The sequence below is a fragment of the Panicum virgatum genome, chromosome 1N (genome assembly GCF_016808335.1).
Source record: "Panicum virgatum strain AP13 chromosome 1N, P.virgatum_v5, whole genome shotgun sequence".
NCBI classification, from domain to species: domain Eukaryota; kingdom Viridiplantae; phylum Streptophyta; class Magnoliopsida; order Poales; family Poaceae; genus Panicum; species Panicum virgatum.
In genome coordinates, this window is record NC_053145.1 from 54484625 (window position 1) to 54554776 (window position 70152).

The window sequence follows — 70152 nt, forward strand, 5'->3', positions numbered from 1 at the left end:
CGGCGAACTAAACTTATCTTTGGAGGGTTGGCGTCGAGGTAACACGTCTCGGTGGCATGACTTATGACGCCAAGTTCTGTGGTTCGTGGCTGACCTGGTGCCATCGTCGTAGATACCTCGACGCCACATATCTTGGCTCCAAGGTCGATGCCACAAGCCACGACGCCAACCTCGGCTCCACAAATCTTGGCGCCAAGATGTTAATATACTCCCCACCCCCTCTTCTCCTCCCCTCTCTTTCCCTTTCTCTCTTATCGTGCCTCCGCCTACCCCCCCCCCCCTCCTAGCTTCTTTGCATAGCCAGCACCCCTATCTTCCTCAGGACCAATCTACGTTTCATGGAGTAAGATGAAAGTCGCGGTACCTCAAGGAATCCAGGTTCTTATGTGCATCTGCGTTTTCTTGATCAAGCTAATGGAGTTGAAGCTTTTAGGCGATGAGTTTGGCATGCAGCCGGAGGACGACACGCTGAAGAGGAGGCAGCGGTGCCGAGGTTGCCGGAGGTGGAGGCGCGGCACGGCAAGTGGCAGTCGGACCCGAGCGACGGCGGGCGAGCAAGAGTGCCTCGGCAGTGAGAGAGTAGGTGCGGGGAGAGAGGACCCACCTACATGATAACTGCTTGACGTCACAAATCTTGATGCCGAACTTCGGGCCATGTCGATGCTACATCGGCTTCACGGGGAGGCACCGAGACGTTTTGGCTAGACGCCATGAGCTATGGGGCTGACCCCTAGGGTCAAACTTGCATTAAGTACGCTCGGGTTCAAATGTACTTTTTTTTAAAAAAAGGAGCTAAATTGCAAAAAAAAATCGAACTATCACAAAATTTTGATTTTCCACCTTAAACTACAAAACCGGATAACATAGGTCATCCAGCTATCGAATCGTGCAAATTTGGCCATTAGGATGGTTTAGAAGGTGGTTTTGTGTTTTTTAAAATAAAAATCTAATTAGATAAAAAAAATCAAGACTAAATAATTTTAAATAAAAAATATGAAACTAGTCCTAAAAATTTTCTAAATATGTAAGCTTCTGTTATTGCTCTATATCTATTCGTTATTAAAAAATAATAAGTATAACTACAAGCAACCAAATATTATGAACATAAAAAATTTGGAACTTGATAACTGGCAAGTATCGTACCAATAGATAGGTTTTATTTCTAAAAAAATTTGATACCCATTTCATATGTTTTTTATTTAAAAATAAATTACTTATGAATGTTTTAGTTTGAATTTGAATATTTTTAATTATCACAATAAAAAACCACATAAGGGGCTAAATTTGTCCGATCTCAATAGTTGAATGGTCTCTATTATCCGGTTTCGTAGATTGAAAATTGAATTTTTGTGATAGTCCGATGGTGTAAACCAAACTTTTCCCTTTTTTTTAGCATTTAAGCATTTTGACTTTATGAGCACTTAAAAATGCAAAAGGGGGAAACAGCATCAAGCCAACTTTATTTCAATGGTCTAATATGATACATTTACCAAGATCCAAATTCTGATCCAACATTGTTGACTACAACTTTCAAACAACAAATCACAGAACTCCTAAATACGCCTCGCAATAATAAACCTTGGAAAAGAATACTATCTATACAAAAAACACGGACTACCAGCTCAGGTCTAAAATAAAATCTGAGGCTTTCATCATTTTGCTATCTCCAGAAAAGTGTAAGCAGTTCTATTATGCGCAGCCTAAGCTTCCTCTACCGAGGACACAGGCAGACCGGCGGCTGCTGCTGACCTCTGGGATTCTAGCTTCGCAGAAACCTCAGCAATGACCAGCCTTGACAACAGCAGGCCTGCAACGAGCGCGGCAATCATCAGCATTGCGAAGACTGCAGTCCAGCTCTTAGCAGAGATGTAGCCCGTCAGCAAGGGGCCAACTGCAGCACCAGCTGAGCCTGTCCCATCTATGATCGCTGTCACAGTGGCCAAGGCCCGGGAGTTACCTCTCAGGGAGCTGTGTGTTCCGAGGTCTGCAGAGACCGCGGTGGTTATGAGCGCGTAAGGGCCATTCACGAGCATTCCGGTGATGAACATTAGGATGATGATCCAGTAAAGCGAGATGCTCCCGTATATGCGATAGAAGAACAGTGCCGGTATTGCAGCAAATGTGAAACTTGCTGCTGTCAGTGCCCGGGCATCCAGGCGGTCCGAGATGTGGCCAGCAAGGATGCCGCCTATAACACCGCCCAAATCAAACAACGTTGATAGGGCTCCAGCAGTTGAGTCTGACAAATACTTTCCACCAACAGCTGGGAGGAAGAAACAGGATGGTAAAGCAGTCAGTAAACAGATAGAGCAGACTGAAATCAGTTGTTCAAAAGCTTATGATGTGCAGCAGTATTACTGGATCTCAATCACCACAGATTAGCATACTAGATGTGCATGTAGCACTAGCCTTTTTTAACAGCTATAAGCACAACTCTGCCAGGAGTACCATCATAGTTGAGGTTATACCAGTAACCTCGGACTTCTATTGGCCAAAGTGCAAAAGAGATGACACAGTTAAAAGAAACACAATTTGTAAACCCAAATATTTGGATGAGTTATAGATTTTGGCCAGATCATAGCCTAAAATTTCTCTCTTTTAATGATTCAGTGGATGAGTTATAGATTTTGGCCAGATCATAGCCTAAAATGTAGCTCTTGTAATGCTTCAATCTAACTAGTACTTGATGAGTCATGGCATGTAAGGTTACATAATACCTACTATCAGTTTATTCTCTTTTTTTTTATGCCTATCAGTTTGTTCAGTGCTATATCTTGCCTTCCATTCTTTCTGTCTTTGAACATTGTTCCCTAATGTCCTACTGCATCACAACATCATATATACATATCATGTGCATGCCCCAACTAATTTTTTTATGCAGTACAAACTAAACTATTTCTGTTCTTGTCAGTTGTCCAAAGAAAAATAACAGAGAAATTGCATGATTAGTTCAACTAACCTGTGTGGCTGATATAGAAAGGAAGCCAATATAGGAACGTGTAGGCGACTAGCTTGCAGAAAAACAGGCAGAGAGCAAATGGCACTACTCCAGGAATTCTCAACGCCTCAACAAATCCCACTGGCTTTTCTGTTACTTCTGTCCGTCCTTCCAATAAAGGGATGCCTATTTCACTCTTACTAGAATCCTTCAAATGGTCGTCCTCTCCAATAGCTTCAGGACCAGCAGGCAAGAACAGGAACACAATGAGCCCAACTAATGCAATCATAACACCAGGAACAACAAATGACCAGCCCCACCCAAACTTCAGGAGAGCAGCTGCTATCAGAGAGCCTGATATGTTCCCTACAGAAGTATGAGCATTCCAAATTCCCATGATTAGTCCCCTCCTTTTCTTCCCAAACCAATTGCCGACAACTGCTACCACTGATGGCCACCCAGTTGACTGAAACAGGCCAGCAATCAACTGAATGCCCAAGAAATAGTAGAAGCTGTGTATATTCAGCCAGTATCCAGCTCCAAAAGCAGCCGTAAACAAGCCAGTTCCTATCATTCCAATGGTCAGAAGGATCCTCAGATCCACTCTGTCACCTATATGGCCAACGAAGAACATGCCAATTGCATAAATTGCGAGAAATGCCAAATCAATATCCCCAAGCAATGCAGTGCCATTTCTGGAATCAAACGGTGCCCAACCACCATAGAGCACCATGTTGCTCTCACCAGTATGCAATTTACCAATATTCAAGCATCTAGGCCAGTGCAACAAGCCTAGGTTTGACGTCTTGGGATCAAGAACACCCTTAACAACACTAGTGGTTTTCCTTGCTGCATGGTAGCTAGAGTAAGAAAAGAATGTCAATACCAAGACAAGGGCCTGACATGTCTTGAGCGATAGAGGGCTCCCCTGACAACACTCGAAAAGATGAATTCCAGGAGGCTTTGTGCTACGCATTGTTACTGCTGTATCTAGTTGGAACACATGAGCGAAGCAGAATTCAGCTCCTCTGCAATGCTAGAGCCTGGAAGAGACTGACTAGCAGTCTAGCATGTAACATCCTAATGCAGTACTTGAGTGCATGCCATCTACAAAGGGCAAGAACACCAAACATCAGAATTCCGGTAGTGACTGGAATATACTTTTTTTTATTAAAAAAAGTGATGTACTTTCAGTCTTTCACGTATGAAGCAATTCTAAAGGAATTTTTCGCATTATAATGTAGAAACAATCAGCAGACAATAGTGATTCGCCTTTTATTTCCTTATAAAATACAGGTACTAGGTAAGACCCATCCAGTGGCGAAGCCAGCCTAACAAGTAACCTAGGGCGGAACAATACCAGTGAAACAGGGCAACGTGCCACGGAAGGTGCGCGTGCAGGCTCGCTGGCCGCCGGTGCCCGGCGCTCCAGGCCTCCGGCCGCTCCGGCGCAGCAGCGCCGGCCGCCAGCCGCCTCCGCCCTCCGTCCACCGGCCGCCGCCCCACGCCCCCGCCGGCTGCCTCCACCTCCGTCCACCAGTCGAGGCAGGCTGCAGGCGGCCAGGCGCACGGACGGCGGGAGGCGCCGCCGCCGAGGGCCGCCCGAGGCAGCCTGCAGCGGTGCATGAGACGGCCGGACGGGGCGATGGGGCGACGGCCGGACGGCCGTCCCGGCCGGATGGGGCGACGGCGGACGGGCGGCCGGACGGCGGGCGCAAAGGCCAGATGACGAGGCGACGAGCTGCGGCAGGCGCAGGCGGGCGGGGGCCAGGGGTGCGGTCACGTCGAGCGGCTGGCTTGGGCTGCTGGCCAAGCGGCCACCAAACCCCACGCAAACCCTAGGCTGCGCTGGGCTGAAGCCTGAAGCGTCTCGCAACCCAATACTCGGCCCACGAGCCACCAAGTCTCGGCCCAGTGCGCGGTTGCCTGTCTTCCTCTCAAATTTCAGCGTCGTCCTCGCTTCTGGCAGGCGCCGCCGCGATTTGCTTCCTTCCCGGCGGCGTGGAGAACTGAGGTCTGAGGATATCCTCTACTGCTCGGCCAAGGGGACCTAGGGCGGCCGCCCGGGCTCGCCCTAGTGGTGGCTCCGCCCCTGGACCCATCTTGAATCAGTCATCTGCCGAACTCTATTCTTAATTTAGTGGGGAAGATACAAGAAGTAAGTTGGACATGCTAAATTGGAGGCAATCCTTTTTGCACTGCTCTAGGATTAAACAAGTTTTTCAACCCCGAAGTGGTTTTGAATCCGATATCAATCAGTTTGAATCTTGATTGTTAGAAGGCAAATTTACACTGGAAGCCAATTAATACAGGACTAATCCATTATCTCATCAAAACTACCCTAACACGTACACAGGTATAGAAATCCATATTTGCAAGAAAGGAGAACAAGAACATAACCCCCAATCAATTACCTCCATGAGATGCGGCTCCATTGAAGGCGTCCGAACGAGGGGGAAAGAACAATGCGGAGGGCACCCTCACGTAGCGCCGGGACTGTGGCTTTCCTCGAGGGATAAGGAGCTCACGGCTCGCCGGTCCGCCGGGTGGCCAGTACAATGCTGGATTGCTGGGGTAGGGTGAGGAGGTTGACGGAGATTCTCTCCTCGCCTTCCTTGTCTGGTTTATCAGGGGTTTGCCCACTTTGCCGGGGCACCTGCCATCGCCTTCCTTTTCTAGAGGCAACCAGTTTGCTCTAGAAGCAGATCACTGGTTCTGATGGACACGTCACACACTTATTGTTTTTTTTTGTGATCCTAAACGACCAATATCACTAAACCACAGAAATGGTTAGGTCTGATTGAGACAGGGAAGTGTGAAAAGGTTCATGAATAATGATAACCTTTCTTTTGTACTGGGAGTGCAAATCGTGTGTAAACAAACCAACCTGCCTTGCGCTCTTCCGGGTTTTTTTTGGGGAGAATTGTTCCTCGAAAGGTGTCAATTGGTTTACAGTATACAAATGAACGCAGCGTTTTCTGTTGGGATCTTTACGGTCGCTGATGCATGCCACGAGAGGGGTGATCATGCTTCTGATATCAGCGCCCCTTCTCGACGATGGCCACGTGGCTATGTGCCTGTGAACAGAGGATTGCGTGTGCAAGTTGAACGAGAGACGGTCAATTTCCTGGACGACATTCTGTACACGGATGCAATTGACAACAATGCATGCCAGCTCGCTGTTGCACCCAACACAACTAATGATATTTAGCGGAGACACTAGTACAATAATTACATTTGGACGTTAGCTCCTAACAAATCTCTAGGCCGCAACGCAGACGCGTAGGATCCTTCTCGCGGCGTGGAAGGTTTCATGGCATCCGAGGATGGCAAGGTCCGTGATCCGAAGTAATTTTTTTCTGTACCAGCAGCACCACAACGCGTAACAGGGTCATGCTGCAGCTCTTCTCCTTTATGTACACACATCGTCCACTCAGCTTCCCCAACCTGTACATCTTACAGCAGAGTCCTCTGGAGCCTATGCAAGTTGGCCGCTATCGCTCACGGCTCGAGAAGCCCATCGCTTTCGTGCAACACTGATTTATCTGCTATCTTCAAGCTCACTGCAGCATCAAGGACACTCATCAGGTAATATACGATAGATATTAGTAGCAGAATTAGTAGGTAAGCGTGCCAGCTGCAAACCTGTCAATCGTGTCTTCAAGGTAGATTAGCACTGATCTCTGGTACATTTGCCAGTCAGGTCCTGAAGAGCTAGTGATTATCTAAAGTGCACCTGGGTTATTTGCAGCAGGACACGTGAAGACAATTAGCTGCTTATCAGCTGTTGAAACCAGAAGGGTGGTGTTCTCTTTGTTTAGAGCGATTGCCGTGACGTCCTGCCCTTCTCCCAGCTTCAGCTCATGAATTACCTGGCAGTATATACCTAATTGCTTAGAATAATGCTCAGGTGAAACCAGATGTAACGACACTTAACAAAAGCCAAAAAGTTGTGTTCAATGTTCACCTCGAGTTTGTATAGATCAAGGAGGCATATAGAGGGTGCATCAACAGATAGCTTGGTCTCATTTGATTCTTGTACATCCTCGTCACCCAGCTTGTCAAGCTCATAATCATCCTCTGTAGTATTACTGCCGTCATGATTGCAATTGCTAGCCGAACAAGTTCCCATTACAGCAAACTGTCCATCTGCAGAAATCTCAATGCAACTGACTCGTCCAGAGAAAGGTGACAGAACCGACGTAGCAATAGGGATTCCGTTAACAGTGAAGGTGGATAGCCTTTTGTTCGATTCATTCCAAATCAATACAATTCCTTGAGAAGATAAGCATATAGAATGGGCTTCTGGCACATCGAGCTTCTTTATGAGACGACCTGTCCTCAAGGAATGTAGCAGGACACCAGACACACTTGAAGACGACCCAACAAGTCCAAGGTCAGAACTAACAGAGCAGCAGGTTACTTCTCCAAGATGGCCTCTTAGTATATGCATAGGACCTTCGATTCGTCGCCTCCTGTAGGTTTCTAGATTTTTGCTTGGACTACTATCACTGCTACTACCGGTGGCTCTAGGACTAGTAGGTGTTGTTGGCGTAGATGGTGGAGGCTCTGGAGCATTTTTCTCATGTGGAGAACCCACCTGACGTATTCGCCAAAGTATAACTGTTGTGTCACGAGAGCCTGTAACAAGATAATTGCTGTCTGCAGATAATGCAAGACAGGTCACAGGAGCAAGATGCCCAAATGCAGTTTCGACGGTCCTTGCTCCATCCGGGGAGATCATCTTTACAGAGTTATCTGCATGCTTGCCTATAGTCGAAAAAAAAGAACATCAGAAACAGGTTCAAAACAGTTAGCATTGCATGACAGAAAGCTAAAACAGTATAATAAGCCAAAAATGTGTAGCATTTATTCAGGAACCTATAAGAAAACTACTTGTTTGACACCATAACTTTTTAGGTTTTCGACTTAGAAGAGCTAGAAGGATTCTGTAGAGAAAAAGGAGAGGAAAAAATGTATGGAATATAATGAAGAACGCCAATTTTTCAACAAATAGAATTAAAGGAAAAAGTTGGACTGCAATGAAATTACCAGTTATGACTTCTTTGTCATATGTAACAACAACAGCGGATGAATTTTGGACTGCAGACGCAGCAAATGCTACAGCTCTTGGAAATTGATAATCTTCTGTAGAACCTGAAGATCCTTTAAAGATGCGAAATATAGCACCACCACTTGAATTTATGGCATTTTTTCCATGATGGAAGAGGAAAGGCGCCCCTACCCCATCTGGAGTATTTGGCTGCCAGTGATGCAAAGCGACATGTACTGTGGGAACATTAGAATCTATGACTACAATACAATCTTCGGATATAAGCATTGCACTGGCAGGAACATTGCAGTGATCTGGACTAGGCAGCGCATGAGGTCTAACTTCATTTGGGTTCCGGAATATTGTCTACAATGAAAAAATAGAGAGATGTCGAGTTTAGTACGCCATGAAATATCATAGTGTAAAAGTCTCAACTGATATTTGTTTTTGTTAGATGTATATGTACCCTTTGTAGTTTCCCTGTTATATAAGGGGTTTTGTGCATATTTCCTAATGTTTGTACATGTATATATAGTGCTATTCATAACATGGTATCACAGTTAGGTTAGGTTAGGGTTCCTATCTCTCCCGGTGCTGCACTTGCGCCTGCCTACTGTCATCATTGTCATTCAACCATCATTAATGCATGAAACAAGGAGAAGCACCAACATCAAGATTAATTAGTTCTAAAGAAAATCTATTGCATGCTATCAACTTATTGTATGCCCTAAAGGCCAAAACAGAGATGGATGTAACTTAATATGACAGTGAACTCTTGAATGGTGTGCTATTTTGTCCCTTGAGAAACCAATTAATATTAAACATGAAGTATGCAATTTATTCATGGTTATTTTAAACCATCCATTTTTCATATCAAGTTGATATAGTAACAGTATATGCAAAATGTATGTCTATGAAATAATGGAACTATTTTGTAAAAAATGGAAATTGTGCTTGTAATGTTTACCTGCAACTGTAAGATATCTGTCAACGGCCTTCTTCTTATGTGTGGAACTGTCAGTAGTTGAGATGGCGTCTGTCCAAAATAACATATTCGATTTTGTGTAGCTCGCCGTTGCACCTTCAGCATTTTTAGTAAAACAAGATCATTTGTATAAGTAAAAAAAATCTGAGAAGGAATGCAAAGTACTCACTGGATCAGAGATTTTATCAAAATCCACCATTCCCTCATATGTAACATGAGGGAAGACATTGTTGACTACCACTGCTTCTTTACCTCTTTGTTTATACCTGAAACAAGTATTCCATGGCAAAAAGATTCAAAGAAAGATAACATCAATACAAGCCTCTTAAGAGAAATAGTCAATGAATATGTTCTGATTCTTTTAAGAAGAAATAATGTATAAATTGATGGTCAGTTCTGCTAAACATAGATATTCCCATGATCCAATTATCAGAGGCAAGAAAGCAACTTACTTAGTAGACGATTGAAAACTAGCATTAGGGGTTAAAGAAGTGAGAGGATATTTTTATGTATTGCAAAAATAAAAGGTAGAATAAATGATTGAGTAAAAAGGCAAATGCAGTTACAAGTGGCAACAGAATAACACATAACTAACGTACCCGAATATTAGATCGATCCATTCATGCATACGAGTGGAGACATGATCACTCTCGAGAGCTTTACGTTGTATATGAATAAAATCAACAGGATTTTTAGCCCAGGGAGGCAATACTACAGAGCCTGCGATAATACTCTAGCATTAAGGGTTTCAGATTCACTGCATTATTCGTACGGGCTGAAATGAAACTCACCTAGCCTTCCGCTTGGGTTCGCATTAGTAAATACCTCAGGAAGGTAAAACAATTCTGGAACCTAGAAAGATAAACACATAATCAGATTCTAGTAGAAGAATCCAAATAGAATTATGCACCAAATACTGCACAATATCCATTCGAAAATACAACAAAGAAGCACTTGTTTTACTGGAACTTACTAGCTCTTTTACATCATTCATGCCCTCAAGAACGTCATTCCATGTTTTGGCGATATCAGTGAACATGCAATCATTATGATCAAACTTGGCACCGTGCAGTTGAGCAGAGAGGGTACTAAAAGGCTCTATCCTGGCAAGATAATACAATACCTGCAACAAATATAATATTAACTTCAATGATCTTCGCAATTAGGGAATTCATAAACAAATCATATATGTGAGTCATGCCAATCAACTAAAGAATGTTTCTTATTGAACAGCAATGAATGGCTTAACACATATCTCTTAGTACCCAAAAAAGGCACAAGCAAATCACTGTATCAAAACTCAAAAGCATAAAGATATCGAGAAGATGTACCGTGCCAGGATTAGAGTAATGTGAACTGTACTGAAATTTTGGGATGATTGGATCCTTGAAACTGGAGTAATGATCTTGAAATTTATTCAACCGTGCAGGATTTAGTGCACCAATGGGCTGCATAGAAAATTATCAAGTATCACCAGAGAAATGAATGAAAACATAAGACAATTACTACATGCAGGACCCAGACTATCAAGCAAAGGGGTAGATGATTTACCTTTGAAAGATCTCGGTATGAGGACGGACTTTCCAAATCCAAGGTTTTGGACTTGTAATCTGCTATCACCCAAGGAAAAACAGGATACTGCAGAAACAGATATAGAACGTAAGGAACAGTAGCGAACTTATTACTCTCAGGAACGAGAATAATGTAGTAAAATAATGCCTGAGTAACATCGTTGTAACTGCGACCAGCAATAGTGTTCAGTTCCATTAAGTACTCAAAATTGCTAATCTGCACAAGCAAAGCATACTCAGATCTTGATACTTAATGCACAAGCTGTACTGCTACAGAATTGAAATTATTGTGTTCATGTACCTCCCATTTAGCCCAGCGCTCCATCAACTGTGTCTGTTTGAGGATTTGCTCAGGCCTCTAAAAGGAATATATTAGATTAGTGCTCTGAAAGGACTAGAAAAACATCCTGGTTTAGAATAGTACTGAACACTTACTTGGGTAGCAAGGAAAATGTCGTTCAAATAAGGAGGTTTGGTGTGAACAATGGCCCGATAAGCATGTGTACGTGCTCCTACATCCTAGATAAAGTTCATGTACAATTCCAAAAAGGTCATTCCCCAATTACGCTCAAGTGGTTCAATGTGGAGTAGAGTCTCATCAAGGATGTACCTCGAAATCAAATAAGAAGTTTGACCTGTCTACCATGAATAATTCCAAAGCACTTTGACGAAGCAAATATCTGCAGCAATTCAATTAAATCAGTGAGACACAAGATAGCTAACTAGTTAGTCACTCTTTATCGTAAATATATATGAGCAGGCGTCAGATGACCTAAAAACTGATAACACCACCATTAACTGAATCTTTTTTCCTAGAAAATCATAAGCTAACCAGTTCTAAAATGTACCAGACGGTAAAAAGAATCATTTACCTTCTACTATAAATCTGATGAAGTGATGATATGAGCCAGCTCCGATCTCTATCTTGCTGATCATATTGGCCACTAGTTGATGCAGTATCATCCATGTAACTGTCACTCATAGGCTCATCAACTATAAAGTTAATGCTCTTTGATGTGACCTGAGGAAAAGATTACACAGTAGGGCTTAAGATATCATTAGCATATTGGACTGGGAGATGAAACGGAATAAAGGGCAGAAAATACAAGATAAAGAACTTGTGACAATACCAAAATCACTAGTCCATACGTCTAACTAGCAAAAATCATTAGTGATCTAAGATTTTATTATCATGTAGTCAAGGTCAATATAACTATGAAACAAATTACACCTTTATATATGCATAAGTGACGCATGGTAGTCATGTACTCATGTTTATTTAAAATTCGGTTTAAATTAGAATTATATGTCATTATCATTAAAGACAGGAAGGAATGACACTGATCAGAAGTTTATTTTGGTACATCATACACCATATACAACTATATAGTGAAACCACGTACATTAGAACACACTTACTTGGAAGGTTCCCCGTACAACCTTCAACGGCCGAATCATCGTTGAAGGAAGTTCAATAATAATTCGTTCATTTCTAGGCCTGTAACCAGGAGCAACAACGGTGGATCGGACCAAATTACGAACACCAGAAAAATCAGAACTTCTTGAATCTACTGATCCTGTTAAAGACTGATCAGGTTGCGATGAACTTGTCAGTTGATCATCTACGCTGCTGCAAATATTTTCAGTTTCTCCCTGCACAATGTGTTCATGCCCTCCATCCACTGTAATCAAAGAACTTGTTGAAAGAACATTTTTAGGTAAAGGTTCTCCATCTTCTGAGTGGCATGCATTGGAGTCGTCACAAAGAAAGTTCTGCTCCCCATAATTAGAAAAAGCACTCAAGTGATTCAACCAATTGTAGTTCCTTTTCATAAATCTTCTCATTCTTAATGAACTTTCAGTTAAATCTAGCTTCCAGAAAATCTGTGTACAAAAATGGAAATCACGAAAGACATTGGTAAGAAAAAAATTCATGCATGTCATTTAGCTATGATGCAATTTTTTTCCGGAATGAAGTAAAAATGCCAATTCAAGGCCATCGTAAAGTGGTCAGCAAATATTAGTTTTTTTAAAAAAATATAACAGGGAAGTGTAAAGGAAACACAGGACTGTGACCATACACTATCAGGGGTGCACAGGAGTTCTCCAAAAGGACCGTAGAGTCTACTTGTCTCTATCAAGCAATGAAGAAGATGCCGCCATGCCCGAAGTCCAATCGACATGCAACTGCGGTTCAGTATTTCAACCTGTGTTCGCCTCTCCATCTGCATGCCCAAAAGTCTTCAGTGATGCATAGAAATTTCTAAATATCAGGAGTGGAAGTGTTCTGTATTATGACAAGTTGACAACATACCTCAACTCGCTGCAAATTCCGTGCTAAGGCGAAACTGGAAACAAGAAGTGCAACATATTTGTATGAAAGGGCAGAAAAATCTCTTCCTGAAACAGATTTTGAATCAGCAGACTGCAGACACTCCATCCACGCAGCACCCATAGCATCAGATGTATTCCACCTTTGGGCTCTCTCAATATCACTAGCAGATCTCCTTTGTCCTGAAGTTGCCATTGCTACAGCACTCAGGCCCCTTCTTGAACCAATCTTTGCACTACGCTCAAGGTCACGAGCAGCAGCCAAGGCTGCAGCTTTCGCAGCTGCTTTGTCCTTTGGCGCTGATGTAGGCAAACTTGGTGTAGTATCTGTAGGCTTCTGAAAACTTGAGAATGTGTGCAATTTAGCTGATCTACGCTCAAGCAATGAGGTGTCACGCCTGCGCAACTTATTAGTTGGCGGTGCTATTGTTTCTGTCCCAGAGGCACCAGCAGCAATCATGGCCAATGCCATCGCAACAGGTGGTGAAGCAAAAGCAGCAGCCCAGCCAGGTGATATCATTGAAACTCCAACCTGAGATCAAAAGAGATGAAACAAAAATATCACCATGAGCAGATGGGCTTTTTTAAGAAAAACAGTGATGAGATCTTTATCCAATAGGAACAATACAAACTTTTGCATAAAATCCATGTTTTTCTTAAAGGTAACATCTAGCAGAAATGGTATGCTACCACCAGTTAAATGTTTAAGAAGACTTAGCTGGATGTATCCCATGAAATATTTCACAAAAGAAAAATAGAAACACTGAGAGAACTGATAAGTAAGGGCTTTACAGCCCACAGTTTCAACTTTCAAAAAAGAAAATAAACGAAAAGCAACTTAACCACTAGGTTTAAGGTAACGTGCCAAATTCAGATTTTCATTTGCAAAATTAGCATTTTGCCGAAAGCTGAAAGATCCAAAATCTCATTTCCATGCAAAAACCTGCTAGTGCTTTTAATATGCGCTAGTGCCAACAGTAATTGATAAAATATGAGCACAAGCATCAGGCAACCTCAGTTGTCACTCTTGCATGAAATATACGCAATTCACTTTTACCTCGACAGGTGAGGTGTCTGCTGCTGAAAACCAATCATCAACGACTAATGGATTTTCCCCATCTGGAGATGTAAGCTCGTGTATACCAGCCAAAACAGAACGATATCTTTTCAGGACAGCTGCAAATGGTGGCATGATCAACCTAACATACTTTTTCCTCAATGGTTTTCTGTCACTGCTTACAGCATGCCATAACTGTTATGATACATAAATTTAATGAGCAACATTTGATAAAAAATCTTGTTCCTCTAGCTACTAGAAACCATAAATATCAACAAACAAACAGTAGAAGAATAATATTCCACATTTTTACAAGGCCAAACATGGAACACCTTACTTAGACATTCTAAGATGCCATTTAATGTTACGATATCCCATGGTAGAAGATATGATTGCCATAGATCATGAGGGCGCTGAATAAGCATGGATAAATTTGCTTCTTTAAAATCAAAGGTAGCTATACTGACAGAGTTTAAGTTAGTATAAAGCATCAGGTTCAACTATAGGGCATATACTTTTAGACTTTAGATAAAGCAGTGCATGGTACATGCTTTGGTATAGGACAATTTAATTCGTTTTTAAAAAATGAGTAAAAAATACAGAGAGATTACAAGTGATAAGGGCATTCATTATATGCAAAGTTTCATAGAAGCTGAAAGTAATCCTAAGCTTTACAGAAAGAGATGAGCAAAGAGTTTTGATGCAGGTAACAATGAAGCATTAAAGCACTTTCATGGATTCCTCCAAAACACAAAAGTAGTTAATAACAAAATCATGGCACTTTAAGAAAGCAAAATAATTTTTAAAAAAGTGACATCATATGTTGACTTCAATGATTATTCAATCTGGAGCAGTAAGCACTGGAAACTGGTAGTTCATCAGATAGGGATCATATTATTCTACTTCAATGACAAATAAACCTACCTCTGAATAAATAATAGAAGAAGCAACTAAAACTCGCTGTCTCTTAGATTCTAAAACTGGCATATTTAGAATAGGGCCAAGCACTCTGTAAAAAGAGCAAGACAAATATCAGTAAAGATAGGATATATGGCTATAAAAAAATACAAGAAATATTGGATAGAAAGTGACTCCAGAATATGATTAACAGTGAAAAAGAGTGGGTCATGATATAATACAAACGCATCAGCTAACCCAGCAGATTTTACCTAAATATTTGGAAACATCGTGTAACACAGAAAATGGCACTGGAAAGATGTCCCCATGGAGCACTGGACACCATTTTTAACTAAGAGATTTTTTTTCATGAGCACCCTATGAAGTAGGGAATTCAATACTCTGAACAGAAATAGGTCGTATTCTTTTTCATATGCATTGATTTGCAGCAGCTACAAAATAGCAAACAAGGTGTACCTCCACAGAAGTGCAGCCGGACATTTTTTGATAGATGCACTGGAGTGATCATCAAGCACCAGCATGCTCCCAGTTTGACAGCCCAATCCTTCTGAAATCACATCCTTCATGCCAATGTTCCTCGTGAAAATGTCATCTTCCCCACTGTCATCCTCCCTCATTGAAACAAGGATCAACCGGAGCATGCAAAAAAATGGCTGATCACTATCTAACAACTGATTAAGGGCACCTATAACACCTACGCCAGGCCCAGATCCAACTCCAGTAGCAAGGCAACCCCCAAGTCCAGAATCTAATAGAAGTGCCTGCAGCATAGAAACTGATTTCTTTATTAAGGGAAGTTCAATCCAGTTTCCATTGGAGTCCTTCTCAAGAACAGATTTCCATGATACCCAACCACTTCCCCCACCACCAAACACATTAGATTTGGGAGGAATGCATACTCCATACCACAATCGGGTTCTGTACTTCCACCCTTCTGAAAGATCTGAAATACAGCTCCCATAAGATACAAATGCATGCCTGACCGATCCATAAGGCTCAGCTGCTGCTGCTGCTGTTACACGTTCCATCACCTCAGCAGAAAGTTGCCCGTTTGTATCTGCCGTAGAAGCAAGAACCTGAATATTTTTTGACAAAGAAAACAACAATTTAGCAAGGTTTTAAAAAACGCTAGACACTAGGTGAACGCTAGCCTATGGTTTAGAGTTTTTTTGTGATTAAACGTAGATTAAACGTCTTTTGTAATTAAACGACACTGTGATTAAACGCAACGCTAGGCCAAAGTTTAGAGTTTAATCAAGATTAAACGTAGTTTTAAAATGTTTTTTAAAACAGGGCAATTTAGTAAGATAACCTTGAATAGATTATACGAAGAGTAACAAAAAGCGAGTGTATAGCTATCTATAGGAGAGAATAATGGATTGTATTTCTCCAAATCCTAGAAAGGTGGGATATATAGATCCTATACATGGGCCTCTAGACATGGGCTCACATATACACCAACACCCCCCCCCCCCCCCCCCCGCAGTCTGAACTACCGGCACAGCGGTGTTCAAGACTGGACAATAAGAAAGCCAACACCCCCCACAGTCTGAACAACCAGCGCAGCAGAGTTCAAGACTGGACAAGAAGAGAGTACAAAGGGCAAATACGCCCCCCCCCCAGCCACAACTAGCCACCTGCTACGTTGAGGCTGGAGCGAAACTCCGAGAAGGTCGAGGAGGGTAGTCCCTTGGTGAAGATGTCGGCAAACTAGAAGGTAGTCGGGACATGGAGTACCCGAACATCGCCGATGGCGACCCTGTCGTGCACGAAGTGTAGGTCGATCTCCACATGCTTCGTCCGCTGATGCTGGACGGGGTTGGCGGAGAGAGACACAGCGCTGACGTTGTCGCAGTAGACGAGCGTGCTCTTGACGAGCGGGCTGTGGAGCTCCGCCAAGAGCTGTCGTAGCCAGGACGCCTCCGCCACGCCGTTAGCGACAGCCCGGTACTCCGCCTCGGCACTGGAGCGGGAGACAACCGGCTGCCGCTTGGACGACCAGGAGACCAGGTTGCCGCCCAGAAAGACAGCATAGCCGGAAGTGGAGCGACGAGTGTCTGGGCAGCCAGTCCAGTCAGCGTCGGTGCAGACCACCAGCTCAGCAGAGGACGATCGGTGAAGCACCAGGCCGAGGTCCACAGTGCCACGGACGTAGCGAAGGAGACGCTTCAGCGCAGTAAGGTGTGACTCCCGAGGATCATGCATATGGAGACAGACCTGCTGAACAGCGTAGGTGAGGTCCGGCCTGGTGAAGATGAGGTACTGCAAAGCGCCGGCTAGACTCCAGTAGGTAGTAGGATCAGCCACCGGATCACCCAGATCAGCAGACAGCTTCGCCTGTGTCGACAGGAGTGGAGCAGGGCTTGCAATCAGCCATTCCAGCCCGCTCCAGAATATCAAGGGCGTACTGCCGCTGGTGAAGGAGAAGACCAGACGGACGAGGCTCAACAGTGACGCCCAAGAAGTGGTGGAGCTGACCCAGATCCTTCATAGCAAACTCCTGCTGCAGAGAGGAGATAACACTCTGAAGTAACTGCTGACTGGAGGGTGTGAGCACAATGTCATCGACATAGAGCATCAGATATGCAGTCTCATCCCCACGGCGGTAGATGAAGAGAGACGTGTCAGACTTGGCCTCGGTGAACCCCAATGTCAGCAAGAACGTGGCGAACCGAGAGTACCAAGCCCGAGGAGCCTGCTTCAGACCATAGAGGGACTTGTTGAGCCGGCAGACCATATCCGGACGACTCGAATCCACAAATCCCGCTGGCTGAGAGCAGTAGACAGTCTCTGACAGAGTGCCGTGAAGAAATGCATTCTTCACGTCCAGCTGGTGCACAGACCAAGAACGCGAGAGCGCAAGCAAGAGGACCGTGCGCACAGTAGCAGGCTTTACCACTGGACTGAAGGTCTCATCATAGTCCACACCAGGCCGCTGAGTGAACCTCCGGAGAACCCAGCGACGCTTATGCGTCCAGATCCACTTGCCAGTCACCACATTGCAACCAGACGGACGCGGCACGAGGTCCCACGTCTGGTTGGTAAGAAGAGCCGCGTACTCCTCTTCCATCGCGCGACGCCAGTGAGGATCCGCCAAGACGTCGCGGACAGAGGAGGGTACCGGAGAGACCCGCGGCTCTTACTCGGTAGCGGAGAGAGTCGCGGCCTGAGACGCCATCTACCGAGTCACCATGTGATGGATATGCCGAGGATCCCGATAGATGACTGGCAGGTGGTACACCGCCGGTTCGGCTCGAGGGCGAGTCGGCGGAGGCGACGGCGGCGATAGCTCCGGTGTAGGCGCCGCAGGAGCCTCCGGAGCCGGAGGCGGCGCCGGTGTCGGCGCCGAGCTACGCCGGTATACCTGCACCGGCTGAGCGTACCGCGCAGGTGCAGGGAGAGGCACCGGGGCCGCGCGTGGCGCAGCAGGAGACACCGGGTCCGCGCGCGGCACGACCGGAGGTCCGAGGGCCTCACGTGGCGCGACCGCGGGCACCAGAGCCGCGATCGGCCCAACAGGGATCACCGGAAGCGATGCCGGTGCGACGGAAAAACCTGCAGAGAAAGGACAGACAGGTAACGGTGGCTGAACCACTGGGTCAGTCGGAAACAGAGACTCCATCTCGGGGTCAGGAGAAGGTGTGGAGGGGGTGTAGGGAAAATCCGACTCGTCAAAGACGACGTGTCGGGAGATCAGGACGCGGCGAGAGGTGAGGTCAAAGCATCGGTACCCCTTGTGGTCAGGGGAGTACCCAAGGAACACACAGCGAGTCGAGCGGGGCACCAACTTGTGAGAAGCAGTGGCGGAGATGTTAGGGTAACACGCAGACCCGAAGACCCGAAGGTGGTCGTAGTGAGGAGGGGTACCGAAAAGAGCGTGGTGAGGAGTGGGAGCAGGAGAAGCAGTGGACGGAAGACGGTTAAGCAAGTAGGTGGCGGTGTGAAGGCTCTCAGCCCAGAAGCGCGGGGGCAGAGAGGCCTGAATCAGAAGGGTGCGTATGACGTCGTTCGTCATGCGAATCATCCGCTCAGCCTTGCCGTTCTGAGGAGAGATATACGGACAAGACATACGCAGCTGAACACCCTGAGAGAGTAAGAAAGAACGGGAGGTGGAGTTATCGAACTCACGCCCGTTGTCACACTGGACGGCCTTAATGGTGAGGCCGAACTGAGTGGACACCCAGGCGAAGAAGTGGAGGGTGGGGAACGTCTCAGACTTGGCGCGTAAGGGAAAAGTCCAAGAGTAGTGAGAGAAGTCGTCAACCACCACGAGATAGTACTTGTAACCAGACATGCTGGGTACAGGAGCGGTCCACAGATCACAGTGAACCAGATCAAACACATGCGTCGCATGCGAAGAGGAGGAAGAAAAAGGAAGGCGAACATGGCGACCCAACTGGCACGCGTGGCAAAGATGCTCAGCAGGAGCCCTAGTGCAAGGAATGTGTGCACTACGACTAAGCTGAGCCAAAGCGTCGCGGCCGGGGTGACCAAGCCGGCGGTGCCAGGTGGTGGAAGGAGTCGTGGAGAAAGCAGCGGACAAAGGAAACGAAGGAGCTGGAGGTGGAGCAGCGGAAGTAGAAAAACGGAGGGTGTAAAGGGGCCACGTGCTGTCACATCGGAGAAGAGGACGACGGGAAGCCAAATCCTTCACAGTAAGCCTAGATGGGTCAAAATCGACAGAACAGGAATTGTCAGTGGTGAATTGGCGAATGGAAAGAAGATTGTGAACAATGTTGGGAGCAACAAGCACATTAGGGAGACTGAAAGGACCGGAAGCGGTACCCACGGAGGTGACCGGAAGACAAGAGCCATTGCCGACCATGATAGACGAAGGACAAGAGGAATGGGCGGGTCGGACGGAAGAAAGGATGCCAGCATGAGGTGTGGTGTGGAACGAGGCGCCCGAGTCGGCAATCCAGTCGGGGCTGACTGGCGGTGTCAACCCCATGGTACTCAAAGCCTGTGATGGTGGAATCCAGGGCGGTGGGAATGGGGGAGCGGTGCCAGCAAACATGGTCGCTAGCTGGGCCGGAGGACGAGGACCCCCTGGGGCAGGAACCGGCCACATCGGGAGGTGCCCTGACCATGGGTCGCGGTAGGATGGCCAGGGCACACCGGCAGGAGCAAGGGGAGGTGTAGGTGCGGTCTGACGACCACGCCCCCTCCGCCGACGGCGACCACCGCGGCCGTCGCCACCCCCGCTCGGCCCGGGGGAGGAGCCGCGGCCGCGAGGGGAGAAGCGTCCATGGCCAGCGCGCCCAAATCCGCGCGGACCCGCTCCTGAGCCGCCGCAGCCTCAGACTTGGCGGCGAGGAGGGCCGCGGCGAGAGCAGCTTCGGCCGTAGCAGTGTCGGCGGCGGTCTTCTGCCCGTGGAAGGCGGCGGCGGGGAACGGCGCATCCGCGGGGGGCATACCGAACCCAGGCCACGCGGGCGCGGCCACGGGCGGCACGCGCGCGGCCACGGGCGTCGTGGCGGTCCACACGGGCGCGGGCGCGGGGGGCCACGGCCGCGTCGCGCAGTGATCAGGGGCGGCGGCGGCGGTGTCCTGGGGCAACGGCCGCACCGCGCCGTAAGTAGGGGCGGCGGCGGCACCCTGGGGCCAAGGAGGGGAGGAGGGAGCAGCAGCGTAGGCGCCGTGGGCGGCCTGGGCAGCGGCCGCGGCCCTGGCAGCGGCAGCGGCGGCAACAGGCACGCCGCGCCAGGTAGGAGGAAGACCACCTGCGCCAGCCGCACGCGCATGGGCAGCAGCGGCAACGCCCGCGCCGGCCGCGAGGGCTGCAGGGGTCATGCTGCGCTTGGGAGAAGGAGGGCCATCTGCGCCAGCCGCGCACGTATGGGCAGCAGCGGCAGCGGCAGCAGCTGCAGGGGCCACGGGGGCGCCTGCGGAAGGCGCAGCGGCGGTCTGGGCGGCGCCGGGCTGGGCAGCAGGCGCGCCCGTGCCCGCGCCAGGGGCCTGCCAGCCCTGGGCGGCGCCCGTGGCGGCAGGGAGCAGGGCCAGCGCCCGCGGCGGCGAGGGGGCAGTGGAGGTGGGCGCGCCCGCGGCGGCGGCCGGGACCAGCGTGGCGGCGCCCGCAAATCAGCCTCCCGCGGCGGCGACCAGCATAGTGGTGGTGGTTGGGGCCAGCTGCGCTGCGGCGGCGTGAAGCCACGCGCGCGGCACCCCTGGAGCAGAGACGGCGGGAACAGAGGTCCCGGCGGCAGTAGAGGAAAGGGAAGGGAAAGAGGAGAGGAATGGGGGAGGCGGCGCCGGTGGCCGGCCAGCCATGACGGCGGTGGCGCCGGCGGCTGCCATGGGAGGAGAAGAAACCTAAGCAAATGATACCATGTAGGAGAGAATAATGAATTGTATTCCTCCAAACCCTAGAAGGGTGGGATATATAGATCCTATACATGGGCCTCTAGATGAGCCTCTATACATGGGCTCACATATACACCAACACTATCATCTGTAAAGTAAAGTCACTGCTGCAGACTGCAGTACACATGATACTCTTCTGGATTATACTTGTGCTTGTGAGTTCAAAACTTAGTGCAGCTGAGCAGTCAATAGGCAACACAGAGAAGAAAATAGACAACAGAGAAAAAACAACAGTAAGAACAATATAATTCCATAAACATATCATAACAGCAACTACTAGCCGCAGACATTCATTTTAATCAACTTGCAAGCTCCAAACAGCACATTGATTATAATCTAGTCTCTACAAAAGTCCATGCTTGATCTCCATTATGGCTAAGGGCCTTATTGATTCTAATGTTAAGCAAATAGTATTATTTATTGTTTATTCCTTCATGATAAGTTGTTCCTAGAAGTCGGACTTCCAATCATCTATATCTCATATATTCCCTAACTAATACCAGAGTGTTTCTTACAAATTGAACAGATTTAGGCTGACATCATATCATCTTGTGAATTCACCACAAATACTCTGAAAATGACACATCTCATGCAGAAACATTGGAAGGTCATTCTAGATATACATACATCAACTGGAAGACCACCAGCATCACTGGACAAAGACTGCCTTGAGCCCCCAGCTTCCAAATGCTCACTTCCAGTTCTACTCAACAAATTTGACCTACTAACAGCTGATGACCCCATTGAGGCAGGTGAGGCAGCACTGTCAACCAAACAGGACATGAAAAATTGTTGACTGCGTGACCTCAGATGATCTTCAACAAGCATCAGAAGGACAATTGCATTCTCAGCCAACACTACTGAGAGATTGGCAGCTTTCTCTGCTTGTACTTTTGTTTCTTTAGGCACTATACCCTCCGCTGCAACACCATCTGCTGCAGCAGCAATTCCTTCAGTTTGCTGTAAAGAAAATTATGAGGTCAACAATTGATGAACTTTGAGTTATTGATTTCACAATTTTAAATTAAGAGACATTTTTTTACGTGACAATACTGAACTGTGAAACATCAAGAAGAGTGTAGACCACTACATTCAGAGTATATTACAAACATCATCTCTGGCAATATCATTGTTGATAGAAATGCCACAACAATGTTTTACTACTGCGCCAACACACAATCACGCAATCACACACTGATAGGAGTTGCCAGTGCAGCTGTTACTGTGTTCCGTGGAGGGGCCAAATTGAATGAGCAAATTTAGACAAGTATTATGATATTAATTTAATAACAAGCCCAAGCTGATATCCAATCAAATTTGATAATCCCATGCTTCTTCCTGAACTGAAGATTATGCCATGGAATGATGGTTTAGAAGATCTGTGAGGTTACCCTTTCTATTTTAATGCATTGGCAGTGACCCTGCCATACGGGATTGAGAATATTGGTCGCGTAGCTCAAGTGGTTGCCAGGGCTTGTAAGCCACGAGTCCACGAATGTGTAGCTTCTTGCACGAATTCCAAGAATTGGCTTGTTTCACATATGTGAACATCAAACTAGCTAAGACACACCAAAGATAAAGACCAAGGCCTATGCTGAATTATTTCCCAAGTTTGACAGGATCAAAACAGGAAGAAAAATTCTATATTGATTCATTAGATGAAAAAGGGAGCCAAATGGGTATGAGCTAGCAACATTAAAGCCAAATGGGTATGAGCTAGCAACATTAAAGCCAAATGGGTATGAGCTAGCAACATTATGAAGGAATAAGTCTATGTCATCTTGGTCTTTGTGAGTCTCCACCTAGGACAGCATTTAGGACAGGTTTCAGTTTTCTTTGACCAGCATCTTTGCATGTTGCAGCCCATGTCCTTGCATGGTATCTGTGCAGCACGTTGAGCACCTTAGGAGCATCTTAGACCAGTGTGCTGGCTGCCCTGCAGCCCTTGTATAAATAAGTGACCACCTCTCCAATGGAGAGCATGGCATTGTGTGTGAGTGTCAATGAAAGACCCCAGAAAATTGCCCCAACACTGAGTGTCATCCTCTCGCTCAATGAGAGTGAAAATTAAGCTTCTAACATCTGGTATCAGAGCCGTAATTTCCTGTAGGTTAAACATCTCCTACTCTTCTCCTTCCCAAGCAACCCATCCACTCCTTCCCAAGCAGCCCATCCACTCCCAGCAGCAGCTAGCGCAGCAGCACCTGCTGCAGCCCCAGTTCCCCTTTCCTCACCCGAGCAGACGAGCAGCAGCTCGTCTAAGGCTGCGTCTTCTCCACGCAGCAGCCCCTTGGAGGCGCGCCATGTCCGACGCACCGTCTCGGCGCTCGGTCACCTTGAGCGCACGGCGTCAGCGAGACGCCGAGCTTGCCGCGCCCTCCCGTGGAGCGCAGGCGAGCGACGGCATAAGCCGCTGCAACAGCGGCGAGGGCGGCCAGGCTGGCAGCAGCGGAGTTGGTGGCGGCCAGGGCGGAGGTCGAGGCAGAGGATGCAGCGCGTGCGCAGAGGTCGAGGTTGAGACCTTGCGCGGCAGCCTCAACGGCTCCATCGCCGGCGACACCACCGCCGACAGGGACCTTGAGGAGCTGGAGAGGGAGAGGGCGCGGGAGCGGACCGCGCGGTGGGCAGCAGCCCACCCCGGCGGCGGCGCCCTGGAGGCCGGCGCGCCCGGCGGCAGTCCAGGGGCCCGCTCGCCTGGTGGCGACCCGATGGCCCGCGCGCCCGGCGGCGGCGGCGTGTAGGCCGGCCGCGCCCCTGGAGGCGGCGCGCAGGGCGACGGGCGACGCGCGGCAGCGCCCCCGGCTACCACGGCCTCCAGGCAGTGATCCGGGATGTTGGTCCCGGTGGCGGGTGGCCAACCCTCACCAAATCCAACTACGTCGAGTGGGCTGCGGTGATGAGGGTGAGGCTCCAGGTGCGGCACATGTGGGATGCCGTCCAGTACGACGACGTCGACTATGAAGAAGATCGACGGGCACTGGATGCGCTCATCGCCGCAGTCCCTCCCGAGATGCAGTTCTTGCTCTCCAAGAAGGAGACTGCCATGACGATCGAGGAGGCGATAGGTCGCCTCAAGGTCGTCGACAGCGACGAGCCACAGCCTCCCTCGGGAGGTATCTCCATCGGCGGAAAGCTCCACCTCACTCAGGAGCAGTGGGAGGCCCGGCGCGGTGACGGGAAGAGGGGGGAGCCCTCTTCCTCGACTGGTGGCCGCAAGCGCGGCAAGCCGCGCAGGGGGCGCGGAGGTGCCCAGGCCGGAGCACGAGGGCGCGTCGAGGGCGGTGCCCGCGGAGGCGTTCAGAGCGGCGTCGCCGATAGGCCCAAGGCGGCACGAGACGACGCTTGCCACAACTGTGGCAGGCCCGGCCACTGGGCCAAGGACTGCCCGCAGCGGAGGCGTAGGGGCCAAGCCCACGTCGCGGAGGCCCAGCCGGATGACGAGACGGCTCTGTTCCTGCTCCACGGGGCCATGGAGCTGCACCCGGCGGCACCGTCCGCCACCACCCTACTCCACCTCGACGAGCCGCGTGCCCGAGTCCTCCTCGGCAACGGCTCCGACGACGACAGGATCGACGGCTGGTATCTCGACTCCGGCGCCACGCACCACATGACCGGACGGCGGGAGTTCTCCGACCTGGACACCGACGTAGGTGGCTCCATCAGGTTTAGGGACTCCTCCGCCGTGGAGATCAAGGGCGTGGGCTCCATGATCTTCACCGCCAAGTCCGGAGAGCATCGGATGCTCACCGGAGTCTACTACATCCCGGCGCTGCGGAACTCCATCATCAGCCTTGGGCAGCTCGATGAGAGCGGCTCACGCGTGGTGATCGACAGCGGGGTCCTCCGCATCTAGGACCATCGTCACCAGCTTCTCACCAGGGTGGTTCGAGGGAAGAACCGCCTCTACATCCTCCACGTAGGGGTAGCCCAGCCTCTTTGTCTTGCAGCTCGCAGGGACGACGAGGCATGGCAGTGGCACGAGCGCTTTGGGCACCTCCACTTTGAGGCCCTGAAGCGGCTCGGTACCAAGGAGATGGTGCGAGGCCTCTCGTGCCTCGACCACGTGGAGCAGCTCTGCGACGTCTGCGTGCTGACGAAGCAGAGGTGGCACCCCTTCCCCCAGCAGGCGAGCTTCCGAGCCAGGGAGTGGCTCGAGCTCGTGCACGGGGACTTGTGTGGCCCGGTGACACCGGCCACACCAGGAGGACGGCGCTACTTCCTGCTGCTCGTCGACGATCTCTCCTGCTACATGTGGGTGATGATCCTCGGCAGCAAGGGAGAGGTTGCGGACGCCATCAGGCGTGCTCAGGCTGCTGCGGAGGCGGAGAGCGGCTGCAAGTTGCGCGTGCTGCGCACCGACAACGGCGGCGAGTTCACGGCGGCCGAGTTCGCAGCGTACTGCGCGGATGAGGGCATCCAACGCCACTACTCCGCGCCGTACAGCCCGCAGCAGAACGGAGTCGTCGAGCGGCGCAACCAGACGGTTGTGGAGATGGCCCGGGCCCTCCTCAAGCAGAGGGGGATGCCGGCCGTCTTCTGGGGAGAGGCGGTGGTGACGGCCGTGTACATCCTCAACCGCTCGCCCACCAAAGCACTCGACGGCATGACGCCATATGAGGCTTGGCATGGGCGTAAGCCGCCGGTCTCCCACCTACGGGTCTTCGGCTGCCTCGCGTTTGCCAAGGAGCTTGGCCACATCGGCAAGCTCGACGACAGGAGCACTCCGGGAGTGTTCATCGGCTACGCGGAGGGCTCGAAGGCCTACCGCATTCTCGACCCGAAGACACAGCGTGTGCGCACGGCGCGCGACGTTGTGTTCGACGAAGGGCGAGGATCGGCGTGGGACAAGGCGGTGGACGACGGCTCGGCTCCGACGTACGACGACTTCACCGTCGAGTACGTCCACTTCAAGGGAGCTGGGGGAGTAGGCAGCTCTTCTTTGCCGAGCGTGCCTACCCTGGTCCCCGAGCCTCCATCGACTCCGGCGCCCGCTACACCGGCGGCACCACACTATCTAGCCACGACTCCGGCTGCACCGAGTTCCTCGGCTGCACCACCACAGCCAGTGACGCCACGCACTCCAGCACCGACAGCCACTCCTCGGGGCACGTCTACTCCAGCACCTGCTCATGCTGAGCACAGTCCGGTGGAGTTCGCTACTCCGCTCTCTCACGACAAGGAGCGCATCGACGCGTACCACGACGGCGAGCCGTTGCGGTACCGCACGATGGAGGACCTTCTCGGCGATCAACCGACGCCGGGTCTGGTGCCTCACGACCTGGAGGCGCAGTTGCACCTCGCGTGCGACGATGGCGAGCCTCGGTCTTTTGCAGAGGCCGAGGGACACGTGGCATGGCGTGCCACGATGCAGTCGGAGATGGGTGCGGTTGTGAAGAACCGCACCTGGGAGCTCGCCGATCTCCCTCACGGTCACCGTGCGATCACCCTTAAGTGGGTGTTCAAGCTGAAGAGGGATGAAGCCGGCACCGTCGTCAAGCACAAGGCTCGCCTGGTGGCATAAGGTTTCGTGCAGCAGGAGGGGGTCGACTTCGACGATGCCTTTGCTCCCGTGGCACGGATGGAGTCCGTGCGACTTCTCCTTGCGCTGGCTGCCCAGGAGGGCTAGCGCGTCCATCACATGGACGTCAAGTCGGCGTTTCTCAACGGCGACTTGAAGGAGGAGGTCTACATGCACCAGCCGCCGGGGTTTGCGATCCCCGACAAGGAGGGTAAGGTGCTACGTCTGCGCAAGGCCCTCTATGGCTTGCGGCAGGCCCCAAGGGCGTGGAACGCCAAGCTGGACTCCACGCTCAAGGGGATGGGCTTCGAGCAAAGCCCGCACAAGGCGGCCATCTACCAGTGGGGCAATGGCGGCGGTGCCTTGCTGGTGGGTGTCTACGTCAACGACTCGGTGATCACCGGCACCAAGGACGCGGAGGTGGCGGCGTTCAAGGAGGAGATGAAGGCCACCTTCCAGATGAGCGACCTGGGGCCTCTCTCCTTCTACCTGGGGATCGAGGTGCACCAGGACGACTCCAGGATCACACTTCGACAGACCGCCTACGCCAAGCGCGTCGTCGAGCTAGCTGGGCTCACTGACTCAACCCAGCTCTCACTCTGATAGAGGAGAGGCTGAAGCTGAGCCATGACAGCACGGCGGAGGAGGTGGACGCTACTCAGTACCGGCGCCTTGTGGGGAGCCTCCGCTACCTCGCCCACACACGGCCGGACTTGGCGTTCTCCGTCGGCTACGTCAGTCGGTTCATGCAGCGACCGACGACGGAGCACCAGCAGGCTGTGAAGAGGATCATCCGCTATGTTGCTGGGACTCTCGACCACGGTCTCCACTACCCGAGGTGCCCGGGGGCAGCACACTTCGTCGGGTACAGCGACAGCGACCACGCCGGCGACATCGACACCAGCAAGAGCACGAGCGGGATCCTCTTCTTCCTCGGCAAGAGCCTCGTTAGCTGGCAGTCGGTCAAGCAGCAGGTGGTGGTCCTATCTAGCTGCGAGGCCGAGTACATAGCGGCCTCCACTGCTTCGACTCAGGCGCTCTGGCTCGCTCGACTGCTTGGTGATCTCCTCGGCAGAGACACTGAAACGGTGGAGCTTAGAGTGGACAGCAAGTCCGCTTTGGCCCTAGCGAAGAACCCCGTTTTTAACGAACGGAGCAAGCACATCCGGGTGAGGTATCACTTCATCCGAGACTGCTTGGAGGAAGGAAGCATCAAGGCGGGCTACATCAACACCAAGGACCAGCTTGCGGATCTGCTCACCAAGCCCCTTGGGAGGATCAAGTTCCTTGAGCTTTGCTACAGGACCGGAATGGTCCAACCCTCCCACAAGACGACGGACAAGACTTAGGGGGAGAATGAAGGAATAAGTCTATGTCATCTTGGTCTTTGTGGGTCTCCACCTAGGACAGCATCTAGGACAGGTTTCAGTTTTCTTTTGACCAGCATCTTTGCATGTTGCAGCCCAGGTCCTTGCAAGGTATCTGTGCAGCACGTTGAACACCTTAGGAGCATCTTAGACCAGTGTGCTGGCTGCCCCGCAGCCCTTGTATAAATAAGTGACCACCTCTCCTATGGAGAGCATGGCATTGTGTGTGAGTGTGAATGAAAAAACCCAGAAAATTGCCCCAACACTGAGTGTCATCCTCTCAGCTCAATGAGAGTGAAAATTGAGCTTCTAACACATTAAAGTACACATATATAAAAACATATGCCTTGTTTGTTGGAACACTATATTATGAGATAAAATAAATTTTCAATTCTATGTATGAATAATATTTGCAGAAGAAGTAGCACATACCTGAACTTGAAGCTCCTGGGCAGAAAAATCAAGCAGGCTACCCAGTAATCTCCTTTTGAAAATTGGTAACGATTCTTCACGCCTTGAAATGAACAAAATAGCACAAGATATCACCAATGCAAAATAGCATTATATATTTCTCTACAGAATTCGAATATGTGTGCTTTGGGAACAAAAGAATGTGATAGAAGCACAAAAAACTACATGCCTAGTAGATAAAACAAAAGGCAAATGATGCCAAAGCAATTGATAAAATATATAATTAACTAAATAACTTCGTAAGTACTGCTTCTTATTGTTTACCTAATTCTTTGGTCACCAGTGCTAGATCCTCCAACCATTGAAAGCCATTCTGCACAATGTATTGCCGCCTCTACATCCTGAAATATTACCACATTACAAAAATTATAAAGCCACAACCAAGTATCCATGTCAAAGAAGAGTCTGGCGAGGGAGAAAACTCAAGCAGAAGATAACCAAATTTGGATACATAAAATATATTAGTTTCTAAATGAAACCAAAAGCTCGAAACAGCTCACCTTCCACCCATCTTTTTGTCGCATCGAATGCTCAAACATAACAAGTAGAAAATTGTGTATGAGATCTTCAACCTCACATATGCTTACACCATCTGAATTATTGTTGTCTCCAATCTACAGTTCAGTTTATAAATCAGTTTATACATTATAATCTACAGAAGTAAACAGTCAAAAAGGAAGAAAGTAGAGACTACAACTACGAGCTTGTAATGTATGCCCATTACAAAATTCTTTGATTTGTCATCAGAGAAAATATTACCTCATGATTAGAAACCAAAATTTCCAATATCCATTCAGGCCATTCGCTGATGGAAGTCATCGTACTTCTATTCTTGGGATGACTACAAACCAGATATAGAAGATCCTGAAACATGGTAGAAGGGCATCATGATTCATGAGTGATCAAACATAAGGAAAAATAAGAGGTGCCATAAATAACATATTATTATTATTGATCCCCAAATATCATCCAAGTTTTAAGCCATAGGAAAGTCTAAGCATTCAGATATTGTACTGCCTGAATTTCCAGCATTGATCAACTAATTAAACCAGTCAAGAAGTGAAAGCCTTAGTTACATAAATGTTATGCTACCTAGCCTCCAGCATATGGAAGAGAGAATCCAGTTTTATATATCGATAAATATACCTGAATGGCACGAGCTTGGAATGCCCTTGATGCATATGGAAGAGAACGGAGTAGGACTATCAAAAGTGGAGTGTGTTTAAAACGGCAACCAGAATCATGTAAGTTTTTTAGGTTATCTTTTGATGAAGAAACATCAATCTGCATTCAAGAACACAAACACAAATTCAGAAATTACAGGGGGAAAAAAGCAGTTGCACCTTTGATTAAATGAGCAAAATTAATAGTGTGAACCAGGGCTAAATAAACTTGAAGAACTTTTATCTGGAAATCATGCTTGAAAAAGATTCTAGGATGTTTTACTTATTCAAATACTTCCGAGAAATTGACAAGTGATAACATAACCCAAGAGAAGGCAAGATGGCAATCATATTGCCCCACTACTATAGTGCTGGAAACATGATACATATCCTTTACACATAACTACATATAAAGCACCTGAAAAACACCCATACCACTGAAGAAATTAACGCCCTGTAGACATTTCTGGTCATAAGCCTCCTTGGGGCTGCTTGGAAAGCTTTCTGCAATGCAAAGAGCAGTAAAGATACCCTGTCTTCAAACATGGTATTTCCTTCTCCATTAGAGGTAGTCAGAAAAACACTTGGTAACTTCGGTCTAACAGTAGATGAGGTAGTCAGGTGGCCTGATGCAACTAAAGCACCCAAAACATGGACTATCCCAACAAGCACTCCATCACCATTATCGATATTGTATACGCTATTTTCGACATTGTCGGAGATATTTGGGACATCGATGCCACCCAAATTCTTTAGGAACTGACCCTTTAATAGGCACCATTTGCTAGTAGACCCAAGTCCAGTAACAACTTCATGGGAGATTGGTTCATGATGCTGCACTGATTGAATCTGATGATCCTTGCTGTTTGCTTCACCACTAGCTGATACTTCCAAATCCTTATTAGTAAGCTTAGAAGATCCATTCCACGAATTTGCATTTTGCGCCACATTACAGTTGTGGAGAATACTATTATCACCAGATTTAGCCTCCCTCTGCAAAAGAACAAGTAATGCTTCTACTACTCCACGAGAAATGAAGGACTGAGCAAATATGTTAGCTCTGGAAGTGTTTGGATGCACAATCAATCTGTAGATGAGAAGCAACACCCTAGCAACCTGCCAATAGAGAACATTAGCACAGTCAAACCATCTCTTGCTTAAATTACCCTTAAAGAATGTATACAATTTGATTAAGAGCATGAGCTTGGTGGACATCTCATAAACTAAAAACAAAACATTCAGATAATAAATATCCACAGGTTTAGAAACACATTATTTTTTGCGTCTGAAGGACATATTATAGTTCAAAATCAGGCAATAGTTCAGTTAAGACAACGGTAGTAAAACCTTAGAACTTTGTTCTGTTTAAACCAAGACATCTGAGTTTGATGTACTCCAAATGTCTGAGCCATGGAATGTTCTATCAAACTACACAAATTCAACACTTGGGTGTGGGAGCACCAAGTATTTCCATGTGTACACATCAAGATGAACATGACAGGGTGCTGGCAAGATGTTGGCAAGAGTATTTGCTCCCTGACATGTGGCAAACTGGCAATCAATATTGTGCTAGACTGCCAGTGCCAAGTGCAATTACCTGGTTAGGTTGTGGGCAGTCAACAACAAATCCAACCAAACAACGAACATCATCAGAAGCCAGTGTAGAAGGTGCTGCCCCTATTAACAGTTCAATAACAACCAAAAGCTCATCAACCAGAGCATTCACATTTCCTAAAGGTCTCTCATGTCCAGTAAGTGTGAAGGTATCTATTGAATCTGCTTCATGAATTACCCAATAACACCTTCTGCATCCATCAAGAAGCATTTGCAGTGCGTTTGCATCACGCATACAAGTAGATTCTGCAAAAACCATGTCTGCAAGTGAAGAGAGAAGCTTTTTCTGCAAAATATAGTTGCAAGAACTCCACATCTTCAGGTCCAACAGCAAAGTGCTGAAGAGCTGCACCTTTTGACCATGATCGTTTCTTTGAGACTGACACAAAGATACGATTGCAGTAACAAGCTCCTCGTCACTCAGTATCTCTTTCTTCCCACTTTCCAGTTTGGACAGTGTGTCCAACAGATAATGTAAAACTTGTGATAGAAGCTCTGGTCCATGAGTACGGCATAACTCTTCTTTATTTCCAGGATGTTGAACAGCCAAGGAAATGATCCTGAAAATAGGGACAGAAAGAGATGCGGTAGCAAGAGATAGTGACAAATCGCCGAGTATAGGTTCCAGGTTATCCATCTCGACATTGCTCACAATCAGTGGCAGTAATGCCATTGGACCTCCATAAGCCAAACCCCATAAAGATTCAGCTGGCCGCACACGATATGAAACATGAACCATGCCAAGAACTTCTGCAGGCCTTCGGTGAGTACCTAAGATTCAACATAGGATACCATCAGCAGTAATACTTCTGAACCAGCCCAACACTTGTTTGTTATCATTGCATGACATATGTTTTGGCTAGAATACCCTGGTCACGGGTAATGATTAACACCATGTTATCGAAAGATTTTTTTAATTAACACAGGCACAATTAGTGCAGGACTGTGGAACAACAGAAACTTATATATAGTGTTGTAGGTGATAGCCCAAGAAAAATAACATGATATGATAAGCTTTAAAAACATTTGAGTAGCCATTGTCTCAGGATAAAAACTAGATCGTGGTTCAACAACAAGTAATAATCAAGCTCCTCCACCCCAAAAATCAAAGAGTTCATGAGTTTCAATTATCAGGACAATGGTAGTGAAAACAATCTGAACATAAGAAAGGAAAAAAATATCTAGAGAACAGACCTGTCGACCCAGATGGTGAAGCATCAGAACAAAACCGGCCACTGAGCAGGCTGGGATGATAAAGAAGATATAAGCTTCCACCAATTTCAATGTTAAGTGTATAACTATCTTCTGCAGTTTCCCTTATGTGATTACTTGTAGCTTTCCAAGGAAAACCAGCGCCATTGCCGAAGCTGGGAAGTGCATCTCCTCCCCTGGAAGCTAGTCGACTCATTCTCTCTGGCCCAATAGGCTCTGTAAAGATATAGATAGGTCCCATCTCTGCAAACAATGGACATTGCTGCCTTTGAAGGCCCGCGATAGTTGGTGATGGGTTGGTTCCGATGCAGCAAAAAGCCAGTGGTTTCACAATGCGCGGAGGCTCAAATGAACAGCTTTCCTGAAGCTCCCCGTCCACATACAACCGCAATTCACTCTCGGCCTTCCCAAGCAAAGCCTGCTTGCTTGAATGCTCCAGCCCAACAAAGTACCAGCACCGTGGTTTGAATTCGTAAGTGAAATGGAGGGAAGCCTCCTTCCCCTTCCCAGCTCCACTCTCCACTACTAGAAACTGGCTGTTGAAATAGGCCTCAATGCCATGGTTATCCGAGGTGAGGAAACTGAAAAGTTGGGGCATGTGCTTTGTTCCTTCTCCCACAAACGTGCAGCCAGCAGCTGCCTCCGCCGAAGGTGATGACTTCCCAGATGTTGATGCTTGAGCCGCTGCAACGGTCGCAGTTGCCATAGCTGCATTGAGTGAGCCTGAGAAGCATTCAATGTAGATCCATGTGGCAAACCCAAAACCATTGGAGAATGGCCACCGGTTATCCCCAGGGCCGAGCAAGCCGGAGGTCTCACCGTTGAACTCAAACGTCACAGCTGGGCCTTTAGCCTCCTCGTTAGCCACGGCATTCTCCAATGCAAGAGTCAGCGGCGTGGCCCACCGAGTGCCAAGCGCTTTCTTGATCAAAAGGAGCCAGGAATGCAAGTCCCTGACACTGACCGAGTGCCCACCCAGCACCTGAATACACTGCACAAGCGGCGTCCCGTCCCAGTTGCTGCCCTGACCCATTCCGACGAACAGCCTCTCTGCGACGTCGAGGAGCACCGCGAGGAGGCCCGAAGCGGAGCACATAGTGCGGTTGCGGGTGCAGGCGCTGAGGGTGGCTAGGAGGCCACGAGCCATGCGGGTGCGCGGCGACGGCTCGACGCCGCAGGGAAGGTAGGGCACGAGCTCGGCCGCTATCGTGGCCGCGCGCGAGCTGGACATGATGCTGGGCGGCAACCCGGTGGCCGCGCCGATGCCAACGCCCGAGCCCTCGTCGAGGCCGTCCACACCGCCCATCGTGACCATCAGCACGTCCACGACGAAATGCGAGACCTCGCCCTTGTCCTCCGAGACCATCTCACGGAGGCGCTCGACCCCGCTGCCCATGATCACCGCGTCCACGGCGCGCACCACCTCCTCCGGCACGTCCGACGCCACTACCGGCGCCAGGCGCCTCCGCAGCGGCGGGGAGGGCTCCGAGGGGGCCGCCGGGGAACCCGCGCTCATCTCCGTGTCCGATACCTCCTCTTCGTTGACGGAGTACGCCTCTTCGCCGAACGGGCCGAGCGACTCCGCCGAGAACCGCTCGTCGACGCCGTGCTCCCACGGCGCGGGCGGCGAGGCATCGGACATCTCTTCGGTGTCCTCCTCCCCCATCTCAAACGCTTACTCCATGCAAAAAATTGAGGAAAATGTGAGGAATCGGTTGGCCACTGGAGCAATGCGGAAGGATTAAACGCGATGGCGAAATTTTTTGGGCTGAGACAAGACGACGACAAGATTGGGGGGAAATTTCGCGATTCGTTCGGGCGAAAATGTTGCGATTTGGGTATGAGGCCGGGAAGAAACAGCTGGAGTTTTGGGAAAATGCTCGCGCGAGATTAGTGGTGGTGGCGCGGTGCATGGCGTGGGCGTGGCCCGAGAGGCGGAGGGAGGGAGGAGGAGAGGAAGCGGCCGAGCGGGGAAGGCGAAGAAATGGCGCCGCTGCCGCGCTGCGGGTTCACGCACGGGTCGGGGCTGCTTTTTAGCTAGGCCTGTAATGGTCCTAAAATTTTGACGTGGCAAGATTACCGAGCATTTCCCAGGACAGGCTCTCGGGCTACAGATTAGCGGCCATTTCCAGGGCGGGCCTGCCTCCTCAGGCCCCGTTCGGTTCGGTTGGGCAGCACAAAATACTGCAGTTTATTTTGACCAATAATTAAAGGTACTAAATAAAAATATTTTATAAAACTAACTCCACAACTCATTCGCTATTTCGCGAGACGAATCTAATGAGGTCTTTGACCGCACGATTAGAGAATAGTTACTATAGCATTACTATAGCCAATCATAGATTAATTACCATCATTAGATTCATCGCGAAAAGTTACACACATTCGTGAAAAGGTTTTACAAATAAACTTCATTTAGTGGCTCATGCATTGAAGATTTTTTTTCCTAGCACGTTTTGTGCTACGCATCCAAACGGGGTCTGAGTTGGGGTGAATGATAGTCTACAAAAGGAAATAAATTATTTTTATCTTCCCGGACTATGAGACCAGTTCTTGTTTCCTTTCTGGACCACAAAACCATCCATTTAGACTCCTTGAACTCTCAAGTCTCAACACCGGATATTTTCTTGGCTGGTTTCCTAAGTGGTTTTTCATCTTTTCTTTTATATTTATTTTGGCTGAATTTTGAAAAAATCTTAGTAAACCATATAAAAATCACAAAATAGAAAATCTTAGTTTTGTTGAACTTCACATGACTCAATCTATGCAGTGAATATATTATATAATATACTTTAGTACAAAATTGTTTATGTAGATTTGGATATATACTTTTCTGTAATGAATTCATAGCTACAGTTTTGTGGTCCAACTATGGTAAAATTTTATAGTGGGCGAACCATTACATTCTTGAGATGTAATAAAAATTTCATACTCATCAGATTATGCATGCTTGAGTTATAGATATGTCTACGTAAACCTAGATAAATATACTAATAAACCTAGATAAATCTATAACTCAGACCTAGATAAATCTATAACTCAAGCATGCATTAACAAATAAGAAAGAAATTTTATTTATAGATAAAAAATATCATAATTATTCCATCATAAAAATTTCACCATAATTCTACCATGAAAATTATGGCTATGAATTAATTACAAAATATATATATTTAAATCTACAACAAAACTTTGTACTAAATTATACCGTATAATATGTTCACGGCATAGATCTACTCATGCGGAATCCAAAATAATTATATTTCCACTTTATTTGTTATTAACTATAATTTTTCAAATGTTTAACTAGACAAATCTATAACTCTAGTATGCATGATCCGATGAGTATGAAATTTTTATTACTGCTCAAGAATGTAATAGATAGCCCACCATAAAATTTTCATCATAATTGGATCACAAAAACTATGCGTAATGCTTCGTAGTATTGCCATTATTAACATTAACTTCATAAAAATAGGACTACAAACATGTGCAATGGTTTTGGAGAATCAAGTTGCACGTGTTTGGAATTCTATTTTTACGAAGTCGATGTTAGTAATAGTAAAACTGTGAAGCGTGATGTTTGAGGTCTTAAATATGCAATTTTCTCATTATGGACGGAGTGAAAGAAACATTACACTATCCGAGGCAATTATCCACTTAACAGTTTTGAGGTACATGACTTTGCTTTACACTTCTTCAGATGCTAGTTTCAGACTCAACACTCACGAGCCAAAACACAATACAGGACACGACATTTTAGCTGCTACCCAATTCTGGATTGGATGCATGTATAACAAACAGACCTCTGGACTCTGGGATTAGATGGGTCGGTGCTTAAGCCATCCCGCCACTGGTTGCCGTCCTGATTATCTGAAACAACGCTGCAACTGCAATGGCAAAAGAGGTAGAACGTGTTAGTTCATGTCCAACGGTAAACAAATTGTAGGCATCATATGGGTAAGCACAGAAATGGCACTATCAAAAAAAAATGTTCGTTTTGGCTTTTTGAAAAAAAACAATGCTGAAGAAAACTACCTTTTAGCTAGGCGACGAGAGTTTGATGTATATTTATAGTGAGTTTTCAAAAGTAGATTTCAACCATTATTTTTTCTAATAATATATCATTAATTTTTTAAAATTAAGATATCTTAAGACCCCGTTTGATAGAGCTCCCTATAATTCTGATTTACTATGACAAATGATTCTCGGATAAAAGTAATTGTGTCACTGAAAGTTATTCTTATTGATCCTCTATATTAACTTTAAGTTGTAAATTCCTTGCAAAAAATAAGTTGTAATTAGAAGATATTTTTCTACACATTATATTTTAATTCATTTCAGAGAATCGCTTCGAGTCAGTCTAGAACCACTTCTTTGTAAAAGATTGTTTGACGGAGCTCGTTCTATCCATGCTTGTTTAACATTGGTTTCAAATAAACTTTAGCTTGAGTTATTATTTAAGTTCAACACGGAAACTGTATGATCATCATGTCGTCTCGGAATATGGCCGATGGAAAAACTACTCGATTGCTAGTGTGTCGTGCGTTGGATCGGAATGGTCTAGCATACAATGACTCGAGAATTTAGACTGGTTCGGGCCGGAAAACGTCCTACGTCCAGTGTGGGGGTGGTTCTCTCGCTGTATTGCTCGAGCCCAAGTCCTCAAAGTTGGAGGGGAGCTTACAAGCTTTCAAGCAGTGATCTCTCGAACTCCCTTGAATTCGAACCCTCTCCTATGTGGGGGGCTTTTGCTTTTATACTTCAAGGTGGGCCCCCCTATTTACATAGTTCTATCGTGATATCTTGGTCTACCTGGGAGTCCTTCGTCTTCGTCAGTCGGCGAGTCCCACCCGGTCAGTCGGGAATGGAGAGGTTGTGTCAGGTTGGTTTTTTTGGCGACGGGTTGTCAAGCTGCTGTCCCGCCTTGGTCAGTCGGAGTGGCTTCAGTGCTCGGTCGGAGCTTGGCGGTCGCCTTCTCTCCTGTCCGTCCGTATAGGCACCTCCATCCGTATTGCCGCTGCACGTCCTTCCCTGTGTGGCTTCTGACCGGAGGACGGCACGCCCGTTGAGGGGTGCCCTGGCGTAATGGAGTGGCATCAGGGGGAGCCATCATTTTGGCGTGCGGGACGGAGCTCGTTGACGCCCTCTCTCGTCTCCCATCCGTTGGGTCGTGTAGGCTTGCACGGCCTGCACTGTGCCCATGTCAGAGGGTCCTGTTGACCGTGCGGGCGTGGCGTGCGGCAGGACTGGGCAGCAGTACGGGTGGACGGGAGCTGGCTTGATCGGCACGCCTGTTGTACTGGGCGGCGTTCTTGGTGCGCACGGCTCGGGTCGTGGTACTGCGCTGACCCGACGGGTCCCCGGACGGGAGGTCTCCACATGTCTCTCTCCGGGGATCGGTAACTGGGCTGACTGGGCACTGGAGGTTGGCATCATCTCGTGCCGCCTGTGGGCTTTGTTGGAGTGCGCCTAATGGGATGTTGGGCTGATATTATAATGTGGGCCAGCTGGGGACCTTGGGTTTATGCCCCCATCACATCACTTCATACATATGTTGTATATGCACACATCATGCATGTATATATTAAGTTATTTTTTCTGTATTAAAATAGTTTAGAAGCAAACATATAAGAACAGCTTGCATACATTTTTAATATTTTTAGAGGTAGATAATAATTTAAATGCATATTTTTGGGTTACTGAAGGTTATTTTTAATATTGGCAAATGTGGGCGCTTGAGATGCAAATTTTGGGGTTAGTTTTAGTCTATTTTCATAATGAAAAATGTGCGTAACTTTTTTAAAAAAAACATAGTAGATCTGATGGTTATAATTGTCAATTCTGAATTTCTGATAAGAGTCGATCTGAAATGATAGCGGGATGTTTTCGTTATTCTTAATGTGAATTTTTAGGATTTATCTTTTGTCTAGTGTGTCTCGGACAATTAGCTTGAAGGCTATCAATAAGCCTATAATTGGTGATTCTAAGATTTGATCTTTTCAGATAAAGGATGTATTGTATTGATGGACGATGAGGAGTAAGCGTTTTGCAGCAGTAGACATGCGCAAGGTCAACATATTATATCAAACTTTGGAACTCGGTGATTAAACTAGGGTACATTAGGCTTCACAACTAGCATTGCATAGACACAAGAAAGACTCGACAATGCCACGAGATAAAACACCAAATAAGTTCTAGTTTACAGCAGTAGCAGGACTACGGCAGAGACGGTAAAAAGGGAAAATGGCATACAGTCTCATACAGAATGCAACACTTTTGCGTCCAGGAAAACAATGGCACGAAAACGGATGACCGTCACCAACACAGAATGAATAGCATGCAAGGGCAGGAGCTGATGCGCTCCTGGAGGGTGCAGCTCTCGGGCTGTTTCAGAGGGCTCGCGCCTTGACGATGTCCATGCTCATTTCGCTGGGGTCAGTTGCTTGTAGCTCCACCTGGATGCCATCCAACTCCCTCTTGAACCGGTCCTTCGAGCTCGCGTACAGCATCTTGCTCCTCACCCTAGATGTATCTGGGGCCCTGCAGAGAGTTTGATGCGGAAGCAAACCGGTTCAGCCTTCATGCATTTTATTTAGCAGAGATCAATCTCATTTCTGCGAATTAATTGTCACAGGGAGAAAGATACATATTACCAACAAAATTAACACTTCTACATATTTTGCATGTCATGCTTAAGAATCTAATGAAGGTCAATGCATTCGATCAAAGATTTATGTCTGTTTTGAAAATATAAAACTTTTATATGAAACAGTTTGTAGCCTGTAAGTATTGGTTCTGAACCCATGCTGCTAAATTGCATGGCTCCACCAAATTCAGCAGAGAGCCAGAGAGGAAAAGGCCATTTCAGCATCTGCTTGGATGTGCATCTGTAGACGCAGTAATACAAAGTTGCATCAGAGATTTGATATGAGTTACTCAAGATGCTAATTTCATTTTCTTAAGCTGCACAGAGTTATAAACACAGTCAAATATCAAAACGTCTCTTTCACATGCATTTATAATTTTCTATCAATTTATTACGCTGCAATCACTTAGCTGGTGAATGATCAACGACAGTTAAAAATAGTGTTTAGACATGATAGCTTAACTGTACATACACATTCACATTAACATGGACATTGGACAATTTTAGTAGCCACATAAAGAAATTGTAGCCACGTTTGTTTTGAGAAGAAAATGAGCCGGTGTGCATCATTTTGCAGAACACCGATTTCTGGTTCTGTTTTTCCCCCCATTAATAAGTTGCTAGTCTATCCAACCCCCAGATCCAATAATAGATCATCAGAAAACATATGTATTGACGCCCTTTTTTCATTCTGTAATGTCTTTGATGCTAAATGCAACAATTTGTTCAAGATCAAGTTGCGAAGCTCGAAAACAATTGCCTGTGACAAATGTCGTAATATTACCGATGACTAATCTGCAACAACTGAACATGTATAGATGATCCTCTTGGGAAAAAAGTACATGTAAACTCAGAATTAAGAGCAGCAACCAACCGGTCATTACTGATCGTACCATACCAAAGGTTGACAGAATTGAATTATATGCAATGGAAACAGAACGTTCTGCAATAAAGGACAAAATCGAACGAGAAAAATGTGGGATGGAGGATTACCAAGAGATGAAGAAGATCTTGCTCTTCTGGCAGTTCTCATCCGTGACAAAGTCAAAATCAAACACCGCATAGCGGCACTCGTCGGCGGGCAAGCAGGCGGTGAAGTCCTCGTAGCTCTCACCTGGCTGTCCCAGCCTGTCAACCACCACCTGCTGCACCTTCTCATTGATCTTGAACACGATGAAACGGAAGCTCCTCTTCGCCTTAAGTTCCAGGAACTTGAGTTTGCATTCATCGCACACGGCCATTCCCGACGCCGAGTTCGACTTACAACAAGGAAGGTCCATAACAGTACCCACCACATCAGAGAACATCCCATGAACAGCATTGGGAGAAATAAACAGATCAGACGTACTCACCATGGCTGATGCTCTTGATCTCTTCCTTCCTTTCTTCCTCTGGTTGAGAAACAAACGGCAGCGCGCAGAGGAGGAGAGAAGAGGGTGCGGGCAACAGCAAAGAGGGGCGAGATTTCAAGGCCTGAAAGAGGGGGAGGAGGAGGCCAGATATAGGAGAGGGAGGGGATGGGCAACCGGGATGGAGGCTTGCATGATGCCACCACGTCCGGGGAGGGGCCTTTGACCAAGCACGTCCCCTCCTTGTGTGAGAACCAGAATCGTTGTGCGCAACCAACATGCGCGCCACCACCCGTCCCTATAATTGACATCCCCCTCTCTCGGCAGAATCGTTTGCAGAGTAGGAACAAACCGACATGCCGTGCATTCGGCCTGTTTCTTTTGCACAGTCTTCTTTAACTTGCGTTAGTTTAACAGTCTTTCAAGACAAACTGGCAACTGCTTCTCCTGTATTATGAGATAAGATAAAGACTACTACTACTTGTTAGCTGTAGCCTGTAGAGCAACGCATAATACAATCTTTGCTGAACTCAAGTTTTAATACCATTTTTTTCTACTGACGCATACATCAAAGAATCATACCGCTCTATCTGTCACAAGTATAAGACTTACTGTTCTATCACGGTTCAGGACAGTTCAGACTTTGCATCAACCACACTAGATCCTGGATCTTTGCGAAGACCCCTTTTCTCAATCATTCTCTGTAGATTCTGAACATCACCCCATCTGTCAGCTGCAGCATATACCTTCCCAAGGAGCACATAGTTCCCAGTGTTCCCTGGTTCAAGCTCAAACAAATGCTTTGCTGCAATCTCTCCAAATTTAACATTCTCGTGCAGAACACAGGCACCCAGCAGAGCACCCCAAACTGAGGTAGTTGGCTCGAATGGCATGTCTTCAATGAGGCAGTACGCCTCCTCGATCCTCCCAGCACGCCCAAGCATGTCAACCAGGCATGAGTAGAGCTCGGCATTAGGCATCAGACCATGGATGTTCTGCATACCATCAAACAGACGAAGCCCTTCATCTATCATACCGGCATGGCTACAAGAGTACAGAAATGAGGTCATGGTGATGTAGTTCGGCTTCACCCCCAACTCTACCATCTTATCATATAGCAGGATGGCAGTTCGAGCATGTTCGTGCATTCCGTATCCAGCAATAACAGTAGTCCAGGCAACAATGTCCTTTTCAGGCATACACTTGAAGAGCCCCCATGCCACGTCCAAATTACCCACCTTGGCATACACATCAATCAAACCGGTGGCAATCTCTGCACTCCCAAGAAACCCCAGAGTCAGTAAGAAACAGTGGATGTTCTTCGCTTGTACCAGGTCAGCGGATTCTGCGTAGGCTGGGAGGACACTTGTCATTGTTACAGAATCTGGGCGCACTGATTCTTCAATCATTTGCTTAAACAGCTCTATAGCTTTCTTTTCCTTTTTTCTGTAAGTATAACCAGAGATTGCTGCATTCCAAGTTTCTGTCTGTCGTGATCCTTTCTCGACAATAATCTCTATCATCTTCATATGGCCACATTTTGCATAACTGTCAACAAGTGCAGTCTCAGCAACAATGTCTGATTGAATCCCAAGTCTAATGCATAATGCATGTGTGCACTTTGCATGCTTCCCAGATGGCAAACTAGCACAAGCTGAGAGTAGATGTGCCATGGTCACAGCATTGGGCTGTGCTTCACTGTTCATCAGCATCTCACAACCAACAGTCAAGGCCTCGCCTGCGCGGTCATTCAGCACATATGCACCGATCATCGCCGTCCAAGAAACAACATCCTTATGATATTTGTCCTCGTCAAACACCCTTCTTGCATCCTCCAAGCTTCCACACTTCCCGTACATGTCAATCAAAGCATTCTTCACCGCAACATAATTCCCCAAGCCTCTCCCCTCAGCCAACCGGTGCACAGCTCTCCCTGTTCGCAAGTCCTTGGCTTGCGCACAAGCAGGCAGCACTGACACAACCGTGGCGCGGTCAATGCCAACGCCAACGCCAACCATCTTCTCGAACACCTCCAATGCCCTCTCTGCGCGGTCGTTCTTGACATACCCGGCAATGACTGCATTCCACGACACGACTGTTCGGCTCCGCATTGCGCCGAACACCTCCGCCGCCGCATCCACTTCTCTGCACCTCGAGTACATGGAAACGAGCGCGTTCTGCACGTACGCGTCGCCGCCGAAGCCCGCGGCGAGGGCGCGGCAGTGCACGGCGCGACCATGGCGGCGGAGGCGTAGGCCGCCGCAGGCCTTGGCGGGCAAGGGGAAGGTGAGGTGGTCGAAGTCGCGCATCCGGGAGTAGAGAACGAGGGCCTGTCGGTTGAAGCCGAGGTCGGTGTAGGAGCGGAGGAGGGTGTTGGAGAAGGAAACGGGAGGCGGCTGGGGCATTTGAGCGATTAGGTTGTGGGCATCGAAGGGGCCGCCGCAGGCGCAGTAAGACATAAATAGGAGACGACGACTGTCGCGGCGGAGGTGACCGGACGTGAGGAGGACCGCGTGGAGCTGGGCCGCGATGGCGGGAGGGAGCGGGGTAGTAGAGGAGTTCTTGGAGCGGAGGAAGACGAGGCATTGCCGGACAAGAGGGCTGGTTGCCACTCAGAATTTCAGGGACAGGATCCTTCGATCCGACGGTCTTGGGGTAATTTCGGTCGGTGGGTAATTTGAGGTGAAATTGAATGCGAACTGAGAATATTGGAAGGTCCAGATATGTTGACTGGCTTGTCAATGGAGACTAGACGAACGCCTCTTTGCCGGTGCACGACTGACTGCAAGTGACTACGTGAGGCAGTCAGCCCAAAACGTCTGCCTTGCAAACTTACAAGTGTGTTGATAGTTGATACAACTACAAGTATACAACCATTTAGATTGCAATAGGTGAGCAAGACAAAATTTTCACGTTACAGACTAGTAAAAACTTCATTTCATCCAGGACCCCTATCAAAGTAGGCAATCGACCTTGCAGGGCAGTCGCCGGAAGAAGTTGGTCGGCAGATCGGGCAGCCTCTGCCGGAGCGCCGGGTGCCGCATCACGTAGAACCCCGTCAGCAGCGCCACCGCCTGGAACGGCGCCAGGAAGGTGGTCACCGCAAGGAACAGGCACCACAGGAGGTACAAGGCCGTGGCGCGGGGGTCCCGCCACGTCATCGCGCACCGGGCGCGCTCGGCGTGCGCCGCGACGTCGCCGACCATCTCCTGGATCCGCGCCCCGAGGCTCCGCAGGCGGTCGTAGCGCATGCGCACCACCTCGTGCGGCCGCGCCGTCGGGAACTCGTCGAACTCCTCGTCCAGCTCGTCCGGGTGCGCCAGCTCGGCGTGCGACACCTTGGTGTCGACGTGCCACGGGTGCCTCGGCCGGCACCGGTAGTTCCACAGCCCCAGCAGGAACTTATACACGAAGAAGGTGGGCAGGATGAGGTTGGGGCAGCACACGAGGATGGCGTAGATGATGTGCACCGCGACGGTGGTCGCCGGGTTCTTCCAGTGGCAGACGTCGACGAACCACCGGAGCGCCGCGAACACGGGCGCCAGCGCCGCCATGAGGCGGAAGAAGTGGGCCTTGCTGCGCCGCATGCTCCACCGGTGCGAGTGCGCTTCGCAGAGGTGCTCGACGCACTCCCGGCGCAGCGGCGGGTCCATCCGGCCCAGCCGGTGCGCGATGAGCGCGACGGCCTCGCGCCGCAGCGTCTCCTGGTGCACGATGGACAGCGGGCGGTGGTAGTGCATCGGCGGCAGGTGCGGCTGCGCGTACGTCTGGAGCAGGCCCAGCGTCGACGTGCTCGAGAACCGCACGGCGAGCTGGAGCTCGCCCATCTTCTTGATGCCGCCGCCGTGGAGGGAGATGAGCGGGTACGCGTGCGTGTAGATGCGCCCGGTCTCGAGCGTGGAGAGCCGGATGCGCACCTTGCCGAGGAGGACGTCCTTGACGGGGTCGCCGGTCACGAGGCCGCCCTTGTCGCCGATCTGGCAGTTGTGGAAGACGGCGACGGTGAGCACGGTGCAGTGGTCGTGCACGTCCCAGTAGCACTGCTGGTGGAACCGCGGCGCGAGGCTGTCGATGACGGTCTGCGTGCGGAACCACTTCACGCCGTACTTGGCGACGCAGTAGGCGTCGCAGGAGCCGCGGCCGTCGCGCGTGCGCATGGCGCTCAGGCCGAACGCGTTGTGGATACCGAGCTCGATGAGGCCGATGGGCGGCCGGTTGTGCCACAGCTCCCTCGCCGCCGGCCGGACGTCGCTCAGGTAGTGGACCGGCTCTGATAGCACTCTGTACCCGCCTTCGAGGCAGAGCCGGACGCTTATCTTGGCGGAGAACTTCTCGATCTTAGCGGCGCCTTCTGGCCGCACCAAATTGAACCTGCCGAATCGAAATAAAGCTTCTGGTTAACAAATCTCCCTATAATTATTTAATCCATTTCTTGATCTGCCAACTGTTTTCAGTTGAAATTCCGGCGTCAAATGCACAGCACGTACCATCTTGGGCGAATCGGGCGAGCGTCCCACCGTCGTTCGAATTCCTTGAACGGAATGTGGACGTGGCCGATGACCTCCTCCTTGTCGACCTTGACGCGGTCCTCGACGGAGAGGATGAGGTGGTCCTCGAACGGCTCGGCGGCGACAAACAGGTGGTCCTCGTTCCAGCCGTACGACGGCAGGCGGGAGACGCACGTCTTGGTCCTGTGCACCTGCCCGGCTATCCTGGTGCGCACGAACACCTCGCCGACGCGGGCCTTGTCCGCGAACGCGACGTCGCGGGCCTCGATGACGTTGACGCGCACGTACCAGAGGCGCGGCACGGTGTACTGCTTGCAGCGGATGTGCGCGGCGAGCTTGGCGTCCACGGCGAGCGCGGCGTCCGCGTGCACGGCCAGCGGGAAGCACTCGTCGGCCTGCGTGCCGAACCACACGGCCAGCATCACCTCCCCTGCGCGCTCGCCCTTGGCGTCGAAGACGTGGTACCACTGCGGCGCGAGCGCGCTGTCGGGGGGCACCCGCCCGGGGGCGTCGCCCAGGTCGAAGCGGCAGCGCCCGACGTAGTCGTCCTTGGCGAAGCCCTTGCCCCGAACCACCACGTCCAGGAACGACGCCTGGATCCGCTCCCGCGAGAAGGCGAACACGTCGTTCCACTCGGGGCTCGCCGTCTTCTCGATGTGCCGCGTCGCGCAGGAGTAGCCCCCGAGCTTCACCTCGGCGAACGGGTCGATGGCGCCGCCGCGCCACCTGAGGTCCCGCGCCTTGACGACGCGCACGTACAGGTACTCCATCCGCTCCACGAGGTCGTACCCGCCGGCCCGGCCGCCGGCGAGACGGGGCCTCGTCTCCTTGATCCCGAACTCATCGTGCGGCGGCGGCAGAGGGCCGAACGGGCCGAACCTCGGCAGGACGCTGGCCATCCACCGCGCGCGGCAAACGCGAGCTAGATCGAGTTGGCAGAGCGACACTGGTTTCGGTACGTGAGAGGAAGCTAGCTGCATGCTCTTATGTGCGTCCCGCACTTCGTCTGCGGTACGTCTGGCCACCAAACGGCCGGGTAGTCGTGACGCCGAGCGTGCTGGCCGCATGCGCATGGATTTTTTTGTGGGGTTTGGTGATCGACACGGTTGGTGTGTTTGCTGAGGGACGTTGGTCATCTGCCGGGGTTAGTTCGAGTAACGTTCTGTCGTATGTGTAAAGAGGCATGTCATACATACACATGACGCAGCTTTGAGAGCTCCCGCCTCTGGGTCAGGGGTGTGTGAGTGGGAAGATCAACTAAGATGAACAACCATGTTGGCTAGCGTTTGGTCGTCTGGGACGTCAACCTTCGTCAGTTAAGCTGCTTACTTTTATTTCTCTCTCGCTAACCGAAGCTAAATGTGTCTGCAATTAGTTGAGTTGAATGCTTAAGCAATGTGATTGATAAGCATTTTATCAAGCAATTTTGCTTTCTACGCTCTCTACTGAGGATTAATTAGTGTTTCTGAACGAAGCTTTTTGCTTATTTTTTTGGCTGCTGCTTATTAAAAACTGCCGCGTTAGCCATGAGTCCATGACTGCCGTGCTGTGAGCCCGTGACCTCTGACCAAGCAGACTAGGCTGATGACTGAATTAGCCAGTCTCGGTGGAAGTTTTATGGTACCGTTACCACGTCAGTTCTTTTTTTAAAATAAAACTGTCACTATCGGTGCACAATTTAATTGCACGGTTTCATAGACATGATATGGTATTTAATATGTGAATTGTGTTGTGATCAAATGTACCATGAGAACTCTATAGTTTTTTTTTTCAGATTGCACTGTGTTGATCCAAGTCCGTCAACGTTTCATATGGAGGATAAGAAAACTAAGGCATAAATCACCAAATCTTTTTTTAGCCAAACTAGCAGAGAACCTGCTGTAATTCTTCCCTTGAACTAAGTTCTGAGGGCCCATTTAGTTAGCAAAAAATTTTGGGCAAATTTTTTTGGCAACGTTTGCAACACTAATAAACATAGACTAATTATAAAACTAATTACATGGATGGACAGAAAATCGTGAGGCGAATCTATTAAGCCCAATCAATGCATCATTAGAGATTGTTACTGTAGCACAATATTGTCTAATCATTACATAATTAGATTCATTAGATTCGTCTCGCGATTTCACCCTTGGATTATGGAATGGATTTTTTTTGAAGAAAATTATGAAATGGATTTTGTCAGTTATTTATATTTAATACTTCTAATTAGTGGTCAAACGTTCAAAGTTATTGTAGCATATGAAAAATTTTGAGAACTAAACAGAGCTTGATTTAATCTTATGTAACTTGAAATTAAGAGGTTTGGTTGCAAAAATTTCGTAAATCAGATTGCATATGGTTGCTTGCACGAAGGAACGAGGAGACAGACTCACTAGGAAACATAGCTCTGGCAGCGGCGACTGAAACAAACGGAGAAGGGCGACTACCGCGAGACACGTCGATGCCGACGCAGTGCCACAGGTAGGGACTAGAGATGCAAGTTAGATAATTTTAGGTCATTGGATCAACCAAAAAAGTTCATAAAATAAACTAAAATGGCATTATACGTAAATAGTTTGGGAGAAGAAATGAACTAATGCTATCATAATTAATTAGGTGACCCAAAAACACCATTGATTTTTGATTATCCATTTGCATCTTTAGTAGGGATGCCGGGGGTGGACTGCTGCTCCCACGCGGCCAGCAGCAGCCTCGTCGGCGCGCGCCACCGCCTCCGCCCTCTCCTCCTCGCTTTTGCACCAAAACAGCATCCCCATCCACGCGGACCCCACCTTGTCGTCGGTGTTGGCCGCCCAGAACCGCGCCACCTCGCTCTCGTAGGGGTCACGGGAGGCGCTTCGCCGAGGGGCTTGGAAGTGGAGGGCGCCGAGCATGCAGCGGCTAGCCAAGGGGATTGGGGGAAGCAGGGATTAGACGCCGGAGGAGCTGCTGCGTCGAGGCCTCACCAACCGCAGGGAAGGGAAGAAGAGATGTGGATTTGGCGCGAGCTGAGTGAAGGATTTGGCGCGCGAGTTGCAAGCGGGAGCGCTGGAAGAGGGAGCGTGAACACCCTCAGTGCGCGTTTCATCGACTTGGAAAACGGCGCCAGACTCTTTCGCGGGGACAAAACGGTCACCCCTCTCTCCTATTAATTTCCTGCTATGTCAACATTTTTGCTAACGTGTTCACCAAATTAATTTCATGAAATCCCAAAAAACCCCATTGAAACAACAAGCGACTTCCGTGCTGCCTTAATTCGCAACGACTTCCAGGTGCAGCCCAAGGAATGACCTGACGCCGCAGTCGTCATCCTTGCGGCACTGTGGAGCCATGACAGATGAAACTGCTTTTAGAGCATCTCCTGCATATTACTCATCTCCCACTAACAAAACATCTTCTCTCCCCATCTCCAATATTACTTTTTGCAATTTTAGTAATTACCACTACAGCAGACTACCAAAACAATCTCCAATACCTCCCGCCGCCATGGCCGCGCCTGTCAAGACCCTCGAACGCAGTGCCACCACGCCGCACCCCACCCTATCCGACCCACCATGGCTAAGCCACCTTGCGTCGGAAGAACCTCCTGCAATGACCCCAGCAGTCCAAGAAGAGCATCCACCGAGCCCACCAGGAGGCGCGGCCGTGGCAAAGGCGACCGAGATGAAAGGTGATTCCTTGCCGGCGCCGCAGCTACGCCCTCCAGAGCCACCGCATCCTCGCGGTTCACGACGACGAGGACTTGGGCCCCGTTTGGTTGACTCCCGTAATTTTTTTGAAAAGACATCTTTCTACATTTGAAGTACTAAACATAGACTAATCGCAAAAATAATTACAGAACTCGTCTGTAAATCGCGAGACGAATCTAATGAGCCTATTTAATCCGTCATCAGAGGTTATTTACTGTAGTATTACTGTAGCAATTTAGCATCTAATTACAGCCTAATTAAGTTCATTAGATTCGTCTCGCCATTTACAGACAGCAGTCGCAATGCGTTTTTTATTTCGTCTAGATTTAAGTCTCCATGCAGGTGCCGGAAAAAAAATTTGGAATTTAGAATTTTGTAACCAAACACGGCCCTGGAGAAGCTATTCGGATTAGGTGGACCATGTCAGTCCGGAGGCCACAGGATACCTGATGTGGCTTGGTCCTGTACGAGGTATAGGATAGGGTATGTCATGTACAAATACGCCATGTAACTACTCATATCATATCATATCATATCATGTACTAGTAGGATAGGATAGAAACCACCTGAGTAGTACTCTGGAGGGACTCTAGGCGCCATACCGACCTAGGGTTTTCATGTAACCCTGCTCCCCGGTCTATATAAGGGTTGGCAGGGACCTCTTCAACACATCTAGTGACTCCAAGTCATTCCTCCTAAGCAATACAAACCCATCGTGTTGCTTGTACATCGTGTTCCTGATCTCGGCGTCTCCCCATGATCATCCCTCTACCTAAGTGTATCCCTAGGTAGGCATGACGATAAAACACCGACAGCTGCACCTGTCGGTGTTTACGGCCAAACCTGCTCAGGGATACCCTTAGCAGTAGAGTTTGTAGGTAGGGATCGACGGCTCTGGAACTCGATGGTGCAAGGAACACAAAGATTTAGACATGTTCGGGCCGCGAGTTGCGTAATACCCTACGTCCTGTGTGGTGGTTTGTATTGTCTTAGGTGTAGATGTGTTTTGAGGGGGTCCCTGCCCGCCCTTATATATCTGGGGGATAGAGTTACATGGAAAGTCCTAACTGAGTATAGTTGGAGTCCTTCTACAATACGATCGGGTAGTTTTCTTGTACTGCACCTAGTTCTACGCCTATTCGGGTAGTTATAAAAGAGGTAAGGTACATCTATGAGCTATCCCTTACTCTAGAATATTCTATGCCTGTAACCAGTCCCGCTGTCTCGGCTCTGACAAGCCCCCGAGCTCTTCGTAGCCGAGTTCTGCAGGCGTCAAGTACTTGGCTGGGCGTCTTCGAGTACTTCGAGTAGTCAGAACATCCTTCTGGTTGCTTCTGATTCTTCGAGTAGTCCTTCAAGTACTTTCGCTTGCTTCGAGGCTGTGAGGTGCTCAAGCCCCGAAATCTTGATCATATATGGTGCGCGAAGTACTCGCGCTCCATATGGAGTAGCCCCCGAGCCTTAGATTGAATCGTAGAATCAGGCTGAAGGTCACTTCAGTCTTTTTCTTCTTCTTTATTTTTCAAAAAATTTGAAAAATAAATCTCTGATACATATATTCCGCAGCCCCCGAGTTTTGAATTTAAATACATCCATTTAGATTTAAGAATCAATGTAAACTCGTGGCAAAAACTGAAGACTTCCCTGAGAAGGAAAGAATCCGTTGGCATCCCAAATATTCACAAAATTGCCCCCGAAAATCGTATAAAGCCAGTTGAAAACTTCCAAGGATTTTACCCCTTGGACTCCTGGCTGCCATCAAACTCAGATTCACATTCGCCTCTTCTCAGTCAAAATCCAAGAGCCCCTCTCGTAGCCCCCGAGCCAAAACTCGTGACTTTGAGATGGCTCCCAAGAAGAACAAGTCCAAGATTGAAGAGGAAGCGATCGCCAATATGTCCACAGGTTGGCTTAAAAGCAAGATGTCTGAATCACTGGTCCGGGAGTTGGAGAGTATGGGTCTCCTCCAAGAGCAGGGCGTAAGCCAGTGGCGCGCTGGTGAAGGAGAAGATTACCCCATGGAAGGTACCCTTGAGACCATTATACTTCGCGATTTTGTAGAACGTGGTCTCACTCTTCCCATGTCAGAATTTTTCTATAGACTGCTTCAGTTCTGGGGAATTCAATTACACCATCTCACTCCCCAATCAATCTTGCATCTTTCAATTTTTACTCATTTCTGTGAGGCATTCCTTGGAATTCTCCCCCATTTCTACCTTTTTCAACATTTCTTCTTCCATGTTCCCATCCCTAATGCCATCAATCCCGCCGTTGTCGGGGGATGTGAATTGGTACTCCGCCCTGAGAACCGATGCGAGTACTTGGCTTATGATCCGACGGGTAAAGGAACCGAATGGAAGAAGTTATGGTTCCATGTTGGGAACTTTGAATCCCCACTTACAGAAAGGACTGCTGGTGCCCCCAAGTCCAGGAGAGCTGGTCGAGTAGAGAACCTGGTGGCAAGTAAGTTGAAGCCATTCTTCGTGCAATAGCCATTGTTAAGAAGAAGGGAGTCATTGAAGATCATGTGGTCTTCTCAATTATCAGTCGCCGGATGCAGACTCTCCAGCTGCGAAAGCATCCTGTCTTTAGATATGAAGGCACGCAGGATCCCACTAGGATGTCCTCAGAGTCAATGGCTCAGTCTGAAGTAATAAAGAGATACTGCAAAGTACTCGATAACTTCGACAAGTCTTTGACGCTTCCAACACTCTTCTCGGCACAAAATCCTCCCGAGAATGCCTGGGTATGTGTTTTGTATACCATGTCGAGTACTTGTAGTTAACAATTTGTGATCTTCTGACTAATTCTTGGCCTTTTTTCTGTAGAAAAATTATAAATCCTGGTATTGCATGCCACCGACTTCTGTAAATGCTGATTCTGATGACAGCAAGAAATGGAAGGCGACTCCCGGATCAATGTTGCAGAGAAAAGTTCCTCGTCTTGATGCCGGCCAGTAAGTATATAATATTTTGTTGATTGTATCCTATTTGCCTCAGCTTTCTTATTCAGAATCTTGCTTGGCTAGGGTCCAACATCTTCCGGCGCATGAGAAGAACCAAGTCCAAGACTTCCGCAACTTGGTGTCGAGTGGTTTAGAGGGAACTAGTCGATTAGCCCCCGAGTCCCCTATAATTGGGTTGATCAAAACCCCAGCTGCCAGTTTGCCCAGTACAGACACAGCTGAAAAGCCAAGCGAGCCAACCCTTGAAGCACCTGAACATAAACCAGCTGCAGCTGAAGGAGCCTCCAATGCTGGTGGGTCTGGGAGTAGTGGAGCAGAAGGGTTAAAAGGTCCTTCCATTCGACTGGTACCATTCCAGTCTGTCTCAGTCAGCCCAGGAAGAGTTGGGAAAGGAACTATTTGATGATCCACTGTTGTCTCTAGACAACATGAAGAAACTTGCAGATTATATGCAGTGGAGGTTTAAATTTACCAAGGTGAGTCTTCTGCCGCGACTTGTCTTCGTCGAGTAGTTGTTGATGTCTGATCAGATTCGCCTTGTATGTCTCAGGATGTAGCCAATCGATCTTTCTTAAAGTTTCATACTTTATATAAGACTGTAGACAATAGAAAGATCTTAGAGGAGCAAAAGGCCATGATTGCCAAACGACTGGATGAAGCCCTTGCTGCTCGGTACAAGCTTTATGAAGTAAGTCAGCAGCATCATCTGGAGATTTGTGACATGAAGCGCCAGATTAAGAACCTTGAAGAAGAAATATCAAAGCTTCAAGAGGAAAATTCCAGGCTTCAGAAGCAATTGCAGACTGCCCAAGCCTGTAAGCACTCGATCTTTTGTCTTGATTTTGCTTTGTTATATCAATTTCTGAGATATCTTCCCATCAGATTCTCCGGAAGACCATACTCGACTAATAGCAGCAGCTCAAGCTCTTGTGGATGTGGTTGATACTGGAGAAGAGTCGTCAAGTAGCAAGTCCTTGGTGGAGCATTTGGAAGAAGCTCCCCAGAAAATTTTTGATGTTATGATGGCTACTTCCAAGAATTATCTAACACACATGATAGGAGTTGTCAAGTCATACTTGCCTCAGTTTAATTTAGCTCCGATAGCTAAAGGAATAGCTCCAAGTTGCTCTGATGAGAAATTCCGAGAGTATTGTAAGGAATCAGAAGTGATTGCGGAGGAAATTCTGAAGAACATGGCAGAGTAGACTGTTTGTAACAACTCTTATAATCTTCATTGGGTTCTTGTCGTTGTCCATAATTTGCATCATGTTTGTGTGTCTTCAGAAGCATGATCTGATACCGTAGGATAAATATGAACTAATCGAGTAGAATATTTGAATGGAGTAATCCTTAAAGTTAATCATGTAGGATGAGTCCCGTCAGAATACCCGATTTGAGAAACTTGTAAAGGTATCCATAAACTACTCGAGCAAGCGAGTAGTGTGTCCTTACCAAGGACTGGAGTAATCCATATGACAAAACTGTTAGGTACGAACCCCCTCGGGTTGCCTAAGACGTAAATGTCATAGGGATATCCAAGGCTTACTCAAGCAAGACGAGTAAGGTGTCCTTTAACCAAGGACTGGAGTAATCCTTAAGGAAAAACTGTTAGGTACGAACCCCGTCGGGTTGTCCAAGATGTAAATATCAGAAAGATATCCGAAACTTACTCGAGCGAGGCGAGTAAGGTGTCTAACTTGTAGACTGGAGTAACTACTAAGATTGACCTATTAGGGCGAACCCCGTCGGGTTGCCCAAGATGGACAAAATATAGTAGTATCCAGAACGTACTCGAGCAAGCGAGTAGTTTTGCATTTACAACAATACTGGAGTTCCTCATAGTTGACATGTTAGGATGAACTCCGTCGAGTTACCCAAGATGGACAACTAGTAAAGGTATCCATTCACCTTCTCGAGCTAGGCGAGTAGGTTGTGCCCTTATATTAAGGGCAAGGATACGGCTTGTGTAGTTATCCTGATGAAAAACTGTATAAGGTATCCTGAACTGGGGATTCTGTCAGACGGGGAGATTGCCTTTAATGTAGTCGATATGCCGTTAAGGACCCTTGCTTCATTAAAGAAATCAACTGACAATACTAGATTACTTGGTTCAAGGATAAAACTTGCGGAAGTGCTCGATGTTCCAGGAATTCAGTACCTCTTTGCCATCTGCATCAGTGATTCTATATGAACCTGGTCTTGTAACCTTAGTTACGATGAAGGGACCTTCCCATCTGGAATTTAATTTGTGCAGTCATGTCTAATCCTGAATCCGGCGAAGTACTAGATCTCCAATGTTGAAGGATCTTTGCTGGACATTACGATCATGATAGCGTCTGACTCCTTGAAGATATCTAGCCGATTGGGTTAAGGCGTTGACTCTGGCCTCTTTGACTGAATCTAACTCCAGTTGTCGAGCTTCATCTGCTTCTCCTTCTTGATAGGTTTCTACTCTTGGGGATCTCCACATGATATCAGCGGGTAGTATAGTCTCTGACCCATAGGTAAGGAAGAAAAGAGATTGTCCAGTTGCTTTGCTAGGCTGGGTTCGCAGCCCCCAGACTACATAAGGTAGTTCTTGAATCCATTTGCCACCTTTCTTGGTGTTGGCATCATAGTCTTTTCTTCAAGCCATTGAGTACTAAACCATTGATGCGCTCAACTTGTCCATTTGCCCGAGGATGAGCTACTGAAGCATATTTGACCTCAATGCAGGAGTTGTCATAGAAATCCCAAAAAGATTGTGACGTGAAGTTGGAGCCAAGATCTGTAATAATGGTGTGAGGAAATCCAAACTGATGGATAATGTCGGAGATGAAGTCCACCGCTCTATCTGATGAGATCTTGATGATGTGCTTGTACTCGATCCACTTGGTGAACTTGTCGACTGCTACCAGCACATGATTGAATCCTCTTGGAGCGACGGTTAATGGTCCAATCATGTCCAAACTCCAACAGGCGAACGGCCATGATGGAGGGATTGTTATCAAGTTATGTGCTGGGACGTGAGTCTTCTTGCCGAAGAATTGGCAGCCAGGGCACCGCCTGACCAGGTCTTCTGCATCCGAAACAGCTGTTGGCCAGAAGAATCCTAACCTATACGCCTTGCCAACTAGTGTCCTTGATGCAGCGTGATTGCCGCAAACTCCTTCATGTATTTCTCGGAGGATGTCTTTGCCTTCTTCAAGGGTAACACACTTCATGAGGATGCCTAAAGCAGAGAACTTGTATAGGTTGTCGCCAACTAGGACGAAACCCTTGCTACGCCTAGTGATGCGGGCAGCTTCAGCGCTTTTAGGATCGATGTGCGGTGTGAGTCCGCCAATCTTCTTCAATCATCAACACTTCTCTGACTGTGGCCGGGGCCTCTGTGTCAGTGGCTTGTTGGCTTTGTTTCTTGACTGATGGGTGGTGAAGTTCATGGACAAAAACTCCTGGTGGAACAGCTGCTCGAGTGGACCCAAGTTTGGAGAGGACATCAGCTCCCACGTTGTTGTTGCGATCGACGTGGTGGATTTCCAATCCTGAGAACTTGTTTAAGAGCTTTCTGATTTCTGCGACATATGCGTCCATTGTATCCTTTTTGACGTCCCATTCTTTATTGACTTGTTGAACGACGAGTAGAGAATCGCCGTAGACAAGTAGTCGCTTGATGCCGAGAGATACTGCTAGTCGGAGGCCGTGTAGCAATGCCTCGTATTTAGCTTCATTGTTGGAGACCTTGAACAAGATTTGGAACACATACTTCAATTGTTCTCCCTTGGGGGAGATGAACAAAACTCCTGCGCCGCCTCCATCGATCTTGAGTGAGCCATTGAAGTACATCACCCAATGCTCTGGAATGTTTTGGGGTGCTGGAATTTGATTTTCCCGCCATTCAGCCAAGAAGTCGACTAGTGCTTGTGACTTGATTGCTGTTCTTGACTTGAAGTTGATTTCCAAAGCTCCCAGTTCAACTGCCCACTTTGAGATTCGTCCAGTGGCATCTCGATTGTGGAGTATATCCCCCAATGGGAAGTCAGTTATGACTGAGATCTTGTATTCGTCGAAGTAATGCCGGAGCTTCCTGGAGGTGATTAGAATTCCATACAGAAGTTTCTGAATTGATGGATATCTAACCTTTGATTCAGAGAGTACTTCGCTGATGAAGTAGACTGGCCTCTGAACACCGTAAGCGTGGCCTTCCTCCGGGCATTCGACTACTATCGCCGTACTGACTACATGGGTAGTCGCAGCGATGTAGAGGAGTAATTCCTCACCGGGTAGTGGAGCGGTTAGAATCGGCGGTGACTGGAGATGATGCTTGAGATTCTCGAGTGCTTCTGCGGCTTCTGGAGTCCACTCGAATTTATCTTGTCGCTTTAGGAGTTTGAAGAAGGGTAATCCCCGTTCGCCAAGCTTGGACAAGAATCGATTCAAGGCTGCCATGCAGCCTGTAAGCTTCTGGACGTCCTTGATGGTAGCTGGAGCATCCATGGCCATGATGGCATTGATCTTCTCTGGATTAGCCTCAATTCCTTGGTTACTGACGATGAATCCGAGTAGTTTTCCAGAGGGTACACCAAAGACGCACTTGGTTGGGTTGAGCTTCCAGCGGAATTTTCGGAGGCTGTTGAAGGTCTCTTCCAGGTCAATAATGAATTGATCCTAGGTCTTCATTTTGACAATGACATTGTCAACATAGGCTTCAACATTGCGATGTAGCTGATTGGAGAAGCACAGCTGTATCACACGCTGGTAGGTAGCGCCAACATTCTTCAACCCGAAGGACATGGTCTTGTAGGCGTATGCCTCGTAAGGGATGATGAAGGCCGTCTTGATTTGGTCTTCTTTTTTTAGGGCAATCTGATGATACCCTGTGTGGCAGTCGAGGAAGGATAATATGACACATCCTGCGGTTGAGTCGATTACTTGATCAATACGTGGTAGCCCGAAAGGATCCTTCGGGCAATGCTTGTTTAGATCAGTGTAGTCGACGCACATTCTCCACTCGTTGTTGTTCTTCTTCTGGACGAGCACAGGGTTGGCCAACCAGTCAGGGTGGTAGACTTCCTTGATGAACCTTGCAGTGAGTAGTTTTGCCAGCTCTTTCTTGATGGCTTCTCGCTTGTCTGGTAAGAACCGCCGTAGCCGTTGCTTCTTTGGTGTGGCATTAGGGTCGACCTTCAAGGCATGCTCGATCAACTCCTTGGGCACCCCTGGCATATCCGCTGGTTTCCATGCGAATACGTCTCGGTTGGCCCTAAGGAAGTTGACGAGCTTGAGTTCCTATTTGTCACCCAGTCCTGCTCCGATGATGGCTGTCTTGGAGTCGTCTCCCTCCTGTAACTGGATAGTCTTGGTGCCCACATCACCAGTTGGTTTAACCGATGATTGGCTTTATTTTTTAGAAGGCATCGACTCCTTGAGGGAGAGTTCCTTAGCAGCAGCAAGTATTTCGCTGACAGAGCTAGAAACCCGGATTGTGGCCACATGATCTATTGCTTCCTTGTCACATTCGAAAGACTTGAGGAGGTCTCCGCGTAGTGAAAGGACTCCTGTGTTGCCTGGCATCTTGAGGAGCAGGTAGACATAGTGGGGCACTGCCATGAACTTGGCTAGTGCAGGTCTTCCCAAGATAGCATGGTAAGAGGACTCGAAGTCGGCTACTTAGAATTTGATGTACTCTGTCCAGAAGTTTTGTTCTGTACCAAATGTGACTGGGAGTGTAACCGAGCCAATTGGTGTAGAGAAATTCCCGGGGATGATACCGTAGAATGGAGCCTTGCTTGGGGTAAGCAGACTCATATAGTTGAGGCCCATCTTTACCAATGTGCTTGCAAAGATCAGGTTGAGCCCACTTCCGCCGTGGATGAGTACTCGAGTATGCTTGGAGCTCTAAATGACTGGATCGAGTACTAGCGGGAACTTTCTAGGTTCAGAGAAGCTGGTCCACTGATCCTCCCTGGAGAAGGTAATGGGGACCTCGCTATATTTGAGTGGCCTCTGAATTGCTGGCTCAACTGAGAGGATCTCTCTGAGTAGGATCTTCTGAGCTCGCTTGGAGAAGCTAGGATCTCCTCCAAATATGACGTTGACGACATTTTTGTGCTGTTGGAAACCATCAGGGTCTTTCTTGTCGTTTTCATCATCTTTGGCTTGTTCTTTCTTTGGAGTAGTAGCAGGTGCCGACTGGAAGGATTTGCGCAGGATCGTGCACTCCCACATCGAGTGGTTGCTCCTGGGGTGGATTGAACATCTTTTGTTTTGAAAGATCTTGTCGAACTGGTCCTGCGGCTTGTCGCCCTTCTTACCACGCGGTGTGCGATCCATTGTGCCGACAGTGTCGTCAGGCTTACGTTTACGCGTAGGATCCCACTGGTTGCTGGGCCCTCCACGGTCATTGTGGCGCTTTCCGTTGTTGTCGTTGTTGCGGCGGGGAAAGTGACTGCGTTCTTGCTCCTCTTCATATGCCCAGCACTGCATCATGTCACGTAGATCTACCACCGTTTTGGGCCGATTACGCCCAAAGTCGCGGTATAGTGACTGGACGGTGATGCCGCTCTGGAAGTAGTCAATGACGTCGTCGTCGACGACGTCGGGGATGGTAGCTCTTGTGTCGAAGAAGCGCTTGACGTTGGATCTGATCGACTCACCTTGCTCCTGCTTGATCATGGATAGGGCGTGGCGAGTAGCTACTCGGTGTAGCGACCCTTGGAAGTTGTTGACGAACGCCTTCTTGAGGTCCTCCCACGAGTGGATTGACTCGCGCGCCAGGCTTTCGAGCCATGTGAGGGGTGCGGGCTGCAGGGCCATCGGGAGGTAGATGACCTTGGTGTTGGTATCTCCCCCTGCAACACTAATAGCGGTTGAGTATAAACGTAACCATTGAGATGGGTCTTGCTTACCGTCGTACTTTTGGATGTTCGTAGGCTTGAAATCCTTCGGGTACTCGATGTTGTCGAAAGCCTTGCTCAGGGTTTGGAAGCGGTCGGAGTTGTCCGCAAGTTGCGCTCTGCATCTTGCATTGATGATGTCCTGTGCGTCCATAATGGAATCGGCTACCTCTTCCCTATTGTTCCCATGGTTGTTGTTGTTGCGGTTTGGCTGAGGGCCAGGAGCTTGATTTGCTTGTGGTTGGCCACCTCTGGGGCGATGACTACTCGCAGCTTCCTGATTCTCTTGGTTTCTTCGGTTCTGCTGTTCCTGCTGCTGTTGACGCTGGTGGCCTCCGGGGGTACGGCTTGCTTGAGGTATTGCTGTTGTAGTAGCCCTTGATCGCGTACCGTGAAGCGAGGATAGGGGGTTCTGTCCCTCGAGTTGTTCAACAGCGTTTTTGGTGAGATTTATGACTCGTTCCAACTCGGGATTCTGGAGCATCGTCATGAGTCGCAGGGTTGCTTCTGTCATTGCGGCGATTGGTGTTCTGAAGACGGGATCCGCAACTTTGTTGAATTCGTTGTTGAGGTTGCGTTGCGGGAGATGAGCACGTTCGGCCGCCCGAGTCCTGCGCATTTCTTTGCGTTGATTCCTTTCCCTGTGAGCTGTACGAGTGACTTCGTCTTCATCAGCTGGAGCATCTTGGGTCAGATTGTCTGCGGAGATCTGATCCAAGGCTTCGTTTGGATCATGGAGGCTTGGAGCTCCCCCAGGCTGGATGATTACCGGAACCAAACGCTCGTGAGAGAAGCTTTCCAAGTCTGATTCGTAATCAGCTAGGACAGTTCCACCGGAGCCAGTTTCCCTCTCGGTTTCGAGGGGAGTGTCGTGTTGAAATGGGAGATCATCAATGCTGGCGACCTCTCGCAGGTTGTCAAGTAGTTCTGCGAGGATATGACCTCGGCGAGATTTGAGTTGCATCTTAGCCAGCGCATTGGTGATGAAATCTAGGCTGTCTTGAGGTGACTCGACTGGATCTGGGTAAACATCAAAAACGGGTGCCTCCCGGCTAGCGGTGGTTGTTTGGTTTTCGACGTGAAGTAGACGATCCAAGCTATTTTCATAGGAGGATCTAATCATCTATTTGTAAACAGACGATGAATTGCGCAAACCAAAGACGGGTTGCGCGATATGAGTCCCAATCCGAGTGAATTTCGGTTTGAGATCAATCTGAGTCCGAATTGAACTCGAGTAGTTTTCGAGTTTCAGCTCGATCTCCTTGGCGAGGTCGGGAAGCAACATAACGCCGCGATCATGAGATCTGGCGAGCTTGTTGGAGTCTTCTGACATAGATCTCTTCGGCGTGGGAGAGTAGGTTAAGTGGCTATCGAAGCCGCCTGAACCATTGGCGACGCAGACCCACGAATCGAAGATGAAGGTGGCACCTCTGGGAGGCATCATAGTGCTGAAAGCGAAAGTGGCCATCGAACTCGCCGATGAACTCGCCGAGTTCCCTACCTGGCGCGCCAGCTGTCGGTGTTTACCGCCAAACTGCTCAGTGATACCCTTAGCAGTAGGGTTTGTAGGTAGAGATCGACGGCTCTGGTACTCGATGGTGCAAGGAACACAAAGATTTAGATAGGTTTGGGCCGCAAGTTGCGTAATACCCTACGTCCTGTGTGGTGGTTCGTATTGCCTTAGATGTAGATGTGTTTTGAGGGGGTCCCTGCCCGCCCTTATATATCCGGGGAGACATGGTTACATGGTGAAGCGTCCCCTCATAAGAGAAGACTTAAAAGTGATACAATATCAGTCCCAGGAGGCTGATAACACTTTTATTACATCGGATGGTACATCACCGTACAACTCTACGCGGAAGTGGGGAGTGAAGCGCCACTATCGCGAGGATAACAACCAACCCCCACACAACGATATTAACTATGAAAAGGGGGTCATCAGAGTCTTGCGCCATACGGAACTTCCTGCGGGTGACCCTATGCACAGGCAAGGTTGGGTGCAGGACGGAACCTCTACTCAACGTCTTCGGGAACGAAGTCTGGATCTTCCTCTGTAAAAATTAAGAATGGGGTGAGTACAAACGTACTCAGCAAGTCCAACCACACCCACAGAGGGGGTATAAATAGAATATAATGCACAGGGTAAATCAAGGATAAGGCTAGGGTTTAATTTGCGGAAAGCAAATCTTTATGCAGTGGTTCATTTGAAAGAAAGGATTTTCAAAGCAAGTTTTTCCTTGTACTGGGTAACACGTAGTGTTGACCCACACAAAATCCAAGTTTTAAGCTGCTACCGGACTCCTCATCCTCCGTAGCACACGGCACAATTGCCAGACACTTTTCCAAAACCACTCACGCCAACCCGTCCATTCCCAGAAGAAACACTAGTTATGTGACCACACCGTAACTCGCCCAGTACCGTGGGCAAGGCTATTCGAATAGTTTCTTAACTCTGCAGAGGTGTGCAACTTTACCCACAAGCGGGGTACCGCAACTCGATCACCTTAGTGTCGGCGCAGATCCCAACAAAGCCATTACCCACCTTAGCTAGACCTAACTAGCCATCACGGGATCCACCAAGGCGTTATTGACCTATCACAGAGGTTTTAACCGGGGCATAAGTCACACAGAGCTAATCCCTTCTCATTGATCACCCGTTGCTCTCAGCTCTCCTGATGGCTATCAGACTAACTAATGGGGTTTGTGCTAAGCCGTTGTCCATTCAACGGTCGAGTGGTTTGCACGATAGTGGAGTTAGGTGAGACGACACACCAACTCGGTCCTTATTTGTGACAAGATGGATATCTCCCTTCCTTGCTTAACCACATAGGTTAGAGCACACCATTCGGCAAATCACACAAAAATGCCATCCATCCTGTCTAAACTCATCCTTCGAAAATTTCACATTTTCCCTTCCCACACACACACACATTTTCTTTTTATAAAACAAGTCGTATCGTGTTTAAGGTCCTAAGCGTTCTAGCAGCGATTAACGTCCAAACCATTCACATTTAGACACTAATCTAGGTGGTCAAGGAATGGTTATAACAAATCAAGGGGTGGCTATCCAACCATGTTTTTAGCAGGCAAAACATATGTAGTTTTGTAAAACAGGCCAATAGGTTGTGTTTATAAAAACTAGGACAAAACATGCATCAAAGGATGGGATTGAACTTGCCGTCTTCAAAGCCTTCCGGGAAGTCCTGATCGAGGTGCTGTCCTTCGGGTTCGGGATCGTGGAACTGGTCCTCGTTCACTTGCTCGCAGTACTGCTCGTCGACGGGTTCCCCCTCGTTCACACCGTGATATATGATGCATACAAACAAACACACAATCAAGAAAAAGAAATAAAAGTTTTATCGTTGAGCTCGAATAGGGAACAATTAAGATATGGAGACAGGAGCAATATTTTTTGGGCGGTTTCCTAATGGCATGGCCAAAACTATGTTAGAAATGGCGTGGTAAAGTTTCAGGTCGATCGGAGATTGTTTGGCGCATGAAACGATAGATTGTATAAAGGTTTAGGGGTTAAATAAGGAGTCAGGGACCTGTTTGTAATTATTTCTGAGGAGGCAGGGGCTTGATTGGTATTTTAGAAATTATCCGGGTTATTCTGAAAAGGGTCAGGGGTTTATTTAGAAATACGTTTATACGAGGGTAGGATTTATTTTGGAATATAATAAAGGAGAAGGTTTATTTTGCAAAAAGGTTAAAGAGTGGGAGGGCTCTTTAAGAAATAATGAGAAAGGGAGGGGCTTTTGGGCAAAATTGCCCTTTCTTCTCCCCTCTCTCTCCCCGCAGAACAGGGGAGGAGGCCGGCGCGCCGGCGACGGCCCTGGGCCGGCGGCCTGGGAGCTCGTCGGCGCTCGGGGGGTGGGGGAAAAGGGAGAGGGGCCCGCGGGGAATCATTTCCCCCTCTTGATTTGGGCGGAGGCGGTCTGCAGAGGCGGCGCCATGGCAGCGGGCGGCGGCCGGAGGCCGGCGTGTGCGACGGCGGCACTGCGAGGCTCGGCAGCGGCTAGGGCTAGGGGAAAACATCGAGGGAGGCGAGGGCATTCTATTGCCCCCCTCACCTTGGACTGGGATGGAGCGAGGAGGTGGTGCAACGATGGCCTGCGGCGGCGGGCGGAGGAGCTCGGAGCGCCGGCGCTGTGCAGTTTGAGAGGAGGCTAGCGGCGGTGGTCGGCGTTGTGGTGGTGGAGGGCGATGCGAGGGGCCCTTTTATTGGCGAAATAAGGCGGTGGGGAGGAGGGGGCCGCGTGGTGGCCGGCCGGTGAGCTTGGCGGGACGTCTTCAATGGCGATGGGGCCGGATCGGCGCTGTGCTGCTCGGGTGTCGAGGAGAGCAGTGGGGGTAGTGGTGCGTAGCGGGGACGGCGGTAGCTGGGGGTGCTCGGTGCGGCGGCTGTGCGAGCTCCGCTTGCAGTGAGCGCGAGCACCAAGGCGGCGGCGCTGTGCCGGCGACGCGGCGAGCGCAGGGTGACGAGACCCGTCGGGCAGCGAGCGGCGCGGCACTTGATGATGTGATGCGCTGCGCGTGGTTCACGTGGGAGGGTCGCGCGCGTGGGCAGGGAGCAGTGCGCGCGTGCGGCCGGCGGTGATGGCGGTGTGCGCGGGCGGTGCCGAGCGGCGCTCGGGGCGTGCGGCAGGGAGGAGAGGGAGGAGGGAGAGAGAAGGAGGGAGGAAAAAAAGAAAGAAAAGGAAAAAGGAAGCGGAGAAAAGAAAAAGAAAACGAGAAAGAGAGAGAGAGAGAGAGAGAGAGAGAGAGAGATTCGCGGCGGCGACCGCGGCCAGACGCGCACGCGCGTCGGTCGGCCGTGACGTGCGGGACAAGGGCGAACAAGGAGACGGGACGTCGATGGGTTCGGATGTCGGGATCGGTTTTTCGGGAGATCGGGTGGAAAACGATTTCGAAAAGTCTGAGCTCAACGATGAAAATTATTTTTAGTGTTGTGATTTAACTTGGCGAATTTTTCAGGGTGTTACACATGGAAAATCCTAGCTGAGTACAGTTGGAGTCCTTCTACAACACGATCGGGTAGTTTCCATGTACTGCAGCTAGTTCTATGCCTATTCGGGTAGTTACAAAAGAGGTAAGGTACATCTATGAGCTATCCCTTACTCTAGAACATTCTATGCCTGTAAGCAGTCCCGCTGCCCCGGATCTGACAGCACCCACCGTGGGATAGGTCCCGACGATCCCCCGACGAACTCGATGGTTTCCTCCAACTTCGACAATGCTCCGGAAATGGGCACAACCCTCACCTTCGGGTCATGGACCTGTGTTGTAGATGGCTTGGGTGGTTTTACCAACCATCCTGCCGATCCAGAGAGCATGAAATCTAACTTCACCGATCAACTCCCCTTAGACAACTCGGCAGCTCAAGCGGCTGTCGGTGTTTACCGCCAAGCCTGCTCAGGGATACCCTTAGCAGTAGGGTTTGTAGGTAGGGATCGACGGCTCTGGAACTCGATGGTGCAAGGAACACAAAGATTTAGACAGGTTCGGGCCGCGAGTTGCGTAATACCCTACGTCTTGTGTGGTGGTTTGTATTGCATTTGGTGTATATGTGTTTCGAGGGGGTCCCTGTCCGCTCTTATATATCCGGGGGAACAGGGTTACATGGAAAGTCCAAGCCGAGTACAGTTGGAGTCCTACTACATCACGATCGGGTAGTTTCCTTTGTACTGCAGCTAGTTCTACGCCTATTCGGGTAGTTTACAAGAGAGGTAAGGTACATCCATGAGCTATCCCTTACTCTAGAACATTCTACGCCTGTGAGCAGTCCCTTACTCTAGAACATTCTACGCCTATTCGTCTGACTTGATTGCTGGCTTGAAGTTGATTTCCAAGGCTCTCAGTTCAATTGCCCACTTTGAGATTCGTCCAGCGGCATTCCGATTGTGGAGAATATCCCCAATGGGAAGTCAGTTATGACTGAGATCTTATATTCGTCGAAGTAATGCCGGAGCTTCCTGGAGGTGATTAGAATTCCATACAGAAGTTTCTGAATTGATGGGTATCTAACCTTTGATTCAGAGAGTACTTCGTTGATGAAATATACTAGTCTCTGAACACCGTAAGCGTGGACTTCCTCTGGTCGTTCGACTACTATCGCCGTACTGACTACGTGGGTAGTCGCAGTGATGTAGAGGAGTAATTCCTCACCAGGTAGTGGAGCTATTAGAATCGGCGGTGACTGGAGATGATGTTTGAGACTCTCGAGTGCTTTCGCGGCTTCTGTAGTACACTTGAATTTGTCTTGTCGCTTTAGGAGTTTGAAGAAGGGTAATCCCCGTTCGCCAAGCCTGGACAAGAATCGATTCAAGGCTACCATGCAGCCTGTAAGCTTCTGGACGTCCTTGATGGTGGCTGGAGCGTCCATGGCCATGATGGCATTGATCTTCTCTGGGTTAGTCTCAATTCCTCGGTTACTGACAATGAATCTGAGTAGTTTTCCAGAGGGTACACTGAAGACGCACTTGGTTGGGTTGAGCTTCCAGCGGAATTTTCGGAGGCTGTTGAAGTTCTCTTCCAGGTCAGGAATGAATTGATCCTGGGTCTTCGTTTTGACAACGACGTCGTCAACATAGGCTTCAACATTGCGATGTAGCTGATCGGAGAAGCACAACTGTATCGCACGTTGGTAGGTGGCGCCAGCATTCTTCAACCCAAAGGACATGGTCTTGTAGGCGTATACCCCGTAAGGGGTGATGAATGCCGTCTTGATTTGGTCTTCTTCTTTTAGGGCGATCTGATGATACCCTGAGTAGCAGTCGAGGAAAGATAACAGGACGCATCCTGCTGTTGAGTCGATTACTTGATCAATGAGTGGTAGCCCGAAAGGATCCTTTGGGCAGTGCTTGTTTAGATTAGTGTAGTCGACGCATATCCTCCACTCGTTGTTGTTTTTCTTCTGGATGAGTACAGGGTTGGCCAACTAATCTGGATGGTAGACTTCCTTGATGAACCCTGCTGCGAGTAGTTTTGCCAGCTCTTTCTTGATAGCTTCACGCTTGTTCGGTGAGAACCGCCGCAACCGTTGCTTCTTCGGTATGGCTTTAGAGTCGACTTTTAAGGCATGCTCGATCAACTCCTTGGGCACCCCTGGCATATCCGTTGGTTTCGACGCGAATGCGTCTCGGTTGGCCCTAAGGAAGTTGACGAGATCGAGTTCCTATTTGTCACCCAGTCCTGCTCCGATGATGGCTATTTTGGAGTCGTCTCCCTCTTGCAACTGGATAGTCTTGGTGCCTACATCACCGGTTGGTTTAACTGATGGATGACTTGGCTTCTTGGAAGGTATCGAGTCCTTGAGTGAGAGTTCCTTGGCAGCGGCAAGTATTTCACTAACAGAGCTAGGAACCCGGATAGTGGATGCATGATCTATTACTTCCTTGTCGCACTCAAAAGACTTGAGGAGGTCTCCACATAATGAAAGGACTCCTGTGTTACCTGGCATCTTGAGGAGCAGGTAAACATAGTGCGGTATCGCCATGAACTTGGCTAGTGCTGGTCTTCCCAAGATAGCGTGATAGGAAGATTCGAAGTCAGCTACTTCGAACTTGATGTACTCTGTCCGGAAGTTCTGTTCTGTACCAAATGTGACTAGGAGAGTAACCGAGCCGATTGGTGTAGAAGAGTTCCCGGGGATGATGCCGTAGAACGGAGCCTTGCTTGGGGTGAGCAGACCCATGTAGTTGAGGCCCATCTTTACCAATGTGCTTGCAAAGATCAGGTTGAGCCCACTTCCGCCGTCGATGAGTACTCGAGTAAGCTTGGAGCCTTGAACGACTAGATCGAGTACTAGCGGAAATTTTCCAGGTTCAGAGAAGCTGGTCCACTGGTCCTCCCTGGAGAAGGTAATGGGGACCTCGCTATATTTGAGTGGCCTATGAATTGCTGGCTCGACTGAGAGGATCTCTCTGAGTAGGAGCTTCTGGGCTCGCTTGGAGAAGCTAGGATCTCCTCCAAATATGACGTTGACGACGTTTTGATGCTGTTGGAAACCGTCACGGTCTTTCTTGCCGTCTTCATCATCTTTATCTTGTTCTTTCTTTGGAGCAGCTGCAGGTGCCGACTGGAAGGATTTGCACAGGATCGTGCACTCCCACATCGAGTGGTTGCTCTTGGGATGGATTGGGCATCTTTTGGTGTGGAGGATCTTATCGAACTGATCCTGCGGTTTGTCACCCTTCTTACCACGCGGGGTGCGATCCATAGTGCCGACTGTATCGTCAGGCTTGCGCTTGCGCGAGGGATCCTGCTGGTTGCTGGGGTCTCCACGGTCGTTGAAGTGATTCTCATTGTTGTCGTTGTTGCGGCGGGGGAAGCGACTACGTTCTTGCTCCTCTTCATATGCCAGCGCTGCATCATGTCACGTAGATCTAACACCGTTTTTGGCCGATTACACCCAAAGTCGCGGTATAGTGACTGGACGGTGATGCCGCTCTGGAAGTAGTCGATGATGTCGTCGTCGGCGACGTTGGGGATGGTGGCTCTTGTGTCGAAGAAGCGCTTGACGTAGGATCTGATCGACTCACCTTGCTCCTGCTTGCACATGGACAGGGCGTGTCGAGTAGCTACTCGGTGTAGCGACCCTTGGAAGTTGTCGATGAAGGCCTTCTTGAGGTCATCCCACGAGTGTATAGACTCGCGCTCCAGGCTTTCGAGCCACGTGAGGGGTGCGGGCTCCAGGGCCATCAGAAAGTAGAGGACCTTGGTGTTGGTGTCTCCCCCTGCAACACTAACAGCGGTCGAGTATAAACGTAACCATTGAGCAGGGTCTTGCTTACCGTCGTACTTCTGGACGTTTGTTGGCTTGAAATCCTTTGGGTATTCAATGTTGTCGAAGACTCTACTGAGGGCGGAGAAGCGATCGGAGTTGTCCGCAAGCTGTGCTCTGCGTCTTGCGTTGATGATATCCCGTGCGTCCATGATAGAATCGGCCACCTCTTCCCTGATGTGCCCATGGTTGTTGTTGCGGTGCGGCTGAGGCCCAAGGGCTTGGATTACTGGTGGTTGGCCACCACTGGGGCAATAGCTACTCACAACTTCTTGATCTTCTTGGTTTCTTTGGTTCTGCTGCTCCTGCTGCTGTTGACCCTGGTGTCTTCCGGGGGTGCGACTTGCTTGAGGTATTGCTGTTGCAGTAGCCCTTGATCGCGTACCGTGAAGCGAGGACAGGGGGTTCTGTCTCTCGAGTTGTTCAACAGTGTTTTTAGTGAGATTTATGACTCGTTCCAACTCGGGATTCTGGGGCATCATTATAAGTCGTAGGGTTGCTTCGGTCATCGCTGCGATTGGTGTTCTGAAGATAGGATCCGCAGCATTGTTGAAGTCGTTGTTGAGGTTGAGCGGAGGAAGACGAGCATGTTGGGCTGCCTGAACTCTGCGCTCCTCTTTACGTCGATTTCTTGCCCTGCGAGCTATGCGGGTAGCTTCATCTTCATCTGGCGGAGCATCTTGGGTCAGATTATCTGCTGAAATCTGATCCACAGCTTTGTTTGGATCATGGTGGCTTGGAGCTTCCCCGTGCTGGATGATTACCGGAACCAAACGTTCGCGAGAGAAGCTTTCCAGGTCTGATCCGTAATCAGCTAGGACAGTTCCACCAGAGCCAGTTTCCCTCTCGGTTACGAGGGGAGAGCCGTGTTGGAACGGGAGATCATCAATGCTGGCGACTTCTCGCAGGTTGTCGAGTAGTTCTGCGAGAGTGTGGCCTCGGCAAGATTTGAGTTGCATCTTGGCCAGCGCATTGGTGGTGAAATCCAGGCTGTCTTGAGGCGACTCGACTAGATCTGGGTAAACGTCAAAAATGGGTGCCTCCCGGCTAGCGGTGGCTGATTGGTTTTCGATGTGAAGTGGGCGATCCAAGCTACTTTCATAGATGGAATTAATCATCTGTTTGTAAGCAAATGATGAATTACGCAGACCAAAGACAGGTTGCGCAAGAAGAGTCCCAATCCGAGTAGATTTTGGTTTGTAGGTAGGGATCGACGGCTCTGGAACTCGATGGTGCAAGGAACACAAAGATTTAGACAGGTTCGGGTCGCGAGTTGCGTAATACCCTACGTCATGTGTGGTGGTTTGTATTGCCTTTGGTGTAGATGTGTTTCGAGGGGTCCCTGTCCGCCCTTATATATCGGGGGGAACATGGTTACATGGAAAGTCATAGCCAAGTACAGTTGGAGTCCTACTACATCACGATCGGGTAGTTTCCTTTGTATTGTAGCTAGTTCTACGCCTATTAGGGTAGTTTACTAGAGAGGTAAGGTACATCCATGAGCTATCCCTTACTCTAGAACATTCTACGCCTGTGAGCAGTCCCGCTGCCCCAGGTCTGACAGCGGCCAATTCAAAGAATCCTCCTGAGGATCCTCGGGAGGAACAAAATTTTGATCTAATCAAAAGATATTGGACCGACCCTGAGATAGCGTCTGACCCTCGAGTGGATGAGGACGACTCAGATCTACTCGATGGAATCGACCACGTTTCTGAGAAAATCGCCCAATACATCAATCTGGCGCAAACTACCTTAGAACAGAGCGGTGTTCCATTCGTCACCAGTTCTACGGGTGAAGGTCGCGCCCCCCTCAACCAGAGGACATCGTAGCCCATCTGGATCGAGTAAACAGCTCCCTCCTAGAGTGCATCAATCTTGCTCAAACTACTCTAGGAGAAAGAGGGCGATTAAGGGGGCAAGTGGGCGAACGGCAACAAGCACAAGGCAATGGCGGCGGCAAGGGTAAATCTGCATGACGTGGGCGGGGCCAACTGACGCTACAGGAGCGGAACAGGGACCGCGGTGACGACAACTCTCCCTTGCTGCCGCGCCTGCTGCTTCGGCTTCTCCCCAGGAAGCCCCAGCAGAGGATGCCGACCAAGGGCAAGAAGGTCCATGGGTCATGGGATGGCGACGTTCTCAGCATCGACTCCGGCGATTGGAGTGACGAGAACATGAGGATGGTCACCAAGCTCAAGACGCAACAATGCAAGCTCAAGAAGGCGCTTGAGGATTTGGTAAAGGTCAGCAGGGAGACCACCAAAATGGCAAGTTGTGTCAAGTAGGTGTCCGCGCGCATGACTCGCCTCACTCAACGACAGGAACTCGCCTGAAGGGCCCCGCTCAAGGTGAGGCGGGCGCGGCTGGAGGCAAGGGCGGCCTGCACACGGCTGGAGGCAGGGTGGCCTGCACATGGGCAGAGGAAGGGCGACCTGCAGCGGAGGCTGGGTCGCATGGCATCGGGCTAGCGGAGCAATGGCGCCGAGGCTAGGATGGAGTAGCGGCGCAGCCCCCGCCGGTGCACGGAAAACTCCAGCATGCCAAGCCAACCACCGATAGGAGAGATTGCTTCAGTGACTTGTTTCTCCCCTACATTTAGGCGAGAGGAGGTGAGTAATCTGCTGGAGCTCTCTCTCATCCCTAAATCCCCCCAAATGGTAGTTTTTTGTTATTGGAAGTGAATATAAACTATCTACTGAAGATGCTCTTAAAACCTCTTAGGTAAAAAGAAAAGGAGAGAAAGCTTGAAAATTTGAGGGAGAACCACTTCTGAGTTCTGGTCCTAATAG

The 70152-nt window shown here is 49.0% G+C and overlaps 5 protein-coding genes across 6 annotated transcripts; all 5 read right to left on the reverse strand.

Moving 5' to 3' along the window:
- Nucleotides 1-1435: 1435 nt before the first annotated feature.
- LOC120656721 (putative glycerol-3-phosphate transporter 1) lies at nt 1436-5616 on the reverse strand. 2 transcript variants are annotated; one of them, XM_039934907.1, is made up of 4 exons: nt 5353-5616; nt 2960-4045; nt 1958-2263; nt 1437-1807 (listed from the first exon to the last, which is right to left on the reverse strand). In XM_039934907.1, the coding sequence occupies exons 2-4, from the start codon at nt 3912-3914 to the stop codon at nt 1701-1703; spliced, it is 1368 nt and encodes a 455-aa protein (XP_039790841.1). In that variant the 5' UTR covers nt 3915-4045; nt 5353-5616; the 3' UTR covers nt 1437-1700. The 2 variants fall into 2 exon arrangements, with proteins under 2 accessions (XP_039790840.1, XP_039790841.1); XM_039934906.1 differs by having other exon boundaries at nt 1436-2263.
- A 421-nt stretch (nt 5617-6037) lies between these two features.
- On the reverse strand, nt 6038-34590 carry LOC120656720 (BEACH domain-containing protein C2-like). Its single transcript, XM_039934905.1, has 31 exons — nt 32544-34590; nt 31333-32120; nt 30171-30851; nt 29719-29856; nt 29332-29436; nt 29073-29186; nt 28837-28913; nt 28534-28615; nt 21844-22176; nt 15310-15929; nt 14860-14944; nt 13936-14130; nt 12862-13410; nt 12629-12772; nt 11967-12431; nt 11420-11568; nt 11158-11227; nt 10983-11066; nt 10849-10905; nt 10696-10764; nt 10528-10614; nt 10308-10424; nt 9950-10099; nt 9768-9828; nt 9576-9696; nt 9146-9242; nt 8959-9072; nt 7991-8357; nt 6906-7708; nt 6584-6810; nt 6038-6501 (listed from the first exon to the last, which is right to left on the reverse strand). Exons 1-30 carry the CDS (start codon nt 34225-34227, stop codon nt 6664-6666), a joined length of 8553 nt encoding a protein of 2850 aa, XP_039790839.1. The 5' UTR covers nt 34228-34590; the 3' UTR covers nt 6038-6501; nt 6584-6663.
- Nucleotides 34591-38625: 4035 nt separating this feature from the next.
- On the reverse strand, nt 38626-40927 carry LOC120656724 (actin-depolymerizing factor 1). The gene is made up of 3 exons (XM_039934911.1): nt 40563-40927; nt 40204-40469; nt 38626-39104 (listed from the first exon to the last, which is right to left on the reverse strand). Exons 1-3 carry the CDS (start codon nt 40563-40565, stop codon nt 38954-38956), a joined length of 420 nt encoding a protein of 139 aa, XP_039790845.1. The 5' UTR covers nt 40566-40927; the 3' UTR covers nt 38626-38953.
- A 136-nt stretch (nt 40928-41063) lies between these two features.
- Nucleotides 41064-43165, reverse strand: LOC120656723 (pentatricopeptide repeat-containing protein At5g39350-like). Its single transcript, XM_039934910.1, has one exon. It carries the CDS (start codon nt 43016-43018, stop codon nt 41186-41188), a length of 1833 nt encoding a protein of 610 aa, XP_039790844.1. The 5' UTR covers nt 43019-43165; the 3' UTR covers nt 41064-41185.
- A 199-nt stretch (nt 43166-43364) lies between these two features.
- Nucleotides 43365-46022, reverse strand: LOC120656722 (FT-interacting protein 3-like). Its single transcript, XM_039934908.1, has 2 exons — nt 45047-46022; nt 43365-44930 (listed from the first exon to the last, which is right to left on the reverse strand). The coding sequence occupies exons 1-2, from the start codon at nt 45964-45966 to the stop codon at nt 43514-43516; spliced, it is 2337 nt and encodes a 778-aa protein (XP_039790842.1). The 5' UTR covers nt 45967-46022; the 3' UTR covers nt 43365-43513.
- Nucleotides 46023-70152: the final 24130 nt, after the last annotated feature.

Excerpts from the sequence above, each read along its gene's own strand:
- LOC120656721 (XM_039934906.1), bottom strand. The coding sequence starts at position 3,914 with ATGCGTAGCACAAAGCCTCCTGGAATTCATCTTTTCGAGTGTTGTCAG. Across the intron at positions 2,264-2,959 it reads TTTCTATATCAGCCACACAG|CTGTTGGTGGAAAGTATTTG; the intron begins GTTAGTTGAACT and ends TCTTCCTCCCAG.
- LOC120656720 (XM_039934905.1), bottom strand. The coding sequence starts at position 34,227 with ATGGGGGAGGAGGACACCGAAGAGATGTCCGATGCCTCGCCGCCCGCG. Across the intron at positions 11,569-11,966 it reads TTGTACGGGGAACCTTCCAA|GTCACATCAAAGAGCATTAA; the intron begins GTAAGTGTGTTC and ends TCTTTTCCTCAG. Across the intron at positions 9,697-9,767 it reads GAACCCAAGCGGAAGGCTAG|GCTCTGTAGTATTGCCTCCC; the intron begins GTGAGTTTCATT and ends GTATTATCGCAG.
- LOC120656724 (XM_039934911.1), bottom strand. Across the intron at positions 39,105-40,203 it reads AAGATCTTCTTCATCTCTTG|GGCCCCAGATACATCTAGGG; the intron begins GTAATCCTCCAT and ends AACTCTCTGCAG.
- LOC120656723 (XM_039934910.1), bottom strand. The coding sequence starts at position 43,018 with ATGTCTTACTGCGCCTGCGGCGGCCCCTTCGATGCCCACAACCTAATC.
- LOC120656722 (XM_039934908.1), bottom strand. The coding sequence starts at position 45,966 with ATGGCCAGCGTCCTGCCGAGGTTCGGCCCGTTCGGCCCTCTGCCGCCG. Across the intron at positions 44,931-45,046 it reads CGCCCGATTCGCCCAAGATG|GTTCAATTTGGTGCGGCCAG; the intron begins GTACGTGCTGTG and ends TCGATTCGGCAG.